Genomic DNA, 65,300 nt, shown 5'->3' with positions numbered 1-65,300 from the left:
TATGATTATGATTATTATTATTATTATTATTATTATTATTATTATTATTATTATTATTATTATTGTTGTTGTTGTTATTAAAATAATAATAATATAAATAAATACAGAAATAAAACAGCTTCATAAAAAATAACTAAAAGGTTTCTTTTAAGATTCTGAGGTTAAGGTTAGATAAAAAAAATGCAAACTATTAATTACCACATGGACAGAAAGGCAAAGTAAGTCTCTGTCTCTGTGTGTGTGTGTGTGTGTGTGTGTGTGTGTCCGTGTGCCATTATTTATTATTGCTTTCGACTAGAGTGTGTGGGTGTGACTGGAAATGAAAGAAATAATGGTGAGATGAGTTAGGACGTGCAGAAACGCATGAGATCTAAAACCTTTAAATCACACTTGAATGGTTGCACAAGATGATGTTCTAATATAAGTTTCAGCTGCCATTATTATTATTTAAAGCAAACTAAATAAATAGCGAAGACTATAGGAAATAAAGTCTTCTACACCCCTGTCCTTGTGCAGAGATGTTTCCTGTCTGTGTGTGCGAGAGACAGGGAGAAAGTGTGGTGTAGAAACTGAACTGTAGTGTTCCATTCACAGGTACTGTCTGTCCCACCACAACCCCTCCCGCCTTGCTCTCTCTCTCTCTCTCTCTCTCTCTCTCTCTCTCTCTCTCTCTCTCTCTCTCTCTCTCTCTCTCTCTCTCTTTCTCTTTCTCTCTCACTGTCTGTCTGTGTTTGTGTCTGTGTGTGTGTGTGTGAGTTAAGTTTGAGTCACGACTCTGAGTAGAGGGAAATTGGAAAGTCACAGAAGGACAGAAGAACTTGAAGAAAAAGGAGTTAGGATAAAGTATTCAATATGTTAGTTAAATCAGTATATGGATTGGACTAGAAATAATAAATGTATCTATTTCATATATGCCAGTTGACGAAATCTGAGGATTTTTTTTTTTTAATTCAATTGTGACTTAGATAGAAAAGCAAGTTACAGTCTGGGCTGAAAATGTCATTCTTCAAATAATAACCTCCTGTTATTATTTGCTGTAATAAACACCATAGCATGCATGATATGCACATGACATAAACAACTAATAATGCTTTTGGTGCCGGGGTTTTCAGTCTTATCTGCAAATGGCAGGTGTGGCTGCAGGCTTTCATTTCCAGCCATGTAAGAGCACTTGATAGTAGTAGGAACTGGAGTAAAAGATGCACTGATTTAACAAGTGGAAACAGGTGTTGAAATAAAAGCCTGCACCCACATCAGATCTTTGTGAACGAGATTGTCTACAGACCCCTGCTTTTAGAAAGAGAAGACTGGAGATGGTGAATAGGATGTAAATGAATGAAAAAGAGATCTATGGAAAAAACTGAATGTAGTGCCACCTGTTGGCCATAATATATCCAAACGTTCACATAAGCATAATTTCCAGACTATGCTTATATATATATATATATATATATATATATATATATATATATATATATATATATATATATATATATATATATATATATATATATACAGTGGGTACGGAAAGTATTCAGACCCCCTTAAATTTTTCACTCTTTGTTATATTGCAGCCATTTGCTAAAATCATTTATGTTCATTTCTTTTCCTCATGAATGTACACATAGCACCCCATACTGACAGAAAAACACAGAATTGTTGACCTTTTTGCAGATTTATTAAAAAAGAAAAACTGAAATATCACATGGTCCTAAGTATTCAGACCCTTTGCTGTGACACTCATATATTTAACTCAGGTGCTCTCCATTTCTTCTGATCATCCTTGAGATGGTTCTACACCTTCATTTGAGTCCAGAAATTTTTGATTATACTGATTGGACTTGATTAGGAAAGCCACACACCTGTTTATATAAGACCTTCCAGATCACAATGCATGTCAGAGCAAATGAGAATCATTAAGGTCAAAGGAACTGCCTGAAGAGCTCAGAGACAGAATTGTGGCAAGGCACAGATCTGGCCAAGGTTCCAAAAATTTTTTTGCTGCACTTAAGGTTCCTAAGAGCACAGTGGCCTCCATAATCCTCAAATGGAAGACGTTTGGGACGACCAGAACAATTCCTAGAGCTGGCCGACCGGCCAAACTGAGCTATCAGGGGAGAAGAGCCTTGGTAAGAGAGGTAAAGAAGAACCCAAAGATCACTGTGGCTGAGCTCCAGAGATGCAGTCGGGAGATGGGAGAAAGTTGTATAAAGTCAACCATCACTGCAGCCCTTCACCAGTGGGGCTTTATAGCAGAGTGGCCCGACGGAAGCCTCTCCTCAGTGCAGGACACATGAAAACCCGCATGGAGTTCTCCAAGATGGTGAGAAATAAGATTCTCTGGTCTGATGAGACCAAAATAGAACTTTTTGGCCTTAATTCTAAGCGGTATGTGTGGAGAAAACCAGGCACTGCTCATCACCTGTCCAGTACAGTCTCACCAATGAAGCATGGTGGTGGCAGCATCATGCTGTGGGGGTGTTTTTCACCTGCAGGGACAGGACGACTGGTTGCAATCAAGGGAAAGATGAATGCGGCCAAGCACAGGGATATCCTGGACGAAAACCTTCTACACAGTGCTTTGGACCTCAGACTGGGCTGAAGGTTTACCTTCCAACAAGACAATGACCCTAAGCACACAGCTAAAATAACGATGGAGTGGCTTCACAACAACTCTGTGACTGTTCTTGAATGGCCCAGCCAGAGCAATGACTTAAACCCAATTGAGCATCTCTGGAGAGACCTAAAAATAGCTGTCCACCAACGTTTACCGTCCAACCTGACAGAACTGGAGAGGATCTGCAAGGAGGAATGGCAGAGGATCCCTGAATCCAGGTGTGAAAAACTTGTTGCATCCTTCCCAAAAAGACTCCTGGCTGTATTAGATCAAAAGGGGGCTTCTACTAAATACTGAGCAAAGGGTCTGAATACTTAGGACCATGTGATATTTTAGTTTTTCTTTTTTAATAAATCTGCAACAGTGTCAACAATTCTGTGTTTTTCTGTCAATATAGGGTGCTATGTGTACATTAATGAGGAAAAGAAATGAACCTAAATGATTTTAGCAAATGGCTGCAAGATAAAAAAGAGTGAAAAATTTAAGGGGGTCTGAATACTTTCCGTACCCACTGTATATATATAACAACCCTTTCCTTTTGTTGCAGACTTCCAAACCATAAGGCTTTTCATTTTACAACCCTGTTTTGTGGTAGCTGTACACTTTTTACACTCAAATACTTGCCAATGGCGCACCTTAATTGTTTTTGAAGTAATGCAAAAGTATGCCCTAATCTCTTAATTGTAACCCATTCTAACATCTTATTGGGCAATTATCTGTCTAGGACAAACAAAACATGCAGACTTACCTGACATGATATAGTAAGTCATTTGCACCAGTAGTAGTAATTACATCTTTTAAGCACCAGGGGTGGTGGGAATCCCATTGATCCATTTTTGTAAGTGCATTTCGAGGCCTTCCAAAAAAGTCAGGAAGTGCTGCATGATGCAGAATTTGCATTGAAGTATTATTGTTTATACAGCCATCATTTCTGTTCTTCTTGCCTTGTAGACATGGAAGAATACTGTACTTCCACACCATAAAGCATAGCAGCATAGCAGCCTTGGAGTACATTTGGAGCAACAATTAACCTGTCCAATATAGACAGTTGGCTACAAAGTCATTTTGTATTGCCATAGTAAGTGTGTTTATTATATGTTTGCATGTAAGATTAAAACATTGCAACTGTGGGTGATCTATCTCTCAAACTTTTCTTACTTATTCTGAGAAACCATTTTAATGTCTATTTATGATCCATACACATCTCTAGCCACAAATCTACCGAGTCAGTATCTTAAATTGTTGTCCTAGATCTGGGAAAGGTTTAATAGATGCAGCTGGTCCTCCTCCAAGTCAGCACATTTCTTATGTTGTTTTACCTGATGGAGCTGGAAGCCCATGGAGACAGAATCACAAATCTACAATACATATTTCCACTTTAGATTGTTCCAGTCTTGGACAAAATTCAGAAACTAGGCAATTCTGAACAACAGATTTTTGTTTGTCCCTGCTACTTTTGATAGTTGTACTTATGAGTGGTCCTATGGAGGAACCATTAATTAATGGTAGTGACATAACATTCACTTATACACTACTAAATGTAGGAGCAACAGTACACATGCCATTTGTGGCCCACAGATGGAAGCAATTCCACAAATGGTGTGCATTTGCCAATTCCTTGAATTCTAGCTTTTCTTTACTACTACAGTAAATCTGCAATGATTGTTATTATGGTGGTTATTATGTCAGACCGCCTTTGATAGCATCTCTCTTTGGGCTCAAAAATTTAATACGATCTTTCTGAAATAATGAGGTATCTTCACCTGAATTGGTAAATCACTGTCATAGACTTCATAAACAAACCATACTATACCACGATACAAGAAGCATTGTCCCATCTGCAGCATTTTCCCAGCCGCATGTCAAAAAGGTATGGCCACTCCAGGAATGAACCTTACACTTCTGTTAGGCCTACAAGGTGAATTTTCCCCTCCAAGAGGTAGGACTAATAAATTATCAGGCTATGGTATGTAAGTGAGATTCAATCACCTATGTTTACATTGAATTTAGTGGTTAATCAGTGTCTGAAGGCTAATTACAGTAGGCTTATGTGAACACACCCCTTTACATTGATGAACACTTGTACAACAAATGCAGCTTCAGCATATTTCACAATCTAAATAGGTGTTGTACTTCAATTTATTTAGATTTAAAGATATCTTTTCTTTCATGGAAATTAAATGTGAAATAAGTGAGAGCTTTTATAATTAGGCTGATGCTTTGTTCTGCTTTGCCTTTAGGAGAGAAGGACACATGCCTTATGTTTTACTTTCAGGTGTGCTCAGCCATCATGGGTCCACCAATATACTGTAGGTATGTATTTGAATACAATTATTTGCTATTTGTGGAATTAATTTTGGTTAGTTCCCTTCTTCAGTTTTTTTATGAATGCATCTCCATCTGGTATTTTGACAGAGCACACCATCTGGGCAAAACAACTGGAGACATCAATTGCCTCGATTATCTCCTGGCAAACTATATTTTCTTTGTCCTGATTAATCAAGTGAACACAAATGTACTGTTTATGCTGTTATTCATTTCATCCACTAAAACAGCTCAATGTTTTATATATCAGTAGGTGAGCTTGAGATCTGAACAGGTAGTAATTAGATGTTTTTGTAATCATCATTTGTACTTATTTGTTTCTTGTGGCATTAAATTCACATGTAGTTTATTACAGTAAATGTGTTTTTTTTGTATCTTACACAAATCTACATCATTATTATTGTTATGATGATGATGATGATTGAGTCTTTTTAAGTCTTAAGTGCTTGAAAAAACACATTGTACTTTTGTTTCGATTATTTTAGTAAATGTGGTTATATCTTTGGGTGTATATCACACAAATCTATAAAATCATATGATGATGATGATGATGATTATTATTACTACCCTAATATTAATTGAGAATAGGTGAGAATACACCATAATTGCGACCCTGGTAAATCACAGGGCACCATGTTTACACATATATTTACACACGCATTCACACCTGGAGGAAACTTGCATAGACATTGGAAGAACAAGCTCTTTCTGTATAACTTGACAGCTCATTTTAGAAAAAACGTATGTAGTCATCAGATACTGTGAACATTTTACTTTTGGTTATCCCACACTTTAAGAGGAACAAACAGCAGAGATGGCTTGGTTACAGTCAAATTTCAAGTGTAAATAAATGATCATGAGTCTAAAAATTTCACTCAGTATGCAGTTTAGACAGACTAATAGGTTCTAATATAAACTGATGAATTATCAAAAGCATACACGTTGTATATACACATATCTTAACCCTACACACATACACTGTGAAGAGACTGGTGTCACGCACACACATGTACACGTCCACTTGGTGGTGTCACACACGGATACACAACTTCTTGGCCATGCTTTGAGGTGTGAGATGCATGATGCATTTACAGAGGATATAAGATGGGCTGTGTGCTGAATTCCTGGAAGTCTTCTGGAATAGTGTCTACAAAAAAAAGGAACAAAAGCAAAATTAATTATATATATATATATATATATATATATATATATATATATATATATATATATATATATATATATATATATATATATATATGCATAGTAAAAAGCTGTATACTACAGCATGTCGTATCACAGTAACTTGAATATACAGCTATGCCCATTATTTTTTAGACAATGAGAAAGTTATTGTAATATTAGAGTTGAAATTAAATAAGGATCTGGCCTACTGTTTTGTATAGGGTTTTTGTACCAGGAAAATATTTCTTCTGTCATCTATCAGTTGTTGCCCAGGCCTTTTTCCTTAAGCTTATCAGTTAAATAATAAATTTTATTATGACAAATCACCAAATAATACTAATTGGTTTTGCTCTATTTCTGATGGTTTGGGTCTAATCTATCAACCTAATGTTGACTTGCTTGACTGGCAGTGACAGATTTATTCGACTTTATATTGCGAGTTAACAGGATGATTTTCTAAATGCAAATGCTACACATGTAATAAACTCTGGACAATTTATTTGCTTACATGTAAGCGGCATCACACACCTGGCGATTAACAGCCAGTTTTCCAATGACCTCTTAAAAGGTACCTCAAACAAATGTAAAATGTAATTCTTAGGTGAAAAACAGCATTCACCTAATTTAGATCTAACTATCCTCAAACCAAAATCTTCACCATGAGCTCTTATGCATTATGGTATGCATCAAAATTACTTTTAATGATTAATTTGATATAAATATATATAATATTGTGTTGGTCCCCCTTTTGATGCCTTAACAGTCCTGACCCTTTGAGCATCAACAGCATTAACTTCAGCTATTTGAGCTACAGGAGTTCGTCTGTAGGATTGGACCACACGCACACGGGGCAGCATTCGCTTCCAACATGCATCAATGTGCCTTGGCCTCTAATGACCCTGTTGCGAGTTCACCACTGTTCCTTCCTTGGACCACTTTTGATAGATACTGACCACTGTAGACCGGGAACATCTTACAAAAGAGCTGCAGTTTTGGGGATGCTCTGACCCAATTGTCCAGCCATCACAATTTGTCCCTTGTCAAACAATTTTCTTGCTTCTGCCACATCAAATGTTTACTTTCTTCCTACTATATCACACACACTAACATGTGCCACGTTGATACGTAGATAATCAGTGTTATTCTCTCACTGGTATTAATGTTATAATGTCTAATATATAATATATAATATGCCCGGTCGGTGTAATGTCCTGTTATAATTTTTGTTAAAAACTCCTGCTTAAACAACTCAGTTTATGTGACTCCAAGACTCCAATGTTACTCTTAGCCCACCAATCTATTAATAGAATAATATTTATTAGTCAAACACTGATTGATATCTATTAATATTATCATGAACCCAAAACTTTCTTTTCAACAACAAAAAAAAAGGCCATAGGTGTTGTGGGAAGTTAAAGTACAGAGTTTTTTTCATCATTTATTACTCTCTTTTGCTTTACACTGATGATGAACTATATGTCTGTGCTAAGTAGATACCGCCAAGTGGCAATCAAAACAAGTTCAAAACAGACCGCACGCTCTACCCTGATTGGTGGCATCCTGTATGCTTGACCAGTTTTGAATTACATTTTTCTGTCCACCACTGTCATTTAATATTGTCATTATTCAACTATTTGACTGTGTTTGTGGTATTGTGTGTATGCTTCTATTAGGGTTATCAGAAGCTTCATATTCGAGAACTCCTCGAGACTTTCAAACTGTTCTACTATCAGTTAAAAGTCACTTTAGATCACATACGGTAAGATGTATCAAAGGTGAACATGTGAACATGTCTAAAAGTATGTGCGTGTGCATGTGCGTGTGTCTGTGTGTGTGTGTGTGTGTGTGTGTGTATAAAAGTGTAAATCTCACCGTTGCAGCGGTACTTCAAGTTGGACCATATGATGTTCTCCTGAGAGAAGCAGAACACACCCAGTCTGCCTCCCCTCATTGTCGTGTCGATTGTCACACCAGAGTCTGCTACCAACTTTGTGCCTTCATAGAAACGCACCCTACACACACACACACACACACACACACACACACACACACACACACACACACACACACACACACACACACACACATCATTGTACAAATAGGCTTATCATGCCATTAAAATAGTACAGTGTATGTGGGTGTTTGTTCAATATTGTTAAATGAGTTCTATTTGTTCCTTCTATTTTCATTGCAATTTGCACAAACTGAAGAGTGCTTCAGAGGTGAAACTTCTAAAGAGCCACTTCTGTAACAATCAAAATTCTGGTGACAAACCTGGTTTCAGTTATTTAAATATATGCTTTGCAGTTTATTAAAGAAGTACTGTTAATGACAATGACAGTTTCAAAAGTACACAATATAATACCAAATTTTACAATATTTCGTTTATTGCTAAACTAGCTTAGCTTACCTAATGTACCCTACTTGTGGACGGTGCTGTAGGTACCAGCGGTAGGACACTTTGTCCTTCCAGCCAACATTACGTGGATCTTTCCAGAGCAAGCGCACCTGATCATTAGTGTCACCTGTATGCCAGAGGGAGTTTCTCAAATGTTCACCAGGACCAGACTTAGACTTCACTGCCTGGGTGAAGATACAAAGAGATAGGATAGGAAACATTTTATTTATACACTTATTATAATTGTCATAAATTCTCATATACATTGTATACCATATAGAAGTTTTAGAGTTGCAGATAAAGTGAAGAAGAAGTAAGTTAAATGTCACTTAGTCCCTGACCTTTAGTTGGATACCAGGCTCAGCGACAGCCCTAAAAGGTGTAGCTTGCCAGTATGTCTGCTCTGTTTGCTTCCACATCACCACATAGAAGCTGGAGGAATCTTGATAGCCGAATATGAAGCCAGCGTAGTCGTCATCAGTCACAGTGTTTACGTGGAATGTGCCCTCAAAGTCTACACCACTGAATGCTGTGTAACCTGAAATCGCAAAAGTAGGCCAACTGTGAAAAAGTGTAAAATATTCTGATCTCTGAGCTAAACAAATAGGAGATTGTAGGATCAAAGGTTATATTAAAATAACATTTTTCACATGGACTTGAGTAGCTTCCTATAATGGCAGATATGTACAGATGTATGTGTGCATGGATGTGCACATACCCACAGCAAGGCCAGGGTCGCTGTTCATTGTTTGCACAATCTCCATTCCCTGTAACAAAGCACACAAGAGAAAAGCATGTTAGACTAGCAGAAAAAAGTCTGAGCATGTGCAGCTGGTCAGTTATGGGCTCCTTGACCTGGTTATTTACAAGCTAAAATCCAGCAAGTACACTTAACTAATCAGGCACCCTTCCATTTTTAAATGTGCAACTTTTGCTGCAGCCTACGTTAATACTCATCACCACTTCAGTCAGATGTTCTATTACAAAATCTGCACTTAAGCACTAAATTTTTGTACTATGCTATTTTTACTATGTTGCTGCAATATACGTAATGCACATATTTTTCAAATACAATCTTTTTTTGCTGTTTAAGTTGTTCTTTGTTTTTTATATGGTTTTATATATATATATATATATATATATATATAGTCATCTGCTAATTACCAACAAAAAGACCATCGATCATATGACAACCACGAAATGGTGTATATGAAGCAAAACACGTGCTTCAGCTAACCACATCTTTTTTAAAAAGTGCTCATAGAGCACCACATGGCAGTGCAACACACAAAGCACTATTTGCCCTCTTCTGCATATCTGAGCTCTTGGATGCACTCAAGTGGTTAGTGTGTCACTGATTGACATATGAGTTTAGCATTCCTCCCACCTATATAGCATGGCCACATTTGCTCCATTAACTCTCAGCCATGCATGGCTGTGTGTCTTGATTATGTAACCCTAGTATGAAGTTTTTTAAATAAAATTAAATATGAAAATTCAACTCAATGTGACTAAGAGTAATTCAATTGGTAACACAGTTAACAAATTGACTGCAGATTTTGTTTGCTTAATTCTTGATATTCATGTAATGTAGATCCCACTAAACAATATGTGCTATTGTCATTACTGCTTTCACTAAAGAAAATCATTTTGGCTGGCATTAATTAATTATTGTATTAGTAAATTGAATTCATTTATCCAAAATCTGTTTTAAGAAGAACAGAGCCAACATTTAGCAAGGAGTAGGAGTTAATCCTTGGAGAAACCCATATGCATGATTTCATTTATAACTCAGTCACAACAGAACAATAACAACAGTGTTAAATTCTTGCCTCTGCATATAAATAATTGTATAATTTACAATAATATTATTATTAATTATCATGATCTATTATCATGTCATTCTTTTTCAGGTTATTGGTTACATGCCATAATAAAAGCACATAAACCTACTAGCTTCAGATAGTACATGATATAAATGCCAGCTGTCAATAATACAGACTGTTCTAATGCTAATAAACAGGCATTTAGGCAGTAGAACAAAACACACTGAATTAAACAGTGATTATTTTGGCACCAATAAGACAACAATGAGACTGGTATTTTGCGACTGACTGTGACTCTGTAATTAATCTCAAGAGACGAGACTACAATCTGGTGTAGATGATTCTTATGATAATCATGATAACATGTTTTTTTGTAAGTGGATATATTCTTTGAATTCCTTTTTAGTGGTTTCATATTATGTAAATGCAAATAGAATCAATAATAGCAGTTGTATTCAGATAACTAATGTGTTTATGTGTCTCAATGGATTTGGAATACAGTCTTGGTTTTAAAAAGAATTTTCTTTGCTGTGAACTTTGCGCTTGATTGAGATTCATGCAAAAGAAAGATACTATTTAGTGTAAGAAAACTTGTAGTTATTAGAAGAATATTGTATATAAAATGTCAAAATACGAACAAGGAATTCTGTGGTCCACACCACACCTACATTAGTGTATTGTGCATTCCAGTCCTGATATCAAATGTCCAGAGCCAGTCAGATGTTGCAATTGATTAATAATTAAATATAATTTTATTTTCATCATTAAATATTTGCAGGAAACAGTTATAGAGGTACATATTTTCTTTCTTAGTGCTGCTTGCTTTCTCTAATCTCCTTTGTGCACTCCTAAATACTTGTTTATTCAAAAGTACTCATTAGGCAGAGGTATAGAAGTAAATGTTCATATTTTTTTGCTATTTAAAAAAAAAACTATTTCAATTGGCTTTATAAACCGTATATATACACAGGTCATGATTGTAAAAACAAACATTTTGATTGTTATTTTACAACCTGATATAGTATGTTTCTAGTTTTGATCCAATTGTATAAAAAGATGTATTCTTGTTCCACCAAAAATAAACTATATGAACAAAAGTATTGGAACAGATATATTTGTTTCTTCTGCAAACTGTTAACACAAAATTAGAGGCATACAATTGTTTAGGAAGTCTCTGGATGTGGTAGAATTGTCATTCTTGAACTTAAACCCACTTGAACTAGGAGACCCAAACCTGTTCCAGCATGACAATGCCCCTATACACAAAGCCAGCTCCATGAACATATGGTTTACATGGGTTGGAGTAGAAAATCTAAAGTTGCTTGCTATATAGCTCTGACCTCAACCCTATTAATGTCCAAAACAAATTGCTACTACACCTGGTTGAGAACCACCCAGTTAGGATCGATTTGGGCGTCGCCCTCAGGGTCCAGTACAACAGTCTGATATGCCCTGAAGTCTGTCAGTGTGATCTCAGCATTCTCTGGACAATTGTCAATCCTGTCGATGACCTTGTCTTGGTCAAAATCTGACTCACAAATGTCACCCACATTGTCATCTGGAGACATGAACATAAATAGAACAGGTTAGTGCAAAATGCTCTTCTTGATACCTCTGTAGGACATTTAAAAAAATTATATTTCCTTTAGAAATGTTTCTGTACACAGTATACAGTACATAGACACAGTATATTTGCACTTATTTATGCACTCTGCCTATGCTTGCAGAAATGTATTAGATATAGTTCTGATTACTTGCTACAAAATAAGATCTTGGCAGCTGTGGAGTAATTGTAAACTCAATTTAGTGTAAAAGAAACATTACCCTGCGACACTGTTATTAATTGTCCTGTCTACTGCTCCTTCTCCACTGAAAATGAAATTTAAAAATGTATGTGATTTTGAATGAGGATATGCTTTAATATACTTTCAGAAGATTAATATTGGTTAAATGGCTGAGTCAAAGTTCTCAGACCTAAACCCGATTGGAAATCTGTGGCTGGCCTGAAAATTGCAGTCCACCAATGTTCTCTATCTAATTTAGGAGAGAAAATATTTGCATTGAAAAATAGAAAAAATTGGAGAGGGCCCATGGAGCGAGAACTCAAAGCTGCTAGTGTTAGAAAACAAAAGTGCAGTATGAATTGGCTGTAGAGGAGTCAATAACTAAATACACTAAAGAAACAGCAAACCATTTTAAAAAATGAAAATCATTTAAAAGTAAAAAATGTACCAGAGCCACTGCAAAAGCATATGGCCAATACAACAACTTAGAATGTCCTGAAATTTTAAACATCACTGTACTGACATACATTAAACAGGTGAGCCAATAGTAGAATGAAGGTATCATAATACAGTATTTGAAGAAGGCTTGAAGTGCAGAAATATAGTGACTAATTCAATTTATTATTTACTGATGATGTTATTGAACTTAAACAAGAAGTCTGGCAATTTACAGAGAATTACATTCAAATTATTTGGAAGGAACTCCATCAAGCACCAAGACAGAAATACACTGCCAACACAATGACCATCTTCTAAGTCTAAGTTGTTTTAGACTGGCCAAGTCAATCACTAAACCTTAACCTAGTTGAGCAGCATTCTGCCACCTGAACAGACAAATTTTTAGCTTTTAATGTGGACTGAGAATGTCAGGGAACTTGGGTTGGGTTTGGCAAATATGCACTCACTGTTGTCATCTGTTTGGTCAGGGTTGGGTACCAGACGGCAATTATCAGGGCCTGGGGGAAGGAAGTCGGGGATGCCATCATTATCGTCATCATCATCACACTCGTCACCCAGTCCATCTTTATCTGTGTCTAGCTGGGAGCTGTTTATCACCAATGGACAGTTGTCCTTTGAATCCTGATGCCCGTCACCATCACTGTTTAGGAGGGGATTTAAAAATAATAATGTAAGATGGCATACACAGTCACTCAACAGGGAAAAAGAAAATAGAGTCACATCTAGATTGACACATTGCTCATGTGTAGGCTACGACTGACAATATATAAGTTGATACAATAAAGGAAAGCTTTCTCTTCATTTAAATCTGTGATATAAATTTTTGTGGGACATGGTAAAGTAGCTATAAACAGAAATCTTTTGGTAGTTTAGGCATTAAGAATAAAGAAATTTTTTTTGAAAAGATTAATAATTTTCCATACCTGTCTTGATTTGTGTCACAAGAATCTCCAACAAGATCATTGTCAATATCTGACTATAAAAAAAAGGAATAGAAAAACCAAACTGAAAAGTGATTTCAATAATGTGTGAGAAGAATGTGAGCTATTTATGCAGTATAAATGGATTAATTTAAAAAAATTTAAAAATGAATTAAAAAATTTCGAAAAATTCTGTGATTTCTGTAGAAAGATTGTGTGCTTTGGGATAATCATGCCTGATTGGGGTTGGGAATATCAGGGCAGCTGTCACAAGCGTCTCCCACTCCGTCACGATCTCGGTCCTGCTGGTCCCGATTTTTTACTCGTTGACAGTTGTCCAGGAAGTTTTTAATACCTGTGAGCCAGTTACAAAACACATGAGAAGCTCAGTATCCATCCATCTATCTATTAATTTTATATATTTTTAAATAATGAAAAAAATCAACCAGAAGAACTTAAAGGTGAAGTAAAGTTTAGGATTTGTTTAGGATTGTTTAGGCATACCAATTCTTCAATAATTCTTTAAGGTTTTCACAAGATACCTATGTGTGTTTTTATGTGTGCAAGCATGCAGTTTCTTACCGTCTCCATCCATGTCATCATCACATGCATCTCCAAGGCCATCTAAATCAGTGTCCCGCTGGTCTGGATTCTCAATGGTAAGGCAGTTATCGCATGCATCACCATGGCTATCCTTATCACTGTTTATCTGATTCACGTTCCTCTTTAACCAGCAGTTATCCTAGTGCACACACACACACACACACCACACACACACACACACACACACACACACACACACACACACACACACACACACACACACACACACACACACACACACAATTTATTAACTCACAATGGGTCAGATGTATTTATTAGCAAAATAACTGAAAGTTCAGAACAAGCTGTAATACCATCTGTTGATGTTCTAAGATTGGCAGAAAACTGAAACATAGGATTCATGCTCATCTGCAATAAAAAACATATTTTAGGTAGGTAACCTGCTCATTCAGTATTCCGTCTCCATCAGCATCTGGGTCGCACGAATCACCGTATCCATCTGAATCGGCATCTTCTTGTCCTGAATTTGGCACCATAATACAATTGTCCTGAAACACACACAAACACACACATTTAACACACTGGTATTATCACATGTCTCAGTCTACCACAGTTATCTAGCATAATCTGCATTACTACCTTTTTGCAGGTGGGATCTCGGCAGCGAAGCTTTTCATCTGGGTACCCGTCAATGTCAGTGTCCTTTCCACATAGATAACCATTTCCTGCCCAGCCAATTCCACACTGGAAAACACACACACACACACACAACACACACACACACACACACACACACACACACACACACACACACACACACACACACACACATATTTAAAAACAACTCAGTTTTAGTGTAGGTTTAGGTATGTGGTCATGGCATAGAATTTGGGCCTGATGACACCATTGTGTCTAGTAGATGTAATAATGTAATATATTTTATCAATACCATTTAGTGTATGTTGTGTGTATGTTAGTGTGTGTTAAGTACTTTGTTACCTGGCAGGTGACAGTGCCATCTCGTTCCTCAGTGCATTGCGCATTTGGATCACAAGGGTTTTGCAGCCGATTTCCACAACTCTTCTCTGGTTTACAGCCTCTCACTTGGTCACCTGTGAATCCTGTTTTACAACCTCCACAGCGATATGATCCCTACAGACACACACACACACACACACACACACACACACACACACACACACACACACACACACACAAACACACATAGAGTATAGTATTATACATTTGACACTGCATATATCCACATCTAGTAAACAAGCTAAATATAAGGCTTTGTCCTAAGACTTATTTACTAAAATAATTTAATGAAAACATTTTATATCTCTGCTACATCAAAATGTTACAAAAGGGGAAGATTAGCAGCTGTTACCATAGAGTTCAGGCAGACTGAATTTTCAGTGCAACCTCCATTATTTGGCCCGCTGCACTCATCAATGTCATCACACACCTGTGGTTAGAACATGAACAAAAAAAATAGTTATAGAGTTTTTCTCAGTTGCTTTGAGCATTTCTCGAATCATCCTTAATATGTCCAAACTAGTAACTTTCTTTCGGCTTCTCCCATTAGGGGTCGCCACAGCGGATCCTCCGCACGTTTGATTTGGCACGTTTTTACACTGGATGCCCTTCCTAACGCAACCCTCCCCATTTATCCGGGCTTGGGACTGCCACTGAAAGTGGCTGGGGTTGGTTCCCTGACCGGGAATATGTCCAAACTAGTAAGTGCATTTAATACAAACAACAAAATAAGTCTGTACTTTTCTCAAAATCCTTATATCATGTTTTAAAAGTAAGTATGTTGGTCAACAAACATATCAACAAACACGATAATCAAAATGGTAAGTCATTTTATCAATATGACAGCGGCACGGTTTCAGTATTTCCTGATGTAAACTATTGTTTGAATTACAATGATTGAAACTGCATTAATGCATTTCAATAGCATTGAAATTAAATAGCATTGCTGCTATATAGTATATATACATTTCAACAGCACACATTTATATATTACTGTATGTGTGATAATGATTGCAAGAGAACTGAGCTCTTTTTTTTCACTGTTACAATTTCTACTTTACTGTACTAATGTTTGTTTGTTTCTTGGTTGTTTATCTACTTCCAAAAATTGTAATTCTGTGTTTTGCTCTCTCTATAAATGCTCACCAATTCACGAGATTCACCTTTTACCTATTTTAGAGAACTAGTTGATCATCGGTTGATCCGATGCAGTACACTCCCCCTCATTTGTGAAATTCAAAATTCATTTACAAAATTCATCAGTTCAAGACACATTAAATAAAAAGTTTTAATAGAAAATAAAGCCTGAAACTGGCACTTGCATTCAATGACTTATGCAATGAACTGATGACCAGATGTTTTGGGTGGTTGAGACTATTCAGGTGAGAACCAGTATAATATATTTTGATCAACACCAAATAAACATTTGATAATGTAGGAAAAACCAGACAATTGTACACAATCAATTAAGTAATTGTGCTGAAACATTGCAATTTGTTCAAAGGAACAAGAATTCCTTTTATAATGTGCACAAGTAACTACATGATGTGAAGATTGAACAAGTAGTTTTGACAATTTCATTTCTGAACTGTAACAAAACCAAGAAACACAACAAAAACATGTAAATACACTTACATGGGAATACACTTGTGGTGTGAATTCTTTAGGTGTAAAAATCTTTATTTGTATCATTCCCCAAATATTATTATATATTTTGATATTTGGATTTAAGTCGAATTTAACTTAATTTGAAAGTTCTATGTCAGATTTCATCAATTACAAGTTGCAAGTTCAAATTGAACCCAAGATTAAACCTAAAGTGGGCATAGTTTAATTTATACATGATTAACTATTGTTTTGAAATAGAAATATGCACACATTTATTTTATTGTACATTTTTATTTTTATTTAATCTAAATCTAATGCATTTAGTCAGATCCAATTTTTACAACATATATGCAAACCACCATGACCCTCATTATGCAGTTACTAAGGACTACTAAGTGTAAATTAACCTGGCCTTTTTATTTAAGCTTTGTTTCTGACAGATCGCTCGCCCCCACATGAAAGTAAAAAAAACGTGTGAATTTTTTTTTGTTACATCCCACGGATACCAGTCCCAGTGCACAGCTTTAGTCATAACCAGATGCCCTGTGAGCATTTCTGGCAAGCTTGATCTGTTCAGTTTGTAATGTAATTCTATCTGGTTACATCCCTAATATATACAGACCTGTTTGTGTGTCTGGGCAAAAGCCGCTCCAACACCTTCCACTGCTTGGCCAGAGTATCCGTTAGGACATGCCTCACAGCGAAATCCTGGAGCTGTGTTTACACATTTAACACCTGGGAAGCAGGGGTTAAACTGGCACTGTAAAACACACACACACACACACACACACACACACACACACACACACACACACACACACACACACACACACACACACACACAAAGGGTTTATATACAGAAATTTTCCACAAATTAATTTGACCATGGGGTAAAAGAAATGTACACTTAATAATTAATAATAATAATTAATGAATAAAAACCGTATAGCCTTAGAATGTTCTAGTAATTGGGTCAGTTTTAGGAAAATCATATATACAAAAAAGATTTGTATGTGCTTTTTGAAAATCCCATTCCACTTTTAGTCCCCATTTGATGTTTTAATAACCTCCACTCTTTTAGGAAGATGTTCCACTTGACTTCGAAATGTGCTTGCGGAGGTTTGTGCTCATACAGCCACAAAGGCTTTAGTAAAATCAGGTACTGATGTAGGTGAGGTGAAGAAGCCTGGGGTGCCATAAGAGTTCCAATTCATCACCTTGGTGTTCAATACGGTTGAGTTCAGAGCTCTATACAAAGCCACTCAAGATCTTCCACTCCAACCCATGTAAACCATAGCTTCAATGAGCTGACTTTGTGTACAGATGCTTAATAATGCAGGAGCAGGTTTGGGCCTTTTAGTTCAAGCGAAGGGAAAATCTAATGTTATTCAATGCAATTATGTAGCCCAAGCTTTATGGTAACAGTTTGCAGAAGAACCAGATATGGCTGGAAAAGTCAGGTGTCCCAATACTTTTGTCCACATAACATATACTGTATATAACGTATGTATCTGAAAAATCAACATTTAGTCAAATTTGGCTGAACTGTCATTTTTTCCTGATTTGTTGAAGTGTTACCTCATCAACATCATCACAGCTGTAGCCATCTCCGGTGTATCCGTCAGGACAGGGGCCACACTCCACCCCTTCCCCTGTCTCGATACACATGTCAGGACGGAAACACACACCAGGTGCACACTGCTGCTTTACTGTTGTACCCTCCAACCCTGCAACACAATCACCCAGATGTGCATGTTCATTACAAACAGTCACTTATTATAACAAAAAAAAGCTAAACAATGATCTTGCAATTTCGAACTGATGTTTTTTCTGGGTTCGTATTATTTTTGTCTAAAAAATTATATCATGTCTGTTTGAGTCAGAAAAACACTTAGCAAAATTAGGCCAAAAAAATAATCTTGCTGCTAGTACTTTGGGTTAATGTGACTTGTGGTTAGACCATTTGGTTGCCATATGTGGAGGCAAATGTTAGGGTCGGCTGGTTGATTCTCTAAACATACCCAACCTTTTGTTTAGAAAAAGCATCTTACCACATGCTTGACACTCTGAGATTGTGTTTCGGAGAAAGGCAGTCTCTTTCACCTGCAAATCCAAATAAATAAGGTTCAGAATCAAAGAAAATCAAATGTGGCAAACATCATACAATATAACGAAAGAGTATGGACCCAAATAATGCATTACCTGTTGAACAAGCACATCCTTTAGCTCATTTATGACTTTGGTGAGCTCCAGCATCTGATTGGTCAATTGTTTTGTATTGAGCCCTAAAAAAGATTTACATCAGAAACATCTAAACAAACACATTTACATCTTAAACTTCAAAGGTTATATTTGGTGGTAAAGAAAGTATTGGAAATAACCCCATCATTTTTAATTATATAAAAAAATCTGTTATATAGATAGGTATTATATTCTTAGGTAATTCGGTTTTGATTAGAAACTCTACCTAGTGTCTGTACAGAGTCGCTTTGGTGGGTATGGCAGCCCTGCAGTGAGGCAACATTCTCTACTGAATCACCATAAGCCAGTTTCAGCTCCTCCAGCTCTTCCTGTGAAACAGTGATAAAAAAACAAAATTGTAAAGAATGTATATGCAGTTTCATGATATATGTGATAAAAATGTGGTCTAACTGACTGTGATTACTGTGTCACTAGGTGATTATGGACCAAATCCCAGCAGTGCAAATCCCAGTATATTAGACTTTTCATAACAGCCTGTCTCTCCTGTCTCTCCTTTGTCTGATGTTTTATGTTAAAATCAACTAAAGCTTTGGCCTTGTACCTGCATGATTTTTTTGCAAAGTGCTGCTGCCACATTAATGATTGTATAATAGCATGAGTGAGCAGATGTAAATATGTTTGTTTTAAAAATGGCGGTAAGGATATTTAAGACAAAACCTTTTAAAGCTGTAAGTATCACTTTAGGAACACTTCACTTGCACAGCTAATGAAGTGTCCAAGCTTTCTTGTTTCTCTCATAACTTTGTTTAACATTCACTTCATTAAACCATTTGTTTTTTAGTATACTGCAGGTAATCCCTGAACAGTATATACATGTAAAAAAGGTGCATACACACTATTTGTGTTGCCATATGTTAGTTTCTTTGTACTAACCTGTGCTTTTTTTTGCATAGTTTTCAGCTCCACACCCTGGTTATTATTTATCCCATTGAACACTGCTGGCAAATCTCTCAGTGTCTCCACCAATCGGCAGTCCAAATGCAACTCAACCCCTGGAACCGGTAACGTTGCCTGGCCAGGTGGAAAAGAACCTTGGTTGTATGGCACCTCCAGGCCCTTCAGATGAAAAAGAAGGTGGTGCTTCTCTCCATCTGCTAGTTTGAGGTTGTTAAAGGTGACCGTGGCCATCCTGCCATCAATGCGCAGGTAGCGCAGCAAAGCTAGTCATACAAGCAGAAAGCAGAATGGGACTGAAATAGATAAATGGTTATAACAGCAAACTACTTCAGCTCTTCCATTGAGAGTCAGCAATGCAAACATGATTCTAAAGTTACCTAAACGTTTGCTGAAATGATATACATATGCTGAAGAAAGCTTACCTCTGTTTAGTTTACCCATAATGGTGAACTCAAAGTATTTGCTGTTGTCTTGTGGATTATAAAGCCCAAAAACTGTGGTTCCAGTTCGGGGTTGCAGGCGGAATGTTGCAAGCAAGAAGAGCTCAGTTACTCCCTGTTCTGCTAAACCTCCATGCAGGAGATCTGGCAGACAGTCTGGTGATGCCAGGAGGTTATACACTGGAGAGGTAAACAGTACTTTAAATGTAGGAACAGGAAATTGATACTGTGCTAAATAATGTTAGCCATATTTTGTTTAGCCAGTTGCATATGTTTTTGAACAAAGTGTGTAGCTGCTAAAACAGTGAACCCTGACATTGTCTGTAAAAGTGAACATAATAAACTACACAGATATCCAACATGTACCAAACATAACCAAATTTAATGCAAGGCAGAATTCTAACAGTTCTCCAGGAATGACTGGTAGGAAAGTGGAGAATCTTGGGGAATTTGCAAAACAATTGATGTACCACAGAACAACACAAAAGGTTATGAAACTGGAGCATCACAGTAACATCACCAAGAACAGGATGTCCCTCCAAAAGTCATAAAAGGAGGAAACAGAAACTTACAAGAGAGGTTACCAACAGACCTATGAGAACATTAAAGGAGCTAAAGGAATATATGATACTAGATGTCCTGATTATTTTCTGCACTGGAGAACATTCTCTGATATTCTTCACATATCTGGGTTATGGGGTAGAAGGAAGGACTTTCTCACAAAAAAATTCCAAACTTACCCAAAAACATGTAGAAAAGGTATTATGGTTTGATAAGACCAATTTCAAAAGGTTAGAAAAATTCATAATACCAAAAGCACATCTTAAGGGCTGCTTTTCTTCAACCAGAACTGGTGCTTTAATCAAGGTAGAGGAAATCATGAATAGTTACAAATTCAGTTATTTTTAGCACCAAACCTTCAGGTATCTGACAATCAGCAATTATCCAACATAATCAACAAAGAAATGGCTCGACCAAAAGAACATCAATGTTTTTGAAACACCTAACCAGAGCCGAGACACAAATCCATCTAAAAACCTGTGTGGTGACCCCAGGTAGGCTGTGCACAGAAGATGCCTTACAATTTTGATGGATCTGAAATAAATTCTGAAAATATTGCCAAGTCAAGTTGCAAGATGTTAATCTGATAGACCCTTACCCCAAAGTGTGTCATGCTAATATTATTTTTGATTTTATTTCTCTAAAAAGGTTTCTGATTGTTTTTTTTACTTAATGTTTTATATGTTGTAATTTCACATTGAGAGTGGAAAAAGTTAATAATTTCAACTTGGGTGTGTAGACTTTTTATATCCATTGTATGTGCCAGTGTGTACAGGGAAGGGATGTTAAATTAGATTTGTGCACATTCAGCCACACGGTCGATTGTAAAGTCAGGTACTGATGTAGGATGAAGAGGCCTGATATCCATTCAGCGTTCTTATTCATCCCAAAGGTGTTCAATACGGTTGAAGCCTATATAAGGCCACTCAAGATTGTTTACTCCAGCCATGTAAACCATATCTTGGTTAAGCTGGATTTGTGCACAGGGCCATTTAATTCATAGTCGAGCAGATTAACTTCTAGTTTAATTGAAGTTAAAATTTTGGCTAGTGCATCTATACAATTGTGTGCCTCCAAATTTGTGTTAAAAATTTAGGGATGACCCACATATAGCTGAAAATGTCAAGCGTTCCAATACATAATATCCACTGCATCTTAGATTCATTCTGAGCTATGTCCGCATTTAGATACTGTAAGACTTACTTCTGAAAGAGACTTCCATAGTACTTTGACAATCAACATTACTGTATTATGCTGAGTCATTTATAATATTCGATTAGATGCCTGTGCCTACTTCTCAATTATTTTTTATATTCAGGTGCTACTGAAAGTGAGGTGTTTCTCTCACCACCTTTTTAAGTATTTAAATAAGTTTAGTTTTTAAAGTTTCATTGAGTACAGTATGTACTAACTAAACCTGAAGAGTGTACTGAAAACTAGCTGAGGTAAACCATTAGTAGTAATCTACATTTTAAAGTTCATTCATATTGACTCTTTCAAATAGTCATCTAATTTTACTAAAAAATGATTCACTTATTTCCAGAAGTTAGACGCTTTGACCAGGAGCACCGATGATTTCATAGTTTGAAACTGCAAATACAGATGTCCATTGTTATGGTGGTGGCTATTGGCCATTGACTGTTGGGCCCTGAACAGAGCTGTTATTTATATTTCCTTTTATTGCAGTAAAGGTGTATGTTGAGGCAAGTCCAGCAGCCGAGTTCAGGCACCCGTGTGTTTAGAGAGCTGTACAGCGAAGTCACCGGTGTTAAACTGACATTTAAGCCTAAGCCCCCCTTTTTTTCCCTGTCTGTTAGTGCCATACCTGTGTGCAAGCTTTGGCAAGCCCTCAGATTGTTTCCCCTCATTCATGTTTTTTCATGTGCATGGTCAGAGATTTTTCTACTCATTCCAAAGCTAAAATTATCAAGTTTGTGTTTGTTGCATTGGTTGCTGTGCTGTTGTTGCTGTGCCATTAAATTTATGAGGACCTAATCATTTATAACTAGTGTCAGCCTTTGTGCTCCTGGAAGGATGAAAAGCTCACAGGGTTTGAGATCAGGGGCAATAAAAATGCATAAGCGGAAGAAGCACATTATGACCGTATCGACTTTCTGTAAATGTAAGATGAATGAGAAGAACAGGAGGTCGACCTGTTGAACCAATTTGAGCTTGGCACCAGCTGCTGTGACCAATCATGAATGTCTACTGCTTTAAGTCAGTTGCACTCAAGATTGTTTGCTTGTAGAGAGTTAAAGATCACTAACATGTGTGCTTTGCTTGTGTGTGTGCAATCGTCTAAGATCAGATCCAGATGACTATGAAACCCAAGGGGTAAAATTGAATTTAATCTCTGATTAGATTTTAACCTGGGCAAGGTTACACTATGTAAACGTTTTATGGTCTGGTATAATGTCTGGTTTATGGCACATTGAGGAAGAATATTTGAGGACTACAGTATGTAGGTATGAGGTATCAGTGTCAGCATTTGTATTGGTTGAATTTATTACAAGCATTTAATCTCCTCAATCCTGCAAAAATCATCAGGAGTTCAATCTGCACACATCTTAGGTCATGTACACAGTTACTGTGTCTGTCTGTCTGTCTGTCTGTCTCTCTCTCTCTCTCTCTCTCTCTCAATACACACACACACACACACACACACACACACACACACACACACACACACACACACACACACACACACACACACACACACACACAAAATTGGCAGTAACCAAAGCTGAAGCACTTTGATGAAACACAATGATTATATATTGTATAAATGATCACAGTAAAACAAGTTCAGACTATTTGAGGATGGTAAGAGGGATAAAAAGAGAATGAACATCATGAGAAAGAGACACTGAAAATACCTGAAAGATAACCATGAATGAAATAAGAAACAATTTAATGTATTGTTGTAGCAGGCAATGCAAGGTTTTTGTTATTTAATTGTAAGTTTTAACATTTGAAATGAATGTACTATAAAATCTAATGTAAATATAATGTACTATAATAGTTTAATAGGAATAAAGTGTACTCACCGGTTGATTCAGCATCCACGGCTGAATTTAAACTGAGAATTACAGATATGGCTATGAGAATCTGCATTCTCCCTGTCATCTTTCACACACACCTGTGTGTGTGTTGTCTGTCCTTTGAAGTCTCTAAACTTGACCAGTCTTTATGGTTATGTGACCTAAATATCAGTAACTGTCCATGCAGTGATGATTTCCCCTGCAGTTCTCTGCTCCCCTTCAAAGTTCCCTCGAAGTGTCTCTAAGGGAGAAAAGAGTGGGTTATGAGCTCCTGTGTGTATTTAATGGTGTGTGTGTGTGTGTGTGTGTGTGTGTGTGTGTGTGTGTGTGTGTGTGAAAAAGAATGAGGTAACGGGTTGTCTATCACACTAGGGCAGCTGTTATGGGTGGAGTTATGAGTTTAACAGGCGGACCCATGCTGTGGAGGTGGAGCCAGGATTGGCTACCTTGAGTGGTGTCTGCAATTGTTTTGGCAAACTTAAGATGCGTTCATTTGTTTCCCATAACTCTGTCCTTTCTTCATTTCACTGTTCATCCACTTCTTATGTTTATGCATATTTTCATTGCTTTGTCATAGGCAGGTGCTAAAATTGGATTTGATAATAGATCATTTGGGATTTTGAGAAAAAGACTGTGGATTGAGCTGTGATGTTCTGTGAATCTTAGGAACTATTGCAATGTCCTGTGTGATTTCTTAAAAAACATTGTGCAAATGTTGTTCTTATTTAATTATTCACCAGACTGATCTCATTTTTTATGAGGGAGGTTCAATTACATCTAATAGGTACATCATTTTTGTAGGGAAACTTATAGGAAATTACAAAGAATAATTGCAGCTAATTTTCCATGAGAAACGTATTTATTATTCATAGACTAATGGCCAGTTGTTGGGGCAGTCAGTTAATCAGATTTGTAATCTCTACATCTCGCTTATAATTGAGTATTCTAAAGAAAAGTAAAAGAAAAAGGAGTGATTAAAAAAGAAAATTTTACTAATTCAAGTATGAGTAAATAAGTCATCAGAAACAAATATTTTATTGTATATATATATTAACTTTCAAATGAAATTATTACATGTACAACTGATATCACTAATCAGAATTTTTTTGGCAACAGTTAATCAGTTAATCTACGCTGAAGTGAAATGCAATTGTCAACATTACATACAGAAAAAACAAATTGCCAAATGAACTCAGTTAATTCAGTAGCTTGTTACTTTTTTCGTTTGCTAAATAGCCGCTTACACATTATCCTGAGTGCTACCTACTGAAGCACTTATATTATACAGCAAATTGCTAACAAGCATTAGTCATCTTACATGCTGAAAATGCCAAAAGATCTGCCTAATTACTGGCTTACTTGTATGTCTTGGCAGATTGGATTTTGAGCCGTGAAATTCAGACACACTCAAGAGTTTATGGTTATCATAATTTACATATTATGACACTTTGGTTTGAAGTATTTAAAACTGAAAATCTAATTACTTGGGCCTGGGATGCTCACTGTCAGGCATTGCAGCTATTGAAGAAAGTGTGGACTTTTGTTACATTTATTTTTTGATGGATGTTGAAATTTGAATGATATTTTATTTCATATTCAAAATTATTCTGAGGGTTAAATGTAGTAGATAAGATTTTGGTTTTCCTCTTGAAAGTACATGAGTCCTTTCCAGCACCACCAAGCACCAGCACCACTTTGACTCTTGTCAAAGACTCTAAACTCTTCAATTGACTAATTGAGATAACTGTAAATCAGTCTGGATGAGGGTGTGTGGCAAATGCTGCAAATGTATTAATTTAGTCTGTAACAGTGACATGTATTCATTTGTTTTATTCTACTAAAAAAATAATATCATACATAGTAGAGCCAGCCTACTGCAATCAGAGTACATGTAATTCAAATGGTTCAAATGGTTCTTTTTCCTGATTACACCACAGACTTGTGAACACAGGCTTGTTGGCTTACTGAAAACATAAATGCATGGGGAAAAGCTTAAATATCTTTTTACTGTGGTGCTCCAGTAATAGAGAGTTGATAATTTTTTTAGTTTATTCTATATTCTGACCACTTATTATATTTCCTTGCAGTGGTTAATGACATAATCCCTAGCAGCAGCATATTCTGATGTGGGTGTTCTAGCTCTATTTTTGTGTGTGTGTGTGTGTGTGTGTGTGTGTGTGTGTGTGTGTGTGTGTCTGTGTGTGCTAGTGTGTGTGGGAGAGGAAGAGAGAGAGAGAGAGAGAGAGAGAGAGAGAGAGAGAGAGAGAGAGAGAGAGAGAAATTATAGTCTTTATTAGGCTGTGCTATGTCATTAAACTCCAGGGCATTGTGGGTATGTCTGGACCCAGGTGGGCTACATTCTGGAATGTTCTGATTCAGTGTGCGTGTGTGTTTTTGTGTGTGTTTGTGTGTTATATGTAGGTAGCATAACAAGATTTAAGACCTGCCTATATATGTCTAGCTCTGTTGGAACTATCAGTAGATTATCATGAAAATGAGACACACTCACACACACACGCACGCACACACACACACACACACACACACGCGCACACACACACACACACACATGCACACACACACACACACACACACACACACACACGCACACACACGCACACACATGCACACACAAACAGAATCCTTTTGTTCCCACAGTATAATAGTGTAATAGGATGCTGTCGGCTCACTGCAAGACTACCCTGCTAATGACTATAACATGTGTGTGTGTGTGTGTGTGTGTGTGTGTGTGTGTGTGTGTGTGTGTGTGTGTGTGTGTGTGTGTGTGTGTGTGTGAGATAGAGAGATAGAGAGAGAGATGCGGAGAGGGAAATGATAGACTCATGCATCTGTGCTTGTTTAAAAAGTAGACTGTATATGTCTTTTACATCATGCTTGAAACACGTATGAGTATATCTTTAAAAGTGTGCTTGTTCAATTATACCACCATGTAGCTTAATATTTGTTACAGTGGTAATTTTAACAGCCCGTGTAATGGAAAAGACAAACTCTTTGAATTTAGAGGACTATGTCATGTTATCCTGCTTCTTAACCTTTGCTTCTAAGCCATGCATCAATTTCTGCTCCGACTTCTGCTTGGTCATCAATTTTTCATGTTTCTGGTCCTGAACCATTAAACGGGTGACCAAATCAGTAACTCTGGTCTCTAAGACAGGAAGCACCTGTGTCTGAGTTATTTTTTCTCTCAGATTTCCCATGATATTGTTTTTTTTTTATCTGTATCTTGCTTGGATAATAATTTATCTTTTCCAGGATTTAGGAAAACTGAGCAAAACAAAGTCCAACACAAAGTTCTCATATAACTGTCCAGCTGGTTAACACCACATCACATGGATGAAGCTGACCAATGACAATGGTTGACATGTTGTCAAGGGCACAAACAACATTGAAGACTTTACTAGAGGCAAAATTCTATGGCTACAGAGTTTTCCAGCCTCTAAGAATTTCATTTCATTTTCTCCCGCTTATCTGTAATTCGGGTCGCGGGGGCAGCAGTCTAAGCAGATTCCCCAGACACTTCTCCGTGTCCAGGGATCGGGCTGTCAAGGCCCCCGCCTTTGACTGCTGCCCAATCCTCTCAGCACCGGTCCCTTACGGTCCCTCCTGCAGGTGGTGAGCCCACGGGAAGGCGGCCCCACGTCCCTCCGACGTCACGGCCCTTGGTTTATTTTTCTTGTAAGGGTCCCCTGGAGCATAGAGGGTTAAGGGCCTTGCTCAAGGGTGGCAGCTTGGCGATACCGGGGCTTGAACCCCTGACCTTCCGATCGGTAACCCAGCGCCTTAACCGCTGGAGCCACCACTCCCCCGCCTCTAAGAATTAATATTCTTTTTAATATTCTTTTTAATATTTTAAGATTATTTTTATATTTTTAATATTCCTAGTCTGTGTTCCCAAACCATTGGGCATCCCCTAATGTTCATTATCAGTTTTTTACGACATTTTTTAACAAATGATAATATTCCGAGCCCTGCTTTAGCAGCCTAGTGGAAAAGTGTTGTTATACCAAAATAATCTACACCAACATGATAGAAGCAGCAGTAACATGAAAAGCATGATTCTTCTCACACTCGCTGTGTTACATCCAGACAATCTAAAAGAGACATCCACCAGACGACACATCAGAGCGAAAGAATCCCGGTCCCAGTGCATTTCCAAGTCGAACTGTTAAATGTTGAGCAGTTTTATTACCATTGAAGGTAAACAGACTGACCAGCTCTGTTTCAGTTTGAAACTTTCCACTGTCATCATGACGGTCATGATGTCTCAAATAAAAAATACTAATCTAGGAAATCCAGAAAACTGAAACCTCTTTTGAGTTTTTTCTAAATATTAACTGTAATTGGAAAGCCTGTAGGTGGTAGTACTCAATAACAGTTTATATAACAGTTTAATCATGGAAAGAAATTTTTTTGTGCTATGGTGAACTAGTGCAATATGTCAGAATAGTGTCCAACAGCAAATAGAATTCTATTCTATAGTATTCATCTAAATGTGGTTTGTCTGAATGTGACTCTCATTATGTTATAAAAAAACATTATAACACAAAGTCCATCTTTAATATTTCTAATATTAATTAGTAAAATCATTGAATAAAATGATCGCTCAAAAACTATTTATATAAAAAGCCACACCACGACTCCACCGCTAATTTGGGAAGGCTTGGCCTAATCAGTTAGGCTTCCAGGAAACCCACACATGATACTGGGCAAATATATTAATACTTTCACGTGCATGGTGTACTAGTAACTTTGTTCCTGATTTGCCAACTATGATTAGTTGATGTTCCTAATCCTGTGCATCAGTTTCTTCTTAATTCTCCTTACAGTGACTCAATCTCAACTTTTTTCTATGTAAAGAAAGACCACAGGATCATAGCCTTGGTGATATCCAGGATGTTTAACATTAAAGCTATGCACAAAATTTTTTTTTATACTAAACTGTTAACAATTGTCTAGGAAGACGATACATACTCAGTAAAGTATTTTTCTGTGCTGGTCCCATTTCATAATCAAACCTCAAACCATATATCTGATGCCAGCTTCATAATAACAGGATGTTCGAATGGTTTGCATAAAAAAAATTTACTGCATGTGTTTTACTAACAATTTCAAATATCAACCATGGGTTGATATAAAAAAAAAAAAAACTATGAAGCTAGCCAACTAGACTATGATCAGTCCTGGCCATTTGTAGCGCACTATAATCCAGCCCTGACCTTTTTTTATGTCAATAGAATCATAGTTGCCTTGCTGTGGGCAATGAAATTCTTTCCTTATGATTCTTACAGTAAGTCTTCAGTATTCACCCTGGTGGATTCTGCTTTTGTAGGTCGAAGTTATGAAAAAAGCATTCTGTAAAAATATTTCAAATTAAAATGAGGTAATCAGTTAGTGCTCACTTCATGTGTTTTTAATAGAAAATTGACCTTGTAAAAAAAAAAAAAAAAAGCCTTATTTTATTACTTTAATCAACCGTAATGTTTGGTAATTCATTGGTTTATTTATTCGTTTCTCTTTATTAACCACTTTATTCTGGTCAGGGTTGTGGTGGACCCATTGCCTAACTTAGGAAATCATAGGTGGTATTTCTGAACTTTAAAGGCAAAGCATCATCCTCTTTGCATTCAGAACAACCACACATTTTCCACTCCAAAAGCTCAAACACACACACACACACACACACACACACACACACACACACACACACACACACACACACACACTGGTATTTTGTGTGTGGATTGTGCCTGGTTATAGAAGATAGAAATCAACAACTGCACATGGGATCCATTGCCTAGGTAATTAGTCTGTTTCTGTGTTCTTTTCACACAGACATGAACACATTTTGAAGAGTGTGATGGAAAAAGAACAAAGCAGCTCTATGCAGATTAATTTATTTGAACCAGTCTCAGCTGACTCAGTCACATTTCAATGCATATGATTAAACATAAAGTATGAATACTTAGCTTTTTCAAAACAGTTGCATCAAGATAATGTAGAATGGGTTTTAATTAATTGTCTTTTCATTATGTTAACATTTTTGCAACACATTTATTGTATGTGTATCATACAAAACTTGGGTCCATTTTCTTGCATGTGTGTTTGCATGTTGTGTATTTCTAAATAGATTGTAGTGCTCTTGCCAGGCAATCTATTTATTAAAAAATCTTAAAGAACCAAAACATTTTTTTGATATGACATGTGTGCTTTTTGCTTGGATGATGTGTATAAGTGGAGCTGTACAACCAACAGCACACACTTGACCTTTACTTCTAATGTATTTACAGATAGTAAACCCACCGTGTACCCAAACTAATTAAGGAAATCTTGCATTTAAAATACTGAACACTCTTGATCCAAAGGTATTTCCTCTATTAGTATTATTTAAGATGATGATAATGATATAAACCATAAATGTAAAAATCTCCAATAGACATTCAATTGATTTGAGATCTGGAAACTGTAAAGCACATAGCATACACCATTTCCATAAACCTTTATTGGGGCATTGTTGTGAGGCACTGTAGGTTCAGTGTGTCATTCTCGTCAAGACTCCACCCATCAGAAAAACATTTGCCAGATTTATCCTGGTGCACTATGTCTGGATGGAGTTATCATCACTTGGAAACCACTTACAGCTGCTGAAGATGGCTCCACATGGGCAGCCTAAGATACAGGAGATTGCTGTGGATGGTACCACTTAGAAACCATGAAGATGGCTTTGAACTGCAACTAATCCAAACAGTTTTACTGTGGTGGTTTAGTATTACAATTGCACTTCATAAGCTAAAAAAAGCAGCAAAATAGACTTTATGTTATAAGTACAGTGAATTTCCAGTTTACAAACTTCCACTGTTTGACCATATAGTACACAGTCATAGACAAGATTTATGCATAATTGCATCTGGTGTTAAACAGAATGGGTTTTATTTCAAGAGTGCTCACACACTAGGAATTTGTCTGCTGACAGAAGTTTTTAGGTACAGCATATAAATTAAAGACGAAAAAATATATAGATTTCATATAAAGAAGTGGAAGGTAATGCAATGTAATTTTCTGAGAATGTGGACATTATGATTCTCCATGAAACCTCTGCTCAGCATATAACCCTGTATTCCACTGATGACACAAATGGCTGCTTATTTCTGTGTTATAGCAACATTTGGGGATTGCCTGGGGTTTTGTATAAAGATTGTGATAGCATGCAGTAACTGGCAAATTACAAATTACATGTCATTTGCGTCCTATACAGTCTGGGCCCATCCTATAAACTTGGGCATTGCAAGATTTGTTGCCTTTTTTGGTACTAGGTTTAAGCAAAGACAAGCTAGGTTATTTGGTTCAGCTTTTATCTTGTGTTCTGCATGTCTTGTGTCTGAGAGTAGCCTGTATTCAATAAACCGCATGTGTGAGGTGCCAGACTGACGTCTAATGCCAGACTAACATTTAATGCATTCTTACAAAAAAGGATTTCTGAAGGCTTCTTTGGGTGGTTAATGGTACCTTTCCAAAGGGGGTCTACTTGTAGCTTTTTACAAAGTGGAAACTGTTAAAGGGTTCAACATAAAACTTTTAAGAGTTCGGCAGGAGGCACAGAAGAACAGAATGAAGAGCTGTTGTGGTGGATGAAATTTATTTTGGGTACTGTGATATGTATGTGCTTTCTGTGAGATTATACATGGCAAAATATCTGTATACATTAACTATGAGGCATGGGAATATGTGGATTAATGGTGTGTAGTTTAAAAGTTTGCATGGGTGAGTGCACATTTTTCTGTGTTAATGTCTTTCACAGAGCCCAAGGTAAAAACCTAAAAACTGCACAGAATCTCAAACTGCATGGAATCGTCAGGCATTTTTCCCCCTGTTCAGACATCAGTACATTGCGAAAACATTTTCACAAACATACGTCACGTATCAGATGCTCAGAAAGATTAATCATTTTTATCATTGTTTTTTTTCTCTGTGACATCTGGAAAAGTAGAAATTGGATTAAAAACAGCATAAAAGCAGACTGCATAGATAGGTTCAAGTTGTGAGGCTACTCAAAATAAAGTCTTGTGCCATACAGAATGTATGTATGTATGTTAATACCTGTGAATGGCTTTATATGTATTGCATGTCTATCTTCAGGTTCTATATAATACAGGCACAATTCAAGCAACTTTAGAAAAAATTATATAGACTGTCACCAGTTTGAGTTTGAAAAAAACTGAAAAAATAAAATGGGTCATGTGGAAATGACAAATGCCACAAAAATGTACATACAGTTACTAAACTTAAAACAGTAGACTGGACTTAATACAGTATATCATAAGTCTGAAAATGAAAGATGAAAATATGTGAGAAATGTTTTATTATACATACGTAATTACTAAGAATAAGTGCTGTTATGGGTTTTTCCCAAATCCATTGAGAGCAGTAAAAGTGCCAATTTCTACACAAACCATATAAAACCCACAAACCCACACACCACAAGGTACAGTATTTCAATATCTCAGATACATACATTCTAATATGGTGAGGCTACTGTGTGTGCATGTGTGTGTATCGAATCTTATACTTCCCTTGAGGCTTAATAAAAAAATTATACTCACCATGTGTTTATGCAATGGCTCATGAATATGCAACTGGCTGGTTTATTTGATTGATTTTTTATTTTTATTTTTTACAAAAACAAGTTTTCAAATGTTCAGGAAACTACTTCCAAATACTCTGCACACAAAAATGACATGGATGCCAATACATGTTTCACTTATTCAAGGACTCTACTTAATGCGAATGAGACATTGGCAGTAATCCTTTTTCCAAGGATCCAGCAATATGCCATGTGTCTCATTTGCAGCTCACAATATGACCAAAAGTTTGTAAACACCTGACCATATTAGTTACTCTTAGTTCCTGTAAGGGGAATTGTAATGTTACAGCATACAAAGACATTCTGTACAATTAAGTGCTTCCATCTTTGTGGTAATAAAGTGAAACCACATATGGTTGTGATGATCAGGTGATCAAAGCTTTTGACTGAGTACAAAGTGCAGCTGTAACCTAATGTACATAATATGAGAAACAGGCAACATGTACATTTGTGTTTACTCAGCCTTTTCAATTATTTTTTTATACAAGGTTAACATGTGTGTTCTTTGCTAGTGGGCTGCCAATCGAAACCATGTGTCATGACAAAGCGAGGGTTCTTTGATTATGCTTAACACTCTCTCTCTCTCTCTCTCTCTCTCTCTCTCTCTCTCTCTCTCTCTCTCTCTCTTTCTCTCTCTCTCTCTCTCTCTCTCTCTCTCTCTCTCTCTCTCTCTCTCTCTCTCTCTCTCTCTCTCTCACAGAGAACATTCAGTACTCAAGACCTTAATTTCATCTATCTATGGACTAAGCCAATACAAGATAGACACAGAGTGATATCCAATTCTTTGCACAATTCTGTCAACATAAAACATTAATAACATTAGTCTTTATGAACCTAGCTGTCACTGTGTTTATTGGGAAATGGATTGAGTCTGTAGCTATTCCTGAAATTACACCCTACCCTTATAAACTACACATTTTAGTGTTGTTTATGCCGTAATTTATCTACCATATGAGAACTAGGAGGTTATTTGACATTTAAATGAAGCAGACACCTGGACACTGAAGCAGTAACATAATATTTGAAGTAATCAAATAACAAGACAGAGCTGTCAAAATGAATTAAAAAAAGTCATACCACAGTCAAAAAGTCATTACAAGCTTTACTCCAAAATACGTTAAATACCAGAATTTAGGTTTGTAATATGCAATGGCATATTATGTGTTTTTAGTGCAAATTGAAAATGCTAAATTATAATTATAATTGTTATAATTTTTGGACAACCATTCGTCACAATGTCCAGCTTTTCTTGAAAATATAGATATCTGTGACCAAACTCCCTGAGGATTAGAGAATTGGAATTGTTGTTCTCCACAATGATGGCCTAGGCTCTAAGAAGGTCTATAACACCCTGAAACTGAGTTACAGTACAGTGGCCAGGGTCATACAGATGTTTTCCAAGACAGGTTCCACTCGGAACAGGCTTCACAATGGTTGATCAAAGAAAGAGTCCTCGTGCTGCCATCATTGCCAAGATCCGCTTGTCAGTGCTCAGACCATACAACGAACACTGCAACAAGTCAGTTTTCATGAACGTCATCCCAGACGTTAGCCTCTTCTTTAAGCTGGCTCACAAGGAAGTCTGCAAACAGTTTGCTAAAGACAACCTGTCCAAAAGCATGAGTTACTGGAGCCATGTGCCATGGTCTGAAGAGACTAAGATAAACTTGTTTAGCTCAGATTTTGTCCAGCATGTGTGATGATGCCCTGGTGAGAAGTACCAAGAAAATTGCATCTTGACTCAGTCAATCATGGTGGTGGCATCATGGTCTGGGGCTGAATGAGTGCTGCTGGTATTGGAGATCTGCGGTGTTTTGAGGGAAACATGGAATTTAGCATGTACTGTGACATTCTGAAGCAGAACATGATGCCCCTCCCTTCAGAAACTAGGCCAAGATCGCCAAGATCGCCAAGATAACTGCCTTGCTGAGGAAGCTGAAGGTGAAGGTGATAGAGTGGCCAAGTATGTCTCCAGACCTGAACCCTATTGAGCACCTGTGAAGCATCCTCAAGTGGAAGGTGGAGAATCGCCAGGTGTCTAACAATGTCATTATGGAGAAGTGGAAGAGGATTCAAGCAACAACCTGTGCAGCTCTGGTGAATTCCATGCCCAGGAGGATTAAGGCAGTGCTACATAACAATGGTGCTCACACAAAATATTGACACTTTGAACACAGTTTTGACTTGTTCACTTACTTACTGTATTCTTCTTCTTCTTCTTTCGGCTGCTCCCATTAGGGGTCGCCACAGCGGATCATCCGTCTCCATACCACCCTGTCCTCTATATCTGCCTCTTTTACACCAACTACCTGCATGTCTTCCCTCACCACATCCATGAACCTCCTCCTTGGCCTTCCTCTTTTCCTCCTACCTGGTGGCTCCATCTTCAGCATTTTTCTACCAATATAATTCATGTCCCTTCTCTGCACATGTCCAAACCATCTCAATCTCGCCTCCCTCACCTTGTCACCAAAACATCCTACATGTGCTGTCCCTCTAATAAACTCATTTCTAATCTTGTCCATCCTCGTCACTCCCAATGAAAACCTTAACATCTTCAGCTCTGCTACCTCCAGCTCCACCTCCTGTCTTTTACTCAATGCCACTGTCTCTAATCCATACAACATCGCAGGTCTCACCACAGTCCTATAAACTTTCCCTTTCATTCTTGCAGATACTCTTCTATCACAAATCACTCCTGTCACTCTTCTCCACCCACTCCACCCTGCCTGCACTCTTTTCTTTACTTCCCTAACACACTCTCCATTACTTTGCACTGTTGACCCCAGGTACCTGAACTCCTCCACCTTCTCCACCTCTTCTCCCTGCAACCACATCACTCCACTGCCCTCCCTCTCATTCACACACATGTACTCTGTCTTACTCCTACTGACTTTCATTCCCCTTCTCTCCAGCGCATATCTCCACCTCTCCAGGCTCTTCTCAACCTGCTCTCTACTCTCACCACAAATCACAATATCATCTGCAAACATCATAGTCCAGGGAGACTCCTGTCTGACCTCGTCCGTCAACCTGTCCATCACCACTGCAAACAGGAAAGGGCTCAGGGCCGATCCTTGATGCAGTCCAACCTTCACCCTGAACCAGTCTGTCGTACCTACTGCACACTTTACTGCCGTCACACTGTCCTCATACATGTCCTGCACCACCCTCACATACTTCTCTGACACACCTGACTTCCTCATACAATACCACAACTCCTCTCTCGGCACCCTGTCGTACGCTTTCTCTAAATCCACAAATACACAATGCAGCTCCTTCTGTCCTTCTCTATACTTCTCCATCAACATCCTTAAAGCAAATAAGGCATCTGTGGTGCTCTTCCTCGGCATGAAACCATACTGTTGCTCACAGATGGTCACCTCTTCTCTCAACCTGGCTTCCACTACTCTTTCCCATAACTTCATGGTGTGACTGATCAACTTAATTCCCCTGTAGTTACTGCAGGTCTGCACAACTCCCTTATGCTTAAAGATCGGTACCAGCACACTCCTTCTCCATTCCTCAGGCATCCTCTCCCCTTCCAGAATCCTGTTAAACAATCTGGTTAAAAACTCCACTGCCATCTCTCCTAAACATCTCAACGCTTCTACCGGTATGTCATCTGGTCCAACCGACTTTCCATTCTTCATCCTCTTAATCGCTGCTCTCACTTCCTCCTTACTAATCCTATCTACATCCTGCTTCACCAACTCCACATCCTCCAACCTTCTCTCTCTCTGATTTTCCTCATTCATCAGCTGCTCAAAATACTCCCTCCATCTTCTCAACACACTCTCCTCACTAGTCAACACATTTCCCTCTCCATCCTTTATTGCTCTAACTTGCAGTACATCCTTCCCAGCTCGGTCCCTCTGCTTGGCCAATCGGTATAAATCCTTTTCTCCTTCCTTAGTGTCCAACCTCTTATACAGTTCCTCATATGCCTTTTCCTTGGCTTTCGCCACATCCCTTTTAACCTGCTGCCGCATCTCCTTGTACTCCTGCCTACTTTTCTCATCACTCTGTCGATCCCACTTCTGTTTTGCCAACCTCTTTCCCCTAATGCTCTCCTGCACTTCCTCATTCCACCACCACGTCTCCTTGTCTTGCTTTCTATTTCCAGATGTTACACCAAGTACTTTTCTAGCTGCCTCCCTCATCACTCCTGCAGTAGTTGCCCAATCATCCGGCACCTCTTCACCACCACCGAGCCCCTGTCTGACCTCTTCCCTGAACCTCACACTACACTCTTCCTCCTTCAGTTTCCACCATCTTATTCTTCTTTCAAACCTTACTTTCCTCCTCTTCTTCTTCGCCTCCAAAACCATCCTACAGACCACCATCCGATGCTGTCTAGCTACACTGTCCCCCGCCAACACCTTACAGTCTCCAATCTCCTTCAGGTTGCATCTCCTACACAGAAGATAATCCACCTGTGTGCACCTTCCTCCACTCTTATACGTCACCCTATGATCCTCCTTCTTCTTAAAATACGTGTTCACCACTGCCATTTCCATCCTTTTAGCAAAATCTACCACCATCTGCCCTTCCACATTCCTCTCCTTAAAACCATACCTACCCATCACCTCCTTATCACCTCTGTTCCCTTCACCTACATGCCCATTAAAGTCTGCCCCAATCACCAATCGTTCTTTCCTAGGTACACCATCTACCACTTCATCTAATTCACTCCAGAATCTTTCTTTCTCCTCCATCTCACAGCCAACTTGTGGAGCATAGGCACTGATGACATTTATCATCATCCCTTCAACTTCCACCTTCACGATCATCACCCTATCAGAAACTCTCTTCACCTCCACTACACTCTTACTGTACTCTTCCTTCAGAATCACCCCTACACCATTTCTCTTCCCATCCACACCATGATAAAACAGTTTAAACCCACCTCCAATGTTCCTGGCCTTACTCCCGTTCCACTTGGTCTCCTGAACACACAACACATCTACCTTTCTCCTCTCCATCATATCAGCTATCTCTCTCCCTTTACCCGTCATAGTACCAACATTTAAAGTACCAACCCGAACCTCTACTCTCCTACACTGCTCCTTTTCCTGCCGTCTCTGTAGACGTCTTCCTCCTCTCCTTCTCCTCCTTCGGGCCAACAGTAGCCCAATTTCCACCGGTACCCTGTCGGCTAACGATACCTGTGGCGGTCGTTGTTAACCCGGGCCTCGACCGATCCGGTATGAAATTCTCATTTGTGATCCGCATATTTGATTTGGCACATGTTTTACGCTGGATGCCCTTCCTAACGCAACCCTCCCCATTTACCCGGGCTTGGGACCGGCACTAAGAGTACACTGGCTTGTGCCCCCCTAATGGCTGGGTTACTTACTTACTGTATTACGTTTTATAATTAATAATTATATTTTTATTAATAAATTTCATTATTTCAACATAAAACTTTTTTTGGTCTATAGTGCTATCCGTGAAAAACCGAGAATTATGTAAATGCAATTCTGCGATAAACCGGGGGCATGAGATTCGAACTGCGGTAAAGAGGGGGATTACTGTATAAATATATATATACAGTGAGGAAAATAAGTATTTGAACACCCTGCTATTTTGCAAGTTCTCCCACTTAGAAATCATGGAGGGGTCTGAAATTGCCTTCGTAGGTGCATGTCCACTGTGGGAGACATAATCTAAAAAAAAACAATCCAGAAATCACAATGTATGATTTTTTAACTATTTATTTGTATGATACAGCTGCAAATAAGTATTTGAACACCTGAGAAAGTCAATGTTAATATTTGGTACAGTAGCCTTTGTTTGCAATTACAGAGGTCAAACGTTTCCTGTAGTTTTTCACCAGGTTTGCACACACTGCAGGAAAGATTTTGGCCCACTCCTCCACACAGATCTTCTCTAGATCAGTCAGGTTTCTGTCCTGTCGCTAAGAAACACGGAGTTTGAGCTCCCTCCAAAGATTCTCTATTGGGTTTAGGTCTGGAGACTGGCTAGGCCACGCCAGAACCTTGATATGCTTCTTACAGAGCCACTCCTTGGTTATCCTGGCTGTGTGCTTCGGGTCATTGTCATGAGATTGTTCCCCAAAATCTCGCAATACATGGCCCCGGTCATCCTCTCCTTAATACAGTGCAGTCGCCCTGTCCCGTGTGCAGAAAAACACCCCCAAAGCATGATGCTACCACCCCCATGCTTCACAGTAGGGATGGTGTTCTTGGGATGGCACTCATCATTCTTCTTCCTCTGAACACGTTTAGTGGAATTATGACCCAAAAGTTCTATTTTGGTCTCATCTGACCACATGACTTTCTCCCATGACTCCTCTGGATCATCCAAATGGTCATTGGCAAACTTAAGACGTGCCTGGACATGTGCTGGTTTAAGCAGGGGAACCTTCCGTGCCATGCATGATTTCAAACCATGACGTCTTAGTGTATTACCAACAGTAACCTTGGAAACAGTGGTCCCAGCTCTTTTCAGGTCATTGACCAGCTCCTCCTGTGTAGTTCTGGGCTGATTTCTCACCTTCCTTAGGATCATTGAGACCCACGAGGTGAGATCTTGCATGGAGCCCCAGTCCGAGGCAGATTGACAGTCATGTTTAGCTTCTTCCATTTTCTAATGATTGCTCCAACAGTGGACCTTTTTTCACCAAGCTGCTTGGCAATTTCCCCGTAGCCCTTTCCAGCCTTGTGGAGGTGTACAATTTTGTCTCTAGTGTCTTTTGACAGCTCTTTGGTCTTGGCCATGTTAGTAGTTGGATTCTTACTGATTGTATGGGGTGGACAGATGTCTTTATGCAGCTATTGACCCTATACAGGTGCATCTAATTTAGGATAATAAATGTAGTGGAGGTGGACATTTTAAAGGCAGACTAACAGGTCTTTGAGGGTCAGACTTCTAGCTGATAGACAGGTGTTCAAATACTTATTTGCAGCTGTTTCATACAAATAAATAGTTTAAAAATAATATATTGTGATTTCTGGATTTTTTTTTTTTAGATTATGTCTCTCACAGTGGACATGCACCTACAATGACCATTTCAGACCCCTCCATGATTTCTAAGTGGGAGAACTTACAAAATTGCAGGGTGTTTAAATACTTATTTTCCTCACTGTATATATATATATATAGTCCCCTGGTGGTCTAGTGGTTAGGATGCGTTGGTTAGGAACCAAGCCCAGCCACTCTTAGTGCTGGTCCCAAGCCCGGATAAATGGGGAGGGTTGTGTTAGGAAGGGCATCCAACGTAAAAACATGTGATAAATTAAGCATGTGGATGATCCGCTGTGGAGACCCCTAATAGGAGAAGCCGAAAGAAAGAAAAGGATATATATATATATATATATATATATATATATATATATATATATATATATAGATTGAGAGAGAGAAAAAAAGCTTAGTAATCAAGTATTCTACCGATTAGTCCATTGATTAATCAAGTAATCAATTAAAAAGTATTTTTTCTTCATTGGAGAGCAATTGTTTAGTTTGAAATTATCCAAAACTTTGGAAACTTTCTGTGGTTTTCTTTGGCCTGAATCTTCTTTTTGGCCCTCGCTGTTTTCTCTCTGTTCCTTCATTTTTGACGGGAGAAAATGCACACCTGTAAATAAACTTTGAGCCCTGTGTACGCACAACGTGGAAACACAGAAAGTAAAAAGGGAAACTGGCAACACAGGCAGTGTGCAGTGTGGAAAGTGGCGTACACGCATTTCAATCCTAAAGCCTCAGCGCAGTTTCCTTTGACGCTGGCAACAGATGATGGCTGAAATATGATTGAATAGGAATTTCAACATACACACACCTGAGAGAAAAGCTTTATAATGAACAAAATAGAATATTTAAAATAATTTATTACATATTCATGGACAAAAATATATTAAAACATAGGTTTAGGACAGCAGAGAATGGCTAATGGTAATATGAATACAGGTCAAACCTCTCTGTGTCAGTGTTTCAAATTCCTTAGAAGTCTGAGAAAAGCCCATCTTCCTCTCCAAATCCTGACCATGTTCTACAGAGGGACCATTTAGAGAATCCTGAGCAGCTGCATCACTGCCTGGTTTGGGAACTGCACTGTCTTAGATTGCAAGGCCCTACAGAGGATAGTGAGGACAGCTGAGAAGATAATTGGAATCTCTCTCCCCTTTATCATGGACATTTACACCACACGCTGCATCTGCAAAGCTAATTGAATTGTGGATGTCCCAAACACACTCTTCTCTCTCCTACCTCAGGAAAGATGTTCCGAAGCATTCAAGCCTCACATCCAGATGTATGTCAAGCCATCAGATTCCTTAACACACAGAACTGAACTGAAACTGAAACTCTCACACACACACACACACACACACACACACACACACACACACACACACACACACACACACACACACACACACACTCATCTTTGTTACAGAGATGCTACAAATCTGAACTCAAACACTTAATAATTACACACATTCATGTCTTCAGCACCACCTATTTTATATTATTATTGTATTATAACAATTTACATGCTGTTTTGCACATCTACTTGGTTGCTGTTGTTGCATTTTGGGTTTATATATACAAGTACACTCTTGTTTACCGTTTTCTTTTTTTTGCACATTGTACTGTATAACACATTATACAGTAGGTTTATTGGCTGCGCTTTTTTGCGCTTTATGACACTGTCTATGACAACTTAAAAAGTATTTCATTTGCTCACTAGGCTCTGTTTACACACACACACACACACACACACACACACACACACACACACACACACACACACACTTTTTTTCTATTATATATATATATATATATATATATATATATATATATATATATATATATATATATATATATATATATATGGCTAAAAGAATTACAGTGCTGACACTGGGGACTCCTTCCATACACATAAAATGTACAGAAAGTCTTAATATATCAAATTTAGGGTTGTAACATTTATTATTTCGCTTAGACCACCCTTTCCCCAAACCTAGTTCTGGAGTGTACCCTGTTTTAAACGTTCTAATATTTACACTGCATCAACATACCAACAGCCCCTCAAGAAAGGCTTGTAATAAGCTGATTGGTTGAGTCAGATGCATTTGAAGCAGGAAATTTTTTTTTTTAAATATGCAGTACATGGGGTTCTCCAGGACCTGGGTTAGGTAACTGTGGTTTGGATTATGTGGAGAATCTGCCATAAAAGACTTAATTGACCAAGTTAAACAAGAGCATTTGTAGAAATCTGCTCTGAATTGCTGAATGCATTACGGTCAGAGAATGGCACAGTTCCAACACAACAGTTCCCAGAATATGTTCCAGGTCCATCAGTTACTGCAAATGAATGAAGGAGTTACAGAAAACTAAGATTGCAGTGGCTCGACTGGAATCACCTCTACAGGCTTAAAGCCCTTTATTAGCAGTGCATTAAGCCTGTAGAGGTGATTCTAGTGGAGCTACTGCAATCTTTCTAATGTCAGGAAGCACCAAAATAGTCCAACTGCAACTTGGCAGCAAATTGAAACAAAAAAGTTCATATAACAAACACACATATATATATATATATATATATATATATATATATATATATATATATATATATATATATATATATATATATATATATATATATACAATCTCGGGAATGAGCACGTTTATGAATGACTGTCGTTGAACATGTGACTTTTTTCCATGCTGAAGTTCCCACAACTTAGCAAACCGCATGATTCGTTTCCGGAAGCCGATTCGAACATTGTGTCCTTTTCCCCCTCTTATGATGTCTTAGCTGCTATCGCCGCCTGGTGGTCACTATTTACACGACACCATAATCAGCGTTAATATGTTCTCTCTTGCTTTAAGAATTATTTAAAAAATTAGTATTGATAAAAAAAAAAAAACCTAAAGCTTAAAATTTGATCTAAAGAGGGTCTGCTTATTTTGAAATTAGACATAGCCGAACTAAAATTAAAAATGTGAACTTACTATTTACTTTCATTACTTCCTTCTAACTTAAAATCTGAAAAAATAAAAGCCGTTAATAAAGTATAAATACTTGAATTTGATACATATTTATATTGTGTGTGTGTGTGTGTGTTTGTGTGTGTTTGTATATATATATATATATATATATATATATATATATATATATATATATATATATATATATATATATATGTGTATAAAATAAAAAAAAAAAAATTGATGAAATGATTCAGGACTCATTTCGGTGTTGCACCGTGAGCAAACCCGGATGACTTTTAGCGCGGCACCAATTCCTGTTCCGCCCTCTTTCTACTCTCATCTGGGGAAAAGATGGTGAGTTTTCGGTGGCCTCAACTTCTAAAATCTTCTAACATCTCCTCTTGTTCATTTTAATATAAGCGTTTTAGTGTGGCTTGTATGTACGAATGACCCTTAGAGCCAATTGGACTCGATATTAAGGAGGATTGTGTGTAAATACACAAATTAGATGATATTTAATGTACAGTAGTGGTTCGCTAGCTTTTTTTTTTTTGCTAGCTAGCGTTCATGCTAGCGACATGGTCATTCGGTATCGGTTTTTTGCGGCTTTAACATGTTAGGGGAATTATAACGTTATAAAAGCCGGTTTGTGTTTAGTTGTGCGTGTGTGTAAATCTATTAAAACGTCTGGCTGTTTTTAGGGCCCCCTAAAATTAAAGTTAGCAAAAACCTGTGTAAAAATATTCACTGTGAATTCTCCCATCAGCCTAGGACATGGATTTTGAGCATAGACACGACATTAATTAGAAATTAGTTTTAAAAGATTTGAAGCAATTTGTTAATTCGGCTGTCTGTGTGATGGAACTCCCGGTTGTATTCCAGTCCAATGCCCGCCTGAGCTGTTCATTCTTATTTCTCTCTCCAGACGAAGGGTACGTCGTCTTTTGGAAAGCGTCGCAATAAGACGCACACTCTGTGCCGTCGCTGCGGATCCAAAGCCTATCACCTGCAGAAATCTACATGCGGCAAGTGCGGTTATCCTGCTAAGCGCAAGAGAAAGTGTGAGTATTCTTTACACCCTACCGTACACATCGGTCCATCATGGGAGTGTAAAATGGTGAGACGTCAAACAAGCTTCATCCTGCAGATTTGATCAATGTAGTGTATACATTAGTGTGCAGTGCTTGGTTTATGGCTGTAACTTCTTAAAAAGAAAAACATTGGTGGCATTTGGGAGACTTAGACTCCATCCAGACTTATCTAGAATTAGTGATCTCATTTATACAGCTGATCAGTTAAGGGTTAGAGCTTAGGATCTCCAACAGCAGCAGCTAGGTGGTTCTGGGATCTGAACTTATGAACTTCTAATCCAAAGTCTTTTATTAATTAACCGTTAATCATTGGACATCCTCAGTCATTGCTTTTGTGTATAGCTGTAGATCAGAGGGGTCTGAACTTTGATTTGGGCTGCCATGCTCTATCTATCTATCTATCTATCTATCTATCTATCTATCTATCTATCTATCTATCTATCTATCTATCTATCTATCTATCTATCTATCTATCTATCTATCTATCTATCTATCTATCTATCTATCTATCTATCTATCTATCTATCTATCTATCTATCTATCTATCTATCTATCTATCTATCGGGGGAAATGACTTTTTGGAAAAATAACCTGATTTGAATTAGCTCTTTATTTGTAAGTATTTTGAAAATATGAGGATTTAAGGCAAATTAAAACAAAAAAATTCCAAAGATTTTTGCTGTAAATCTAATTTTGATTCACTGCTTTTAATCAAGTTTAATTTTATTGGTCTTTTATAGTAAATTTGGGCTCTTCTGCCCTGGATTATAAATCGGGATGTGTTTTTAACTCAAAGCTGAGAATAAAGATGTACTTCCTTGTTCAGTCATCTGGAAATGTTGTTATTGTTGATAGTCGTGTAGGCTGTTAGATAAGCAGAGCAGGTAAATGGGTAAAAAAAAAAACGGATCTGGTACAGCAGTTGACATTGTGTTAAACAAAACTGAAGTTGCTGAATTTAGCTGGCATCCATCGATGGATATTGCTACAGTGTTTTCAGAGCTCAGTTCAATCTGCTGAAATGCTTTTCCACATGCACCGTGTTAGCCTTATTCAAATTTTAGAACAGGAGTAAAAATTTATCACTTGTTTCAGCATGTGTGTTGGAAGTTAATCAACAGATAATGCTTCATAGCGCTTTTTTCCAGATCAGTTGTCCAGATCTTTAGAAAACCAGGCCTTAATCTTTGGTGCAGGTGTCTGCCTGCGGAGTTTGTTTTGTAGTGACCAGATAGGCTTTTTTGTTGTTGTTTTTGAGTCTAGTTAAGTGATGTCTCTGTTTCAGCTCTGTTACACCCTGAAATTTAGATAAACAGAAATGTAAAACTAAATGTGCTGTTGCATGGTAGTCTATGGTGTATGCATTCTTGATGCAAGAGATTGTCCAGATTATTGTAGATTTGTGGTCAGTCATCCCCCTGATTCTCTGTGCCGGGGACTACATTTACTCTTTGGTTTGTTTTAAACTTTTTACCTCGTGCAGTGTTTAACATTAGGCCTGTTGAGAGTGCAGATTCTGAGAACTAGGGGACACGGAATTGTATATTAAAATGCATTTCTTTTGGTGTCTAGATAACTGGAGTGCCAAGGCCAAGAGGCGCAGCACCACTGGAACCGGACGTATGAGACACATGAAGGTCGTGTTCCGTAGATTCAGGTGAGTCACGTGCACCCAGAGCAAAGAAATGTTTTTTTAGGATTAACTGTGATTAAAAGTGATGGCTTTAGAAAGCTGAAAGTGTTTAGAACAGGGGAGCATCAAAACCTTTCTAAACCATGTTTGTTTGGGTTTAAAAATGTTCATGGATAGAAAATAAGAGCAAAATGGCAATTAAAGAATTAGTGCTTTTGTGTAATTCTTGTGAAATTGTTTATTTTTCTTGTTTAAAGCTTACACGGTCAAATAAATGTAATGTACTTGTGTGTGCTGCTGTTTTGATTAAATATTTTGTAATTAACATTTAAAAATATTTCCCCCTCTTCCTAGGAATGGATTCCGTGAAGGAACTGTTCCTAAACCCAGACGGGCAGCAGTGGCTGCATCCAGCTCCTCATAAAGCAGGCTCCCAATAAACATGTCAACAACAGCCATTATTCTCTGTGGTTTGTTTAAACAATCCTCCGAATTAAAAACCTGAAATTGAAAAGCAATAATTGCTTCCCACAGTTAAATAAAATCTTGGGTTATTTTGATAGTTGTACCAAGGTATAGGTTTTTTTTTTATATAAAAAATTAAATTAATGCTTGTGGGCTCAACTTTGATACTTCAGTTCTTTCTTTTTTTTCCCCCCCATGAATATATTTAGCTGCATTTCACATTAGATTCATTAAGCATATCACACCCTGATCTTTTTATTTGTACAATGTTTTTTTATTTAAAAAAAAGGAAATTATGAGCATGCCTGTGATTTACTTTATGTTCATATTTGGTAGGCTTTAGAGTTCATGCATAATACATCTGGATAGCTGTAAATCTATTGGGCACTTAGTTTAAATCCGCTTCTAACAGGAATTAGCAAATGCGGGTTACTGTAGATATTTTAGACTTAACATTGTCCATGAATTCAATTGGGCCTCTACTAAACACCTGACCTTGCTCTGCTATAATTCAGTAATCATGGTGTTTTGAAAAACTACAGCTTTGCAGGCCTTTGTAGGTGTATTTTAATCACGTGAAGCTTTCAATACTCTGTGTGCTGGAAATTTCTCTAGCACTTCATTAGCCCACATTTTTTTCTAATTTGCTATTTTTGGATGGTGGCGTATTCTCACATTAGCAGTTAAACCAAGGTGTTTAGAAAATCGTAGAAAACACTTGTGCCATAATTGGCGCTACACCCACTTAAACATGCCACGTCAGGATCACTGCTGTGCTGAGATCCACCACCACCCAAATAATATCTGGCAGCAACAGATGGCCTTCAGTCAGTAATTACATATTGTCAGAACCTCCTCGTTGCATTGGATCAGCAGCTCCCCACGCTCTGGCTCCGGGCAGCTCCACTAGGGGAGAGAATAGCCTGATCAACAGCAGTTCTACAGACCTGAGAAAGAACAACTCACTCAGCAGCATCAAACTATTGCACTAAGAACCATGTTGAGTGTGAGTGTCAGTCAAATGAACATAATCCCTTGTATTATAATGTTTTAAATCAAAATATCTTTGAAAATGGGGTATGGATCTACTATGCAGACATGCTCCATAATCACTATAGTTGAGACAAATATTGGATGGGATAATCTGGTTTAAATAAGAACATTTTAAAACACATGACCTGTTTTTAAAATTAAGCGTAATCATTTTAAGGTCATGTGCTGTGTACTTTCTTGTTAGTGAGTCAGCTTCAGACTGAGATCTGTGGCTTCCAGTCCTAAAAAGTATTCTGATCTGTGTAAATATAATCTAGCTGACTAGATTGCTGGAACAATTACATATAATTATATATTATTAGATACAAATTATTAAATATAAAATCTTTATTGGTGTCGATTTCTTGTAGTTTTACACTTTAAAATTAGAGCATATCTACAAATAATTTATTTAGACATTTGTTGGTGGAGAGATAAAATTTTTGAAATAATTTAGTAAAACCTGATGCTAGCTAAAATCATTCTCGTACTAGTTAAACCTAGTTATCCTCTATGTACAATTGTAGTTTTACAACTGTACTGTTGTCTAATAAATAGAGCACCATGGCGATATTTTTTTAAAATTAATATTTAGTTTATTAAAATGTTAAAATGCCCCCGGATAAATCCCGTGGATTTAAAGCCAGCTTTAAAATGTATGATTGTTAATCTGATTTTGATATTTCAGTTCCTTCTTACTGCAAACACAATAGAAAGTGTATTTTTGACCCCATTTTTAGCATAAGCTCAGTCTGCAGTGAACGTTGATGTAAGTAGAATGTAGTAATTTTCCTTAATCACAGCTTGAGCAGTTGATTGTTGACATAGTGCACACTTTGTACCACAGGCTGTTATAGAATTCAGCCAAGAATTTTATTTTTAGACCAAGTGTGACAATCTCAGAACACTGCTGTAATTGTGCAGGGTGAAATTTGCTTATATCAGTTAAACGCTAGTATTTATTCCAACCGATGGAATTTAATACAGACATCGATTTTGTGTTTAACTTACAATAGGTAACATGCTGCAATATAACCTTTCTCCCATCAAACTAAGAACTCTGTCATTTACAATTTATACATTAAAATACAGAGACATAATGAATAATACATATGCAAAATCTATCCTATTTTTAATTTCCAATTTATCATTAGGAAAAATTATAAATCAACTTACCTGCAATTTTCTTGGACACTTAAGCAGTGTAATGGAAGTCTCATAGCATTTACATTTAGAGTGACATACATTTTGTGTAACATTTAATTAGCATTTTTGGTTGTTGTGTTACTGGGCAGAGTGATCAGATGCATATTAAATATTTGCAGATTTATTTATTTGTATTAATTTATTAATCAATTTATTTTATAAATATAATATATATAATTATTTCAAGAACTAAAATTTTAAAGTATTAAATTATTAAAGTGCACCTGAAAGAACCATTTAGCAAATCATCAAGAACTTCAAGGAGAACGGTTTAACTGCAATGATGAAGGATTCAGGAATAAGGAACCATGCTAAATAACACCAAAGCTTTTCACAATACTGGCAGCAGGTGCATGTGAGTGCTTTTGGACACACACACTAAAGTAAAGACTTTTTGGACTACGGCCTGGTGTCAAAAATAGTATGAAAGAAGTGACGTTTGGCCAAGCAGCTCCCCGGGTCTTACTCATAGAGAACTTGTGGTCAATCTTAACAGGAGGTGGGTGGACAAGCAGAAGCCCACAAAATCGAAATCACTAATATCCAAGAATGGCTCACTAGCATTCAGAATTTGGCCCAAAGCTAATGTGCAGCATGCCAGATTAAACTGCAGAGGTTATAAAAAAGGAAGGGTCAACACTTTAAATATTGACTTTTTGCATATACTGAATGTTTTTGGCAATAAAAGCCTTCACACTTCTCAAATGCTATCATTGTTTTTCAGTATGCCATGGAAGGATGTGAAAAAAAAAAAATCTATAAATAGTGAAGCAGCAAATTTTGTGGAAATGCTTATATTTTTGGCAATGACTGTATGGGATTCAGCAGACATCCTTATCCAGACCAAATTATACAACTGATCTTATTTATACAACTGAGCAGATAAGGGCTTAAGGGCCTTGCTCAAGGACCCACAGTAGCAGCTTAGTGTAGCTTAGAGTAGTTAATGTGCAGCTTGTATAGCAGTATAGATTACTGTTCTTTGAAAATAACTCCACATACAGCTATTATTGTCAAAATAACTGCCAGCAAAAGTGAGTACACCCTAAGTGATAACAGCTGTATGTCATTAAACCATACCAAGCCACATGTCCTATTCATGTTCATGTTTTTGTCTGCTTGACAGGACCATGCAAGTCTGTGTATCTTGTATTAGAGCAGTTACAATATGATGCTTTAAGTACAGTTTCTCAATCTGAGAATTTAGAATTGTTGCTTTCCACACAGATGGCCGAGGCTATAAGAAGCTCTGTAACACCCTGAAACTGAGTTACAGTACAGTGGCCAGGGTCATACAGAAGTTTTCCAAGACGGGTTTCACTCACAGGTTGCAGAAGCGGAAAGTCAGCTTTTTAAGTGCTCAGACCATACACCACACACTGCAACAGAAGGTGAAGGTAAAGGTGAAGGTAATGGAGTGGCTATGTACAGTGAGGAAAATAAGTATTTAAACACCCTGCTATTTTGCAAGTTCTCCCACTTAGAAATCATGGAGGGGTCTGAAATTGTCATCGTAGGTGCATGTCCACTGTGAGAGACATAATCTAAAAAAAAATCCAGAAATCACAATGTATGATTTTTTAACTATTTATTTGTATGATACAGCTGCAAATAAGTATTTGAACACCTGAGAAAGTCAATGTTAATATTTGGTACAGTAGCCTTTGTTTGCAATTACAGAGGTCAAACGTTTCCTGTAGTTTTTCACCAGGTTTGCATACACTGCAGGAGGGATTTTGGCCCACTCCTCCACACAGATCTTCTCTAGATCAGTCAGGTTTCTGGCCTGTCGCTGAGAAACACTGAGTTTGAGCTCCCTCCAAAGATTCCCTATTGGGTTTAGGTCTGGAGACTGGCTAGGCCACGACAGAACCTTGATATGCTTCTTACAGAGCCACTCCTTGGTTATCCTGGCTGTGTGCTTCGGGTCATTGTCATGTTGGAAGACCCAGCCTCGACCCATCTTCAATGCTCTAACTGAGGGAAGGAGGTTGTTCCCCAAAATCTCGCAATACATTGCCCCGGTCATCCTCTCCTCAATACAGTGCAGTCGCCCTGTTCCATGTGCATAAAAACACCCCCAAAGCATGATGCTACTACCCTCATGCTTCACAGTAGGGATGGTGTTCTTGGGATGGTACTCATCATTCTTCTTCCTCCAAACACGTTTAGTGGAATTTTGACCCAAAAGTTCTATTTTCGTCTCATCTGACCACATGACTTTCTTCCATGACTCCTCTGGATCATCCAAATGGTCATTGGCAAACTTAAGACGTGCCTGGACATGTGCTGGTTTAAGCAGGGGAACCTTCCGTGCCATGCATGATTTCAAACCATGACGTCTTAGTGTATTACCAACAGTAACCTTGGAAACGGTGGTCCCAGCTCTTTTCAGGTCATTGACCAGCTCCTCCTGTGTAGTTCTGGGCTGATTTCTCACTTTCCTTAGGATCATTGAGACCCCATGAGGTGAGATCTTGCATGGAGCCCCAGTCCGAGGGAGATTGACAGTCATGTTTAGCTTCTTCCATTTTCTAATGATTGCTCCAACAGTGGACCTTTTTTCACCAAGCTGCTTGGCAATTTCCCCGTAGCCCTTTCCAGCCTTGTGGAGGTGTACAATTTTGTCTCTAGTGTCTTACGACAGCTCTTTGGTCTTGGCCATGTAAGTAGTTGGATTCTTACTGATTGTATGGGGTGGACAGGTGTCTTTAGGCAGCTAACGACCTCAAACAGGTGCATCTAATTTAGGATAATAAATGTAGTGGAGGTGGACATTTTAAAGGCAGACTAACAGGTCTTTGAGGGTCAGAATTCTAGCTGATATACAGGTGTTCAAATACTTATTTGCAGCTGTATCATACAAATAAATAGTTTAAAAATCATATATTGTGATTTCTGGATTTCTTTTTTTTTAGATTATGTCTCTCACAGTGGACATGCACCTACGATGACAATTTCAGACCCCTCCATGATTTCTAAGTGGGAGAACTTGCAAAATAGCAGGGTGTTCAAATACTTATTTTCCTCACTGTATCTCTCCAGACCTGAACCCTATTGAGCACCTGTGGGGTATTCTCAAGCTTAAGGTGGAAAAACGGCAGGTGTCCAACATCTAGCAGCTCCGTGATGTCATTATGGACGAGTGGAAGAGGATCTCAGCAACAACCTGTGCAGCTCTGGTGAATTCAATGCCCAGGAGTATTAAAGCAGTGCTAGATAACAATGGTGCTCACACAAAAAATTCACACTTTGAACACGATTTTGACATGTTCACTTAGGGTGTACTCACTTTTGTTGGCAGTTATTTGGAAAATAATAGTATGTATGTTGAGTTAGTTTTGGAGGACAGTTTATCTGTACTGCTATACAAGCTGCACATTGACTACTCTAAAATATAGTTTCATTTCTATTGTATTGCCCCTTGAGAACATATAATAAATAATAAAGTGGTTGCTGAAATGCTGTGTATTTATTTATATATATATATATATATATATATATATATATATATATATATATATATATATATATATATATATATATATACTGTATATACACTGGCGATCAAAACTTGAGAACATTTATAAATATGTATTCTGAATTGAGATGATTGTTTCATCGCTCTGGTAGTCACTTACTTTCATCACTTACATGTCAGCTAATCACAACTGCACAATGAAATAGAAATCTTTTTTTTTTTTTTTTTTTTACACATTTTTGACATCTGAAACGGAAAGTGATTTTTTCTGATTAGTCAGAATTAAGATGTGCCAAATTATTATATTATTATTGGACATCACAGTTATGTTGCATATAAATGACCTAATCCTCCTATCAGGGGTTAAAAAAAATAAATAATAATAAAAACAGAAGCTGTTGGCACAGTACTGTCAGACCCAAGCCCAGAAACTTTAAAATAACCAAAACTTTTATATACCAGAAAAAAACTAGAACCTTTTGTTATAATATTATTTTATCATTCAGTAGGACAAAGAAAAGCTTGAAGTATTCTATGCAATCAAAAGACACCAAATTGGTGCAAATATCATGCAGCCAAACCACGCAACCATGCAGACAAATTATACACAGTAAATTCTGTAAAAGTAAACATGCACAGAGACACAACATGTAATGGCTTAAGAGCTGAATTAGGATAATTACCAGTATTAATCACAATATCACCTCACCAACAGAGTTTTTAAACTGATGGTATTTTAGTCTGTGATCCAGTGAACCAGTGTCAGGATATAATTATTAATAGAGACTATAATAAAGAAAGCATTTCAGTCGTTTGTTTTGGGAAATTAACTTTAGAAAAGGTTCATCCTCAATTCTCTACAGTCACTAACATTAGACAATGAATTCTGCACACACACACACACACTCACACACACACACACACGCACACACATTTCCTGTGATTTGGTGATTTAGGGTTATTTTACTATTTAACAAAATTGTTCTTCACATTGTAGTAGTATGGTATGGGAAAGGCTAATGGTGCCAGCTGACAGAGGAAAGTATTCACAGCGCTTCACTTTTTCCACATTTTGTTATGTTACAGCCTTATTCCTCAAAATTCAACATATAATCCCCATAATGACAATTTGAAATAAATTTATTTGAAATCATTTGTCTTTAAAAAAAAATCATGTACACATGTACATAAGTATTCACAGCCTTTGTCATGACATTCAAAGTTGAGCTCAGGTGCATCCTGTTTCCACTGATCACCCTTGAAATGTTTCTACAACTTGATTGGAGTCCACCTGTGGTACATTCAGTTGATAGGAGATGATTTGGAAAGGTGTCTACCGCCTATATTAAGGTCCCACAGTTAACAGTGCATTTCAGAGCACAAACCAAGCCATGAAGTCCAAGGAATTGACTGTGGACCTCTGAGACAGGATTGTATCGAGGCGATACAAGAGGTGAGGATGTTTTTTTAGTGGCAGGAACTGGGAGACTAGTCAGGATTGAGGGAAAGATGAATGCAGCAATGTACAGAGAAATCATTGGTAAAAACCTGCTCTAGCTCCTGGACCTCAGACTGGTGCGCCGGTTCATCTTCCAACAGGACAACAACCCAAAGCACGAGGCCAAGATGACAAAGGAGTGGCTACGGGGCATCTCCGTGAATGTCGTTGAGTGGCTCAGCCAGAGCCCAGACTTGAACTCGATTTAACGTCTCTGGAGAGATCTGAAAATGTCTGTGCCCTGACGCTCCCCATCCAACCTGATGGAGCTTGAAAGGTTCTGCAAAGAAGAATGGGAGAAACTGCCCAAAAATAGGTGTGCCAAGCTTGTAGCATCATACTCAAAAAGACTTGAGGGTGTAATTGTTGCCAAAGGTGCTTCAACAAAATATTGATCAGAGGTTGTTTGAAAAATATTTGCTTTATATTTGATATTTACAAAATTGTCAATGAATTTCGATGCTTGTGCAATACTGAAACTATTGTAGGGGTTATGGCAGTAACAGATATGGATTTGACCTGTATACCCACAGTGTGCACCTATAGATTCAAGCAAAGTGGACCTGACAAAGTATAATGGAATTAAGGTACAATCTATATCTAGGTGGTCTCAAACTATAGGGGTGTTGTACCCCAAATTCTGTTTTCTCTCTATATAGTGGTGCCTCAAGAATAATACATTTTCCACTTATAGTGAAAATAAGCATTTTCTTCAATGTGTACCTTAAGTTTAAATTTTTTTATTTATTAAAAATAGTCAACAGTATAAAAAAAGCAAACAGCTGAAAATGAATGTGTGTTTGTGTGATGTAGCAGCAACCAGCATATATGAAAATGGTCGGTTTATTACAGTAGTGTGACTCTGGGTGGCGTGTGTTCCTGTTCTTGAGAGAAAGTGAAAGTGGGATGTACTTAGGGGGGTAATACTGTAGTGTTTTCTTTCAACAGTTTCAGGGAATATGTGTTTTTATATTAAAGCTTGATCAAATAAAAAAGAAGAGTCTCTATTTTTCTGAAAAAAATGTAGAGGATTGTGAGGATGATTACACTTTAATTCACCATGTCTGATATAAGCATTATTTAAAATGAATGGTCTATTTTCTTATGAAGCCTGTTTGATGTTTAGATATCATTCGAATCAGGATTCTGTATAATGGACTCTTACACCTTTACAGTCTAGCCCAAAAAAAAAGTCCTTCACTGATCAGCTGAGGGATGAGGATGAATCACGTGGGTTCAGTGAGGGTGTGCATTGCAGTGGTCCTGCAGGTGGAGCAAAACACATGATACACGCAGATGTAAATCTATTGCTTTAAAAAAAAAAAAAAAAAGTAACTTATTTTTTTAATGATTTGAAGACAGAGGTGTGCATATGCATGCATATTGTATGTTGTCTAACGTTCAAGAATAACGTCAGCGTCCAAGGTGTTCATGACATCACAGGCGTTGCACGCAGTCACGAGCTGGAGCCCGTCTCTCTCAAGAACTTGGGGTGTATTGAAATCTCAGTTTTTCTTTCTACATCCCAAGTGGTCGTAGGTACAGTGGGAAGACAGGGGACAGCTTCGTGGGTTGTATAGTCCAGATTTTCTTTGCATTGGGTCCGACGGGAGCGTCTATTTCCAGGCACGCGCGTGCGCTGAACCTAAGGAAACGGGCGCGCGCGTGATGCTAACGGCGTATCGGCCGTGGTCTTTCTGCACAGGCGCCACCGGTCATCGGGAATGATTTCCTACATCATCTGTCCCTAAGCTTCAAGTCAAACTAACCAAAACGAGAGAGGAGCCATCTGTGTGAGGACCAAGTCCCAAGATGATGCGCTGGAGGAGCGGATGAACGCGCCTCTCCGTTATTCCTTGTTATTGCCACCCCGCGGAAGGATGGGATACTCGGACCCGACGGCCAGCCGCGACTTGCTGGGAAATAGATCTCTATGTTTCATTTTCATCTGCGCTTTTGGCGTGGTCACACTGCTGCAGCAGATCCTCTATGGAAAGAACTATATTAAGAGGTAAAAAATAATAATAATACACGAAAGCGCTCATTTTATTTTGTTTAACCCAGTTATGAGGACGACGAGTATCAAAATGCATGTGCTATAATATGCGATTAGGTTTGCAACAAAAGCGGAATCGGTGGTTCATGTCAGGCATGTTTTGCTGAGATCTTGCGGAAACCACCGCACGCGGCTGACCGCACGGTTTTCTTCATTGTCCATCCGGTTTTTAGTTTTGAAGGGTTGGGGGAAAGAAACCCTGATTTTGAGGCGTGAGCTCCATAACACCATCTCCCCAAAAATGCCATACACAGTCCCCACTGGCAGACTGTCTATGTCGCGTGACGCTTTGGGTTCCTCCGTTTTTATTTTCCTTTAATTTTTTATTTTATTTGTTTTTTATTTCTTTTATTTTATTTTCTCTTTCCCTTCAACCTTGATCATACATCTTTCCATGAAACTGCATTGTAAAATCTTTATGACAGACATTTGAAGAGCAATTACGTAAAAACAGATCATCTATGATGTCAGTGTACATAAAAAAAGAACAGACAGGAAAGGACTGTGGTGTAGCCTGAATATCATGAAACAGGTTGAGTTTTTTTTTTTTTTTATATATAGATCTTGCAATTATGGAAGGTTATCTCCAAGGACAGGTTGGTACTTCTAATTCTTGATCTTCTTGATGGAGAGAGCACATCATCGCCAAGTGTGTGTTTTTGTGTGTCAATGCAAAATGGCGCCTCTCAGACAGAGGGGCCCCCCCCTGTGCATTATGGTCTCTGTGAGTCTGCAGATATCCATATGCTACATTTAAAGCCACGCCCACTCCCACCTTACCCTTTACTGCCTTACACACACAGTGCATTCATGACATCAGGTGTGTGTGTGTGTGTGTGTGTGTGTGTGTGTCGCTCTGATAGCATGAATCCTGTCCGCATCTTCTCTGTTTGCACTCTGCCTATAGAGAAAGAGCAGTGTGTAGGTGTGTAAGACAAACACTGAGGTCCAATCAAATGCCATGCAAAAAAAGGTTCATTGTTTTATTTGAATTGCTCCATTTTGGTTATATGAACCATATCACAGACCTACATTCTCATCACTAGTTTGTATGTGCACTAGACCTCTTTAGATCTCAGGATGACAAAAAAAAAGGGTTTGTAAACACGTCACACTCGAAAAAAGTCAGCTGACTGTACCTGAGTTTAAAATGTCTTTAGGAAGAAATCATCCCCTGTGTGTGAGAGACATTTCTCACTTCAGTGTTTCAGAAACTGGTGTGGTTTTGTGTTGCTTTTGGCAGCAGGAAGAGAACGTCACCATTTACATGTCTGATCTATTTTGTGTCTGGTAAAAAAAAAAAAAAAATAGTAATTTATTCACTCCAAAAAAAAATGACTATGCAGTTTATCAATCAAACATAAGATTACCTTGTGGAGAGTGGCAAACACTCATTTCCCCCCAAGTTTTCGTTTATTATTTTGCCACAACAATATAAGTACTTGATACAAATAGTGTTGACCAGAAACATCCTAATCCAGTCATCAGGATTTTCACACATGATTTTATTGATGAGTGTACTGCCTGTGAGAGCATTATCTGGCCAGATTAGCCTTGGTGTTTGTCTGTCAGTACTAACACGTCATTTCCTGGGATCTGGAATATTGTATTTGCTTCTGATCGACCCTATCTTTCCACAGACCTTTCCTTTATATGCTGAGGTAGGGTTGCATTTCCTGCCCAGTATAAGTGGTTTATAAAGCAAAGACTGCTTTACCTTTGAGCTCTCTATTAATTCGCTCAGAAAAACAACTTGAGTGGCCTTGTTGTGCAAAGAAGCTTTTTGATTTGTTCTTTTTCACTAAGAATTATACTTGACACATTTCTTTTGATATGTATTATATGTATTTTTCCATAGTTAAATGCAGTAAAACTGCAGAACTCCATGTTAAACAGGGAACTTTTATATTGTTAATGTTAAAAATACACTAATTAGCTTAAACAGTGCTTACAATTCTAATTTGTCATTTGCATTTTCTTCTAATTTATTCCCAAAGGCAGTATCCTGGAGAGACTTTATTAAAAGACCTTAAACTATATTTAATCAAAGCCTTAATTCTATTTCAAAAACTTAGTTTAATTTCAGACCATGTAGTCCTAAATGAAATTAAACTAGATTTAATTTTCATCTAAATTCTGGCTCCAGAAAAGCATAATTGTATCTGCAACTTGAGCTGCAAATTCGACAATAACAGTGCCATAAAAAGACAGGGGACCAAGCACCATGCTTTTACATTTAAGCTTTTACATACATTTAATTTCGAGGGACTGCATAACTAAATGTTACACATCTGCTTGTAATGAATCTACTACCAGTGAGCAAACATCTAAAAGGACAAATCACAAACTGCTGTAGTTTTCCATCAGCGTTTAACAAAAAAAACAGGATACTTAATGCAGGGTTCATTGTGGATGAGGCATAACACCTGGGAATTGAATTATCAAGCAAATAGATGACCTCCTGGCAAGAATGGTGGAGAGCAACCTGCAGTACATAGCAGATGAGGAGCTAGTATAATCAGGAGTGATAAAATTGGGTCCAACTAAAAATGGGTCTAGTTACAAAAAATTCCTTGTTTAAAAATAACTTGAAATAATCATTCTATGTAGAGTGACCTTTTACTATTAGTGATTAGTTCATAGCCACAAATAAGGGAAATTTGGATGTCCTTTTCATAGTGGTGCTTTGTTACCGCATATGATTCCTGCCATAGATTTTGACATAGGAAGAATAAACACATCTATATCTTACTGTCATTCTGTTCGGCCTGGGCATGCTTCTAGAACACAGTTTACCTGTTGATGGACCCTTATATGTCCCTTTTCATATTAAGAACTACACTGAGAATAAGAATATACTTCTTGTTTTAAAATGCATTTTTCCAATGGCACCTATTTTATATCTTCTTAACATGAGATGGGAATAGGAAGTCTGTCTTTGTTTGAAACATGTAATTCTAAAAACAGATGGAATACTAGCCTCTGTTTTTCCTGTATCTATGAATCTGGATATTTGATAGTAAAATTGTGTCTGTACAGCCTGGCATATTTATAGAACTGTACTTTGCAGATGGCCTGGGAGCATCAGGTAACCAAATGTAATCTTATTTCACAAATTGCATTGCAGACCTTCTGCATGAGTGTACATAATGCTTGTTCATGGACTCCACATTATGTTGTGAGCACTTGTAGACAAGCTGATATAGGTTTTTGTTTTTGGGTCACAGACAGATGTTTGTGCTCCGAAAGTAAAATTTCCTAAATTTTTAAAAAGCATTTAAAAGCTAACTCAAACACTAACACAATCTAAATCTTATTAAGGTTCACTAATGCCTGAGTATCTGTCTGGGTTGTGGTGATTGTTGGTCTACATTGATTTAGTCCAAATGTACCTCTCATTTGACAAGCAACAGTAAATTTAAGTTAAACATCATTTATCAGAGGTTTAATTTTAACTCAAATTTACTATGAGTAACATTATTTTTTGCTTGGGAGATCATTAAATAATTTTTATGTTAATGCTACTAGTATTTCTATTCCTTAGATAGACTAAAAAACTGATTTGGAGTTACAAACAGCCCAAGTGTATAATTAGTGAATGATTCGAATTAATCTTTGTCTGGGAAACTGAGCCAAAATAGAGTTACAGTATATATCTGGATTAGACATTCAGCCTTCTGCCTACTATTCTAAACAGAAGATATGCTGAAAAATGTAAATATATAGTGTACATTTAAAGACTTAAACGATAGTAAAGGTATTTATCGGTTCCATAATAAAAGGAATAACGGTAAACTGGAGATGGTAAGACAGAGGGAACACTTAAACAGTAGAAATGAGAAAATGAGAAGATTAGCAACTATGAAACATGATCTAGAATTGCAAGACTGTAAAAGTCCATTATGTGGTTATTACTGTGCACATCTCAGTTCGAAGCAGAAATGAACCGTGTGGTTATAGGTTTTCATTTTCATCAAAGTAATCACCATACCTAATAGTAATTTGAGGACCAAAATCATTTAATAAATAAGTGGAATCGGGTATCCATCTTATTTGGTTGGATTAAAAACCTGAAGCCAAATATGGATTAGATTGAAGACTCCTGAAATACTCCATGAGACAAAAGGAAATTGAAACACTGGGCAATATAATGTAGGAGGTTTCATGACTATATATGCAGTATTTCTTTGCTGACTGCACTTTCCATAAGTAAAACCGTGTTTCACTTTTATTGTCCAAACCCTGTACCATCAAAATTAAAGATCCAAAATCCCCTTTTGAAGGGTTTAAATAACAACCAGAGCCAGTGATTCTTGAATAAGCAAAAAGAAGTAGCTCAAATTATCTTAATATTGAAAAACGTTTTTTTTTTTGGGAAAAAGGCAAGACAAGATATTATATTGGTTGCTTTCTATGTAAAAAGTATTGTAAGTATTTTTATTTAAATCCAATATTAATGTGATTCATTCTTGAACCTGACCAACACTAAATAAACTGGTTCACTGGTTGCTACAACCATTTCATTAATTGTCTTTTTTTCACTAGTGACTATTTAAAAGTATCTTTTGAAGCAAAGATTTCCTTTTGGAATAATCCCTTCATTCGACTGAGATTATTTTTCAGTATTAATTTCGGTTTTCTTTTTTTATTTCAGGCATCCTACTTTCGCTCGCATAGCCAATAACTAATTTTATATTTAGATTAAAGGATTAATTAGGGGCAATTTATTCTGAGTCAGTGATGTTCCCAGGTTCTTGCCAGGGTTTCAGATTGAGTGACTGAACACTGTTTAAACAGTAAAATGTCAAGATTAATGTGTTCTTTGTGTGGCAGTTCTTTTATTGCCAATGTACCGTTTATAAGATACCAAATACCAATGCCATTCTTTCTTATTTATACTGATACCATTCTTGGACTTGCATTATTCTCAGAAATAAATATTGTTAACTGATGTTTATTGTTAATTCATCTTTTAGTTAGTTGATGATTCACTGATGAAGTTATTAAGATTACTTTCAACAATTCACTCTAACATGATAGGTACGAAGATAAAAAAAAAATCTTAAAAACTGGTTTACACAATGATCAGATGTGATCTCCTCACATGTAGCCGGATGTACTTTTAAATGTGTTTCACTCTTGAAATGCACCTTTAAACCTTAAATGCACTGCCTCGTTCTCTCACTAGCACGCAACAGTTTACCCGCCTCAAAGGAGAGGAGGTGGGCAACTGGAGCGGCCTCGTTAGTTACCCTGATGATGGAGGGATGAAGCAACCTGCCAGAATTGGGAGGAAAAGGTACAATGCAGCACTGATACCACCCAACCCACAGAGAGAAAGAGAAAACGTGTGAAAGTGAACAAACACGAATGCTGCTTCCTGCATGTTTTGGGCTTAATTAACACTCTACAAAGGCAATTAACATGTTTTGCTAATGCTATAGCCAGTCAGAGGCTCGGGGACCAATTTTATTCCATTTGTGTTAATTTGCAGAGGGATGGTCAAGGTAATGGTGGAGGCAGCAAGATGAAAGAGAACGAGGGAGAGAGGGAGAAGCAAAAGAACCAGAGAAGTCAGAAGGGTTATAGTAGATCAACAGATTTACTATCACCCTTAGATCAATAGAAAAGTGTCAATGGATTTAATTCTCCTGTTCTATTAACTATTTAGCAATAAAGGTCATTCAGTAAAAAGGCCATTTGTTCTGAAATATATTTTTTTATTTTGAAATATCCAATATAGATTTTCTTAGCAATGTTTATTTCACTCCCAACTGCCCTGAGGGAGTGAAATAAACATTGCTAAGAATATATATATATATATATATATATATATATATGTGTGTGTGTGTGTGTGTGGTTATGTTTTAAATATTTTTACTCTCAGGTCAGAATGAACTAAACAATTCCCCTAAAATCACTGAGTTTCCAAAAAATATCTAATACTAGATTTTTTTTATACTCTCAGGTCAGAATGAATGAAACATGATAATTCTACTGTAATTTTCCATCAAAGATAATGAGCGGAGCTAAGTCAAGTTTAAATTGGACAGTTTTCACTTACACGCTATTTAAAAGTAAAAATTAATACAAATCTGCCATTCTGACCTGAAAAAACAGCACAAGGGTTAAATCCGTTTGCTAAATAATGACGCTAACCTCAACCTGTCTGCATGTTGACAGATGTGTCCGTCAGAATTTTCAGCACTCAGAGAGCTCCATAGTTATCACGCCCTGCCTAGCTGATATTAAGAAGAGAAAAAAAGAAAAGAGAAGGTAGGCCATTGATGATGATGGCATCTCCGATCAGTTTCTCTCTTTCTTGCCAAACGTCCTCCCCCTTTCCCTCCTCCACCTCTTTGGGAATGATGTCTGTCCCCTGTCCATCTGGTCTGAGAGGGTGCATTTGTTCATCGCCCCTCCACTTCGTGGTCTGCTTGTGCATGCTGTCTAAACCCCCTCTTGACCTTTGATTCTGACTCCATCTCCTGCATCACCCCCCACCCTGAAGTTGGAAGTGCTCACTCTGTTCCCTTGGTATACCGGCTTCCTGTTTTTTTTCTGTCTCCCATAAGCCCTTGCTGCTCATCTCCAAACCCACACTAGCGTGTGGGTCACAAACACAGAGCACCCTCATGTTGAGTGTGTATGTGTGTTCTTGTCACTTCTGCCTAAACTCAGTCTTCCCGCATTGCCATCTTGTCTTTGACTGAGCTCTCACTTTGATTTTTTTTCGTTCCTTTTTAATCTGTACTAAGAACAAACATCTGTCATGTATTTGCACAAAAGTTCTAGCTGTACACATCCAGAATGATCCAGAATATCTAGTTTCCATCTCTCTAGGCTATAGCACAGTCAGACACTCATAATGTCACTCAAGTCAAAGATGTATGGAATGGTTCTTTTGTATTTTTGTGTTTTTTAAGTCTGTTTTGCTGCAGCATTGTCCTTTAGTTTGAGTCATTTCGCTTCTGTTGTATTTTGCACTTTAAATGCTAATGCATGAGTTGGTTTCAAAGAAATATAGGCTGCAAAAGCCACATGTAGTACTTTGATTCCACCCTATAGCCAGAGTTCTGCTAAGTGAATTTTAAGTGTATCTTTATTTACAGCTAGTCAAATAAATTACTGTACTTGTAGCTAACTGCCAGTTTGGCCTCAATGAGACAGAACGTTGGCTGTCATTTTGGCTCTAGACTACAGAGCATTAAGTGCTGTATGGTATTTCTATAGTCTATTTTAAGGTAATTACTTCTAAAACAGCCAGCATTTAAGCTAGTTTATATACATGAGATATAGAGGTAGCTAGATAACGGTTTGTGTCATGACAATTGGCTAGTTTACGTGCAGTGCTGCTGTTTTTCTTCACATTTTGAATCCTTTTTTTTTTTTATGTTTAATGTATGTTTTTTTGTTTTTGTTTCATAATCAGAGTGGACACACGTATACATCTTTTATGTCTCCGCAATGTTTCTTTGCTTTTCATTGATGCAATGGAACCCCTCCGAACTTTGTCTGTCCTCAGCTACCAACCAAAGAATGCAGTTTCTGTGAATGCATGTGTGTGCGTTTGAGGTATGAAACCCAGCAGACAGTACGACCCCTGACAACATCCGGGTCACACACTCTTTGGGTGTATGTGTGTTTGTGTATGTTTGAGGCAAGGCTTTAGTGCAGTGTAGCTGCTGTATGACTGTGTGTATCCTGGCAGGTATCTGGAGAGCTCTAATGGACCACTCCTGTATAACACCACCACCTGCAAAGAACTGCGCCAAGAAATCGCAGACATCAAAGTGCTGTCCATGTGAGTCACAAACAACTTCCATTCCCAGATATCTGCAGGCTGGGCTCTCCTGAAGGAATCATGTTCCTAGAATGTTCGCTTTGAATAAGAAAGTCAGCGAAGGACGTTTATATATACCCCTTCTATTTCTGGGCCAGTGTGCATGCTTATCCTTTCTTTTTTCTTTTGATTTTCTTTTTTCAACAATAAATTGTATTTAAAATACTTGTATTTAACATTCTGTGTGTGTGTGTGTGTGTGTGTGTGTGTGTGTGTGTGTGTGTGTGTGTGTGTGTGTGTGTGTGTGTGTGTTGTGTGGGTGGGTGGGTGTGTTAGGGTGAAGACATCAGAGTTGTTTGAAAGATGGAGAAATTTGCAGGCTTGTTCATGGGAACAGAACAAAGAAGAGACCAGCAATTTCAAGTATATACACACAAACAATTTGAATAATCGAAGTGTATTTGTGCATTGTTCACTATATGGACAAAAACACCTGACTTTTTACAGCTATAGACCCAAATCTGTTCCAGCATGATGATGCCCCTGTGCACAATATGAGCTCCATGAAACATGGTTTACATGGGTTGGAGTAAAAGATCTTGCGTGGCCTGCTATAGAGCTCTGACCTCAAGCCTTTATGATGAACTAGAATGCTGACTGTACCCCAGGCCTTCTCACTCTATATCAGTACCTGACTTTACTAATGGCTGAATGAACACAAATCTCCATAACCACACTCCAAAATTTAGAGGAACATCTTTGGAGAAAAGCGGAGATTATTATATCAGCAAATTGGGAATAAATGTGGAATGTGATGTGTAAAAAGGAACACACAAATCTTATGTTCAGGTGTCCTCAACTTTTTGTCCATACAGTGTACGTTGGCAGTTCTGTTTTAGTCTAAATTGACTCTTCACTCTTTGTGCAAATAGGATGTCTCTGTCACGGTGCTGTAATGCGCCCTCCTTCTTGTTTACGACGCAGAGGAACACGCCGTCCAGCACAAAACTGCGCTACGAAGTTGACACCAGTGGCATTCTGCACATAAGCCCTGAGATATTTAAAATGTTTCCGGAGGTTGGTGTTTGCTGTCTCTTACTTGCTCAGTCATTAAATTTGAAACATACACACCACACACACACACACACACACACACACACACACACACACACACGTAGATGGAAAGAGAGAGAGAGAGAGAGAGAGAGAGAGAGAGTTGGACAGAAGCAAAATAAATAAATTAATAAAAAAGCTATTCCAAGCATCTACAGCATTTTACCTACCCATACCTGACCAAAATCTGGCAACCATTACCTAGCAACAGAACCACACCGGGATAATATTTTTAAAATATGTTGTTCTTTCTTGTCCTTTAGGACATGCCTTACTCTAAATCACAGTTCAAGAGGTGTGCTGTGATCGGGAACGGAGGAATAATTAAAAACAGCAAATGTGGGAAAGAGATTGACTCTGCTGACTTTGTCTTTCGGTAAGACGTTTCTTTCCCGCTCTGTATGTTTCACACTGCCTCTTTTTATGGTGTCTTTTATGGTCAGAATGTCCCAATGGTGTCAGTGACCTCTGTATGACTAACAATTTACTATAGCTGTCAGTGTATTGTTCATTCATTTGTGTCTCACAGAATGTATAGTGTCTTTTTTTTGCTAGAGCCACACTCTTGGTAGTGAGTTTCTGGTATTATCACTTATGCTGTGCTGGTAAATCACACATATCTAAAAACACATGTTAAAAGGACTTGGCACTGTAATGCAGTAAAAAAAAAAAAAAAAAAAGCACATAAAATTACTCCCACTGGCTTTCCCTCTAAACCATCTATTTACTTTAGTCATTTTGATATCTGGCGGAGTCAATTATTTTTTCTTGCTAAACTGACACTCACAACACATAAAAACAGAAAAAAAATCTGAGTGTCTATAAAAGTGGCCAAATTGTGATGTTAGTTGACTGGGTTAGAGCATCTCTAAAACAGCAGATCTTTTAGGGTGTTTTTGGCATGCGGCACCTGCAAAAAGCAAGCAAGGACAATCGGTCAACCTGAGAATTGGTCACAGGCACCCAATGCTCACTGATGCATATGGAGATTGCAGGCTAGCCGTTTTGCTCTGATCCTATACAAGCTCCTGTAGCACATATTATTAAAGACGTTAATGCTGGCTATAGCAGAAAGCCAGTATTAGCACTTGATATTTTCTTTTACATTATGTAGAGTAAAGATGGCATAAGAATGCACTGTGAGAGGGCAGCAGGAACGCACTAATACTCAGGGCAATATTCTGCAGGGAAACCTTTGCAGATTCATGTGAATGTTACTTTGACACATACCACCTATGTAAACACTGTTGCAGACAAAGTACATTCATTCATGGTAATGGTATTCTAGAATGGGATGTGGCTGCTGAAAGACATTTATAATCTCCTACAAATTTCCCAAGTCTCAGTCCTATCAAAAATCTGTAGAATGTGTTGGATAAAGAAGTAACAATCCATTCAGATTAG

At 37.7% G+C, this 65,300-nt stretch overlaps 3 protein-coding genes and 2 long non-coding RNA genes across 8 annotated transcripts in view; 3 read left to right on the top strand and 2 right to left on the bottom strand.

The window, feature by feature from the left end:
* Positions 1-5,699: 5,699 nt before the first annotated feature.
* On the bottom strand, positions 5,700-24,160 carry thbs4b (thrombospondin 4b). The gene is made up of 22 exons (XM_083563613.1): positions 23,929-24,160; positions 20,303-20,500; positions 19,857-20,143; positions 19,189-19,291; positions 18,924-19,006; positions 18,773-18,824; positions 18,300-18,448; positions 17,344-17,481; positions 15,466-15,543; positions 15,075-15,227; positions 14,715-14,819; positions 14,516-14,623; positions 14,094-14,253; positions 13,748-13,866; positions 13,515-13,567; positions 13,038-13,231; positions 11,728-11,906; positions 9,241-9,289; positions 8,864-9,060; positions 8,535-8,707; positions 7,997-8,136; positions 5,700-6,089 (listed from the first exon to the last, which is right to left on the bottom strand). Exons 1-22 carry the CDS (start codon positions 24,005-24,007, stop codon positions 6,031-6,033), a joined length of 2,856 nt encoding a protein of 951 aa, XP_083419739.1. The 5' UTR covers positions 24,008-24,160; the 3' UTR covers positions 5,700-6,030.
* A 1,270-nt stretch (positions 24,161-25,430) lies between these two features.
* On the top strand, positions 25,431-29,090 carry LOC310739429. The gene is made up of 3 exons (XR_014537401.1): positions 25,431-26,097; positions 26,302-27,413; positions 27,826-29,090. It is a non-coding gene; the product is annotated as an uncharacterized lncRNA (long non-coding RNA).
* A 13,672-nt stretch (positions 29,091-42,762) lies between these two features.
* Positions 42,763-45,716, top strand: rpl37 (ribosomal protein L37). The gene is made up of 4 exons (XM_083565608.1): positions 42,763-42,892; positions 43,464-43,599; positions 45,202-45,286; positions 45,617-45,716. The coding sequence occupies exons 1-4, from the start codon at positions 42,890-42,892 to the stop codon at positions 45,684-45,686; spliced, it is 294 nt and encodes a 97-aa protein (XP_083421734.1). The 5' UTR covers positions 42,763-42,889; the 3' UTR covers positions 45,687-45,716.
* Positions 45,717-54,148: 8,432 nt separating this feature from the next.
* st8sia5 (ST8 alpha-N-acetyl-neuraminide alpha-2,8-sialyltransferase 5) overlaps positions 54,149-65,300 on the top strand; it is a 21,788-nt gene continuing 10,636 nt past the window's right edge. The window contains exons 1-7 of one of the 4 annotated variants that reach the window (XM_083563581.1): positions 54,149-54,955; positions 60,189-60,299; positions 61,184-61,276; positions 62,712-62,804; positions 63,120-63,206; positions 63,716-63,860; positions 64,160-64,272. In XM_083563581.1, coding sequence (XP_083419707.1) covers positions 54,777-54,955; positions 60,189-60,299; positions 61,184-61,276; positions 62,712-62,804; positions 63,120-63,206; positions 63,716-63,860; positions 64,160-64,272 — 821 coding nt within the window. In that variant the 5' untranslated portion in view covers positions 54,149-54,776. Of the gene's footprint in view, positions 54,956-58,070; positions 58,089-60,188; positions 60,300-61,183; positions 61,277-62,711; positions 62,805-63,119; positions 63,207-63,715; positions 63,861-64,159; positions 64,273-65,300 lie in introns of all 4 variants that reach the window. The other 3 variants (XM_083563582.1, XM_083563583.1, XM_083563584.1) reach the window with 3 other exon arrangements.
* On the bottom strand, positions 55,303-58,054 carry LOC310738543. Its single transcript, XR_014537111.1, has 2 exons — positions 56,324-58,054; positions 55,303-56,287 (listed from the first exon to the last, which is right to left on the bottom strand). It is a non-coding gene; the product is annotated as an uncharacterized lncRNA (long non-coding RNA).

The sequence above is a fragment of the Silurus aristotelis genome (genome assembly GCF_946808225.1).
Source record: "Silurus aristotelis genome assembly, chromosome: 16".
Classification (NCBI taxonomy): Eukaryota; Metazoa; Chordata; class Actinopteri; order Siluriformes; family Siluridae; genus Silurus; species Silurus aristotelis.
This window is presented reverse-complemented; position numbering and strand designations above follow the sequence as displayed.

What these genes read in the sequence shown, in the direction of transcription:
- thbs4b (XM_083563613.1), bottom strand. Translation starts at nt 24,007, where the DNA reads ATGACAGGGAGAATGCAGATTCTCATAGCCATATCTGTAATTCTCAGT. An exon ending in GAGATCCCACCTGCAAAAAG is followed by an intron (nt 14,624 to 14,714) that starts GTAGTAATGCAG and finishes TGTGTGTTTCAG; the next exon opens with GACAATTGTATTATGGTGCC. An exon ending in TGTGACACAAATCAAGACAG is followed by an intron (nt 13,232 to 13,514) that starts GTATGGAAAATT and finishes CCTCCTAAACAG; the next exon opens with TGATGGTGACGGGCATCAGG.
- rpl37 (XM_083565608.1), top strand. An exon ending in TGCTAAGCGCAAGAGAAAGT is followed by an intron (nt 43,600 to 45,201) that starts GTGAGTATTCTT and finishes TTTGGTGTCTAG; the next exon opens with ATAACTGGAGTGCCAAGGCC. An exon ending in GTCGTGTTCCGTAGATTCAG is followed by an intron (nt 45,287 to 45,616) that starts GTGAGTCACGTG and finishes CCCTCTTCCTAG; the next exon opens with GAATGGATTCCGTGAAGGAA.